The 72,089-nt window shown below is 37.2% G+C and overlaps 1 non-coding gene across 1 annotated transcript; it reads right to left on the minus strand.

Moving 5' to 3' along the window:
- Positions 1–22,177: 22,177 nt before the first annotated feature.
- LOC115892562 lies at positions 22,178–22,298 on the minus strand. Its single transcript, XR_004052431.1, has one exon. It is a non-coding gene; the product is annotated as a small nucleolar RNA SNORA32 (small nucleolar RNA).
- Positions 22,299–72,089: the final 49,791 nt, after the last annotated feature.

Raw genomic sequence — 72,089 nt, forward strand, 5'->3', positions numbered from 1 at the left:
GAGACAGGGTCTCACTGTGTTACCCAGGCTGGTGTGCAGTGGCATGATCACTACTCACTGCAATGCCGAACTCCCGGGCTCAAACAGTCTCCCTGACTCAGCCTCTAGAGGAGCTAAGACTACAGGTATATACCACCATGCCGGACTAGTTTTTTAAAAAAATTTTGTACAGATGGTTTCTCATTATATTACCCAGGTTAGTCTTGAATCCTGGCCCCAACTGGGCCTCTGGCCTTGGCTTCCCAAAATGGTGAGATTACTAATGTAAGCCAACACTCTTGGCCAATTCTTTACCCTCTATTTTTTTTTTTTTTTCCTCAATTACATGACTTTGTGTAAGCGTATACTATATTCAGGGTTCATGAAATATAGAAATATTCTGATTTTTCTGAAGACCAGAAAGGACATAATATGTAATACATACATATTATATGTACTGTGCCAATACCTAATATAATATCTGGCATATAGAATGTACTCAAAATATCTATCTTCACATGGAGCAGAAGAATGGGTTTAAATTTATTAAATTTACTAGCCCACTATATTGAATCCTTACCACATTGCTACTTCCAGTTCTGGAGCTCATATCTCTTCCCATACTTTGAATGAGAAGTTAAAAAATTACCTGAAAGAATTTTTGGAGACATTAAATGAATTCATAAATGTCAGTGTATGAATAGGAAAAGACTTTGCTAAAGAGAGTTGCTGTCAAAAATGTTTAAGTGATTACGCTTATGTGACCCACCAGCCCTCCTAGCTAATTTTCAAAGGGATGGGTAGCAATCCTCTGCTGATTTTGCTTCATCAGTACTGAGGGTTGTTTTCATGAATGCAAAGAAAGGCTTGTTTCTAACGTGACCTCATTTGTCCAGAGCCTTTATGTATCTACCTCTGTTTCAAAGCTGAGTCTTTATTTAGTTGCCACTTACTGTGGCCATAAAATCTTCTGCTTTAGTCAAAGGTGATCCCACAGTAGAAAGTGCTATTTCTTCAGGGACTACACAATTAGAAAATCTCAACTGGTTGGTGTCAATAAGCCAAGCCCCTCTGACAGCTGCCACTCATGAATCCATTTTCTGCAAATGGAAATGTGGAACATAAGAGACAATGCAGCCTTTATTATTTGTATTTAATTATGCTCTAGTGGGAAATAATGGTTGTAGAAGATTTCCCTTTAATGGCCAATTTCAGCCACTTTGTGGCGTATAACCTCAGTTCGGCTTCCTGACAAAGTCTTATTTTGCTGCCTCAGGGTAAATGCTCAATTTTCCTAATATTAATTTAGACAGTTGCAGTTTCTCATCTAAATAATTAGTCTCTATATGAAACTTTGGTAATAAACAAAGTTTAGAATAAATAATGAATGAATCCCTTAAGTCAATAACATTGATCTAACACTCTCCTAAAATCAAACTGTGAAACAACAGTTTCTTTTGATTGTAATTATACTATACAGCTAGTTAATGTGATTGACACTTTACTTTTTTGATAAGTTACTGAATACAAAACTAATTTTGAGATTTGGAGCATTTTCTATATTTGCTTTAATTGTATTTAAATACCATGTAAAATATGTACCCATTTATGCATTCCAGCAAATACACAACTTGATGAATGTGCCAAAATCTAGGTAAATGCATATACTTAAACTGCCATGACTGCATTTTATGAGGACATAAATTTTAAAATACCGTTTTAAAAAAATAATGCATTTCCACTTGCCAGAGACTGAACAATTTTTAGGACTAATGAAAGTGAGGACTTATTTTCTGTGGCTAGCGTCTGCAGTCAAAGTATCTTAAGCATCTAGTTGAAATAACACAACTATAGTCATTCCTTCCCTTTTTCTGTTTCACTTAAAAGCAACATTATGTTTTTGTTTTTGTTTTTGTTTTTACCTTGTGGAATTGTTTCCTGCGCAAAATGATATGAAAACGGGTCTAGGGTTGCCTCCCTGGATCTGATACAGTTCATCCGTTCAGTAACCCGAATCCTTTCTTTCATGAATTTTCTGAGGCTTGTAACAGAAGGATGGTGTTCGTTAGCATTAAAAAATGAAGCTTTTTGTCTCCATTACCAATGCAGCTTCTGAGATTCCAAACTGTCAAGCCATCTTATCTGATATGAGTCCTGATTAATACATCTCCAACGGTAACCCCGAGGGCAGCTTGGATTCAAACAGGATCAGTGGCAGATGATCAGTAATGAACAATTTGCTGAAGAACACTCAGAAAACCTTGTGCTATGGAAAAAGCTTAAGGACTCATATCGGTCACTCACTATAAGGATTCAGGAACCCTAATTCATCTATTTTCACAATTTCTATGTTTATGTAAATGATGCAGTGTATTTTCTGGGCCTTCTATTCACTCTGTGAACATCCACCATCCCAGCCTCTTGGAAGGCATTGTCCAAGGTCTCTTACAAACTTCTTTGTTTTTTCTTTCCCCCTCAGATTCCTTCACTCCTACATGAAAGCCACAGACTTTACCTTGTTCCCTCAACCATTAAAATTTTCTGTTTCCTGATCTGTGAAAGAGTGATAAGCTACTTAAAATACTTAGCAAGTCCTGCAGGCTTATTTATTTATTTATTTATTTTCGTCCTGAAGACATCTACTCACTGCTATCATCTCTCCATTAGTATATATTTTTTTTATGTCTCTCCTTCTGGTTCTCATTTTCTTTTAAGTTCTCACTTAACCTCCCATTTACATGCCCATTCTCACCCAAGTCACATGTACCCTGTCCTTCCTCTAAACTTCTAAAGGTTTTATTATTTGCAGCAATAAAGGATTATCATTATTTATTATTTTAAATTATTCATGATCACATCTTCTCTTCCTCACTAAATGGAAACTTCTCTGAGGGAAGGAAATATGCCAAATAAATTATCCCTTCTTGTACAGAACAGGACACCGTGACTCTCACAAAGTCAGTGTACAACAACTATTTTTGAAAGGGTGGTTGTTGGAATTCATCTTTGCAATATACTTGATAGTTTTATTTGTTAATGTTTTAGTTCTCCATCTCAGTTACAAGTTCTTGCAGGAAAGGGATCAGGCCTGTCTCTGGACAAAAGCAAAAGGTGAGCTTACTTGGCAGTCACCGTCTCTTCCTCATTTGCACTCTTTCTGTGCTCAATATTTTAACACTTTTTATACCAACAAAATCTGTTTCCATAGAAGATTGTTTACAGTGCTATGCATTTTCACTAATATGTTATTTTCCAGCAATTGTCTTGTTTTTGACATTTTCATTACTTTGGATTAAGAGGCTTATCTTTCTGCCTTTTGTGTAAAAACTATACCACATTTGCTAAGAGTGTGAGCTCTGGAAGCAAACATTCTAAGTTAGTCTTAGGTACTTGTAGCTGTTTGGCATTCGACAAGTTACCTTATTCATTTATTTCTAGTACATTTATATAATTCAGATTAAAATGTAGTTAGTGACATCAGCTTTATAAGGCTGCTATGGGTACTAATTGACAAAATGGAAGTAAAATGCTCAGCCCAGTGACTGACATATAGTAAGTGCTCAATAAATTTTAGTTAATGAATATGATAAAAGCACTAAGTACAGATACTAGGAAAAGAGTGGCAGCAACATTGCTTCTCAATCTCTCTGAATCCTTGCATGGAAGCAACTAGATGTTAAAGGCAACACTCATGCACAAAATTTACAACAAAACTACGTAATAAAGTATCCCATGGAATCCCGAAGAATGTAGGTAAATCCACAAAAACTGCAAGACCAACAACATATCGTTAATATCTACTTAGGAAGAAGAAGAAAGCACCGGGGGGCAATTGAATGTCCTAAGAACTGAAGAGCCCTCAAATAACCAATGCATTTTTGAAGACCACAACAGGCCCAAATGAAAAGACCTGTCAAAATCAAGAGGAAGTTTTGCCCATGATAAATGGCAGGTTAGTGCAAAGGACACACAGTAAAAAATCTGAAGGAGCTGGAGCAGTCTGCCCCCAGGAACTCTCAAAAGCGATGGGTGAGAGATACCCTGCATGTCAAGGTCCCATGCTAAGAAAAAACTTCTGGGAGAGGAATCAAAATTGAGGAATACAGGAATAATAAAGAAAAAAAGGAGGTCCGGACAAAAATGGGAGAAGATAACTCAAAACTCAGGGGGAAAAAAAAAAAGTCTGGCATATATTTAAACTCAACAGAAGACAGTGTGAAAAAATAAATAAATGAAAAGTAAGGAAAATAAATCCTGGATACCAACTCACTCCAAAAGTTGAGGGAAGAATAACTAAAAGTGATATGCAACAAAATAATATCACTATGAACAGTGAAAGTACTCCCAAGAAAGCATACCTACAAAATCAGATCAAGACTGTAATCTAGTATTCCTTAACCATCTAGAAAAAATTAAGAAAGATACTTATTTCTTAGGGCTGCCATAACTAAGTACAAGAAACAGGTGACTTAAAACAGTACAAATTTATATTCACAGTTTTGAAGATTAGAAGTAAAAAACCAAGGTATCTCAAGGGCCATGATCCCTCGGAAGCCCCTAGGAGGGTATCCTTCTGTGCCTTCTCTAGGTGCTGGTAGTTACTGGCTATCCTTGGCTTGCAAGTGCTTTTCTCTGCCTCAGCCTTTACATTGCCTTTTCCCTTTGTGTCTTTGTATCTGTCTTTTGTCCTCACATGGTGTGTCTGTTTTCTCTGTGTGCCTGTGTCAAATTGTACCTCTCCTTATAAGGACATTGGTCGTAAAATGAGGGCCCATCCTAATCCAGTGTGACTTTATTTTAATCTGGTTGTATCCACAAAGATTTTATTCTCAATTAAGGAAGCATCCACAAGTAACAGAGGTTAGGATTTTAATATATCTTTAGGGTAGACACAATTAAAACCACAACAAGTGTATAAGTAATGAATATCTGAGGATAGTTATAATAATAATAACGATAAAAATCAGAATAAAGGGGCATAATACAGAAAAGAATTAGAAATAAAGGACAATAAATTACTTTGGAAATCAAGACTAAATTAGAAGGAACATAACATAGAATAACCACCACAGGTTATACCTTAAGAGATAAACCAAGTAAAAACAAAAAAAGAAAAACAAATAAAGGAAAAAGAAATAGAAGTTTTTTTAAGTTTTGAAAATAAGTGAAAATACTAAAGATAGTCAATGAACATCCAAAATATGACATATGTCATTAAAAAAGAAAACAAAATCAGAGGAATAAAATAAATTCTAAAAACTATAGCTGAACTAAATGTTCCCTGAAATTAAAAAAAAAAAAAAAAAAAAAAAAGCCATAGCTTCCTGAAGAAATCACTTTTTGTAGGTCAGAGACAGAAAAGGTACAAGATGAGCCAGGAAAACTCTGTGATGCTAGATGTCAGGAAGCTTTCAAATGCTACTAATGTCATGTCAAATGAACTCAGGATAAGACTCGAAGAGGCTTCATTGGCCAACGACAGGACAATTTGAACTTCAGTGATGATAACAACTGCAATGAACTGAGCTCCATCAAATATATTTTAGCTGATGTGTTCATAATAACCAGTGAAATTGAGAATGTTACCGGTGGAAGTTATCAGAGTCACTGGTGGTGGTTCTGTGTGGATCTGCAGCAACCTCAATTCTTGCCTCCTCAGTAGAAAGAATTCAATTGAGGGGCATAAGGCAGAAAAAGAGAATGAGGCAAGTTTCACAGCAGGAGTGAAAGTTTATCTTAAAAGGCTTTAGAACAGGAAAGAAAGTACACTTGGGAGAGACCCAAACAGGCACGTAAAGGTCAAGTGCAGTGTTTAATCTTAATCCTAGGACTTTATAGACTGGCCTACCTCCCGCATCTTGCACCCCTTTCCCATGATTCTTCCCTGAGGGTGGGCTGCCCACATGAGCTGTGCCCTCCTTACCCTTGGAAAATGAGTATGCACAGTGTGCTTAGGAAGTTGTGCACGTGCCTATCCGAGGCTTTATTTCCGTTTCCAGTGGACTTCCCCAGAAGGTCATACTCTGCCATTTTCCCTCTTGATGTACATACCTGAAAAATTGCTTCTCCCTTGTGTCTACATTCAATTAACACTTTAGTGTAACAGGTATGGACCATCACGAAATGTTCTCTCTCTGGTTCTGGCTGCCAGTTTACTGAACAGGAGAGTTCCCTAGCCTCCTCACAGGATGAGCAAATTGATTGCTGCTACTATTCAAACCCCTTACAGGAGCAGAAGCACATGGATGAACAGGAGCAGGGCCCAGGGCACTGTGCTGTAGCCCTACGGCAGCATCCAGGGGTGGGAGCCTGTGACTCCTGGAGCCCAGATGGGCATGTGTTACAGTGTGCTTTTAAAAAAGCTGTCCACAGATGGCTTAGGTATTAACCAGCTCAATGGACCCTCTACCTTTGTGCAAGGGCAGAGAGCCAATGTGAACAGCTTTCTGTATCCCGAACCCTTGTTCAGCATCCTAGAAGAATCAGGTGACACACAGACTTGAAGGATGGTGAATGCAGGTTTTGTTGGGTGGTGGAGATGGCTGTCAGAGGGATGGATGGGGTTCTGCTCAGGAGATGGAGTGGGAAGATGATCTTCCCCTGGGGTTTCGCTGTCCAACAGCTGATTCTTCCACCACCCACAGCCAAGCTCCTCCAGACTTTCAGATGCTCCTTCTCTTCTCACCTTCTCTGCCATGTGGTTCTGCCGTTCATTTGCTCATCTGCTCATTTCCTCATCTGCTTCTGGAGCTTGGGGTTCAGGGTTTGTGTAGGTACAGGATAGGGGCATGGCAGGTCAAAAGGCAACTTTGGGGCGTGAAAACAGGAATGCCTGTCCTCATTTAAGGCAGCAGGTATCCAGGCTTGAGGGTGGGGCCTTCCCCAGAGAACTGTCCTCTTCTACTCAGTATTTCCCTGTCTCCTGTTCATATCATTATCACCTTTAGAGAGGCAACGTGACACTGCTGAACCATTACCCAACATTCCTGGCGGGAGGGGGAGAGCCTTCTCCTGCCCTGCTCATGCCTGTCTAACTACCTTTAACAAGATGATAGGAAACAAATTCATTATCCCCAAAACTGGCAAATGCAGCAAAAAGTCAACTGTATCCCTGAGAAGCCAGATAATAAATGAAGGTACTGTCTGCTTATAAAAGATTCCAGGTAATAAATGAAAAGTAAACTGTAGAATTAAAATATTACCATTTTGCAACCCCAATAAAATAATGGATCTAGGCATTAATCATTAACAGCTGTAAACATCTTAAAAAGAGAAACAAACAATCATTACGTGCTTCCTTTTGCAAGACACAATGCTATGTATATAGCTTGCCAGATGGCTAGAATCTGAGTATTAACATGTCTCTGGATTCAGCTACCATTTGCAGGAAATGACAAAGGCAGAGAAGTAAGTTGAAATATCAGTGGTATCTAATCAGCAAAACCCAGAAAGGCAAAGGCCTGGGTTCTTCAAGAAGTAAATAGATAAATGGTTAACTTACTATTGTAAGGACAAGAAAGAAAATTTATAGATTGACACAGACTAAAATATATAATTTGTTTTAATGAGGAAGACTAAATTATGATGTCCCAAGAAAATTTGGGTAATACAGCTATAAAAGAATGCAAGAAAGTCATTTATAAAGGTTAGGATGATAGTCACTTAGGGAGTTGAGAATCAGGCCAGGCTATTATTGAAGCCACATACTTGCAAAGAACTTCTGGGTTGACTGGCAGTCTTTATTTGGGTTGCACAATAACTCATTAAGCCATATATTTATTCTGTGCATTTCTGTGTCTGCATTTTATTTTGGAATAAAAACATTTTTGAAAGAACTGGAAGTAGTAGCAGGCAAAAAGGAGGAGGTCCAATTACTATTTCCATGAAAATCCCAAATAAATGATTACACATTTTTCATAGGCATTAAATTTACTGTAGTCACTTTAAACAACAAATCAGCCAAAACCAACAGTTTCTTGAGATTTTTGAAATAATATGCCCTCATCTTTCTATAAAATGCCTTATTTCCAGTACTCAGGATATTCTCATTCTGCTAACTTGAAAGGAGTAGTGAGATTTTAGATTATGTAAAAACCCGTTTCTTGAAGATGTCCAGTTTATGAAGTAGTCTCATCAGTATCAAAGGTAGTGTGTGCCTATAGTCCCAGCTACTGAGGAGATTGAGGCAGGAAGATTGATTGAGTCCAGGAGTTCAAGGCAAATTTCAGAACATCTCTGAAAAATAAAAATAAATCAAATGACTTTGATTTAGTATATTTTAAATGAATACCTGTAAGTTTATGTAATAAAAGTATGTCTAGATTCTGCTAGGAATCTTTTTAGGCTCATATGACATATCAAATTAACTTAAAAATGAGAAAACACAAATCTATCTACCCACTTAGGCTCACATTCTGCCCCTTTTGGTCAGCTTACCAGAAAGTTGGCTCACTAAATCCGAAGATAATTAAAATAGCTTAAGATAAATGTTAGGATGCATAAGATGCTGGAATGAGATCCAGAAATTTGCATTCACACATAACACAATGAACCTCTAAGAATCATATTCAGTGAGTAATCTCCCCATTATTTCTTAGTTAATTATCTACATATTTTTTGACACTCAAAATAATAAGCACAAACTCTTTAAGAATCTCAGAGAAAAAAATTGAGAAACTAAGTACAAGCTATCATTTTCCTAAGAATATACAATGATTTCGAAAATTGCAAGTTTCTTTTCCTTTTCTTCTTGAAGCCATATTGTAAACTGTTTTAATGAGACACAACTGAAATTTAAAACAATTCTCTTCTTTTTGTTTAAGTAAATTTGAGTTGTTTTTGGCTATTTGTAAGACCATCTCTCTATTTACTAACATGTTGTCTGCTCCTGTGTAGAGATACGTTATTTTAATTGTACTTGTCATAAACATTTTAAAATTAATTTTATTCAAATTTATTTTATATTATTAAATTATTGAAAAGTTGATTTTGATTTTTTTTCTCTATTTATTAACATTGCTTTGGATACAGATGAAAGCTATCGAATATGATCTTTTTGAATCCGTTATCTTACTAAACAATCATATATTCTAAATGTAGGGTATTACATATTTTAAAGCACATTATTAATTTCACAATTATGCTTTATGATGAACATTTAAAAATGTAGAAAAGAAAAAGATATTCCACTGCATCAAAATTATACATACATTTTAAGTCACATTCTAATTTTGAAACCCTTTGTAATACTTCCAATTTAATGAACATTTGAAAATATTAATGCACGAAAAACTTTGCGTCTTGTTATTGAGGACTTTTCTACATAATTGTTTCAAGGTGAAATTCATGGTCATTTATAAGAAAAGAGCATATCATCAGCCAATAATTACTTGTATTTTCAATTTCTTTTGCAAAATGCATCCTTAACAACTTTCAGAAACATGTTTAGTAATGAAATTGATAGTAGGTGGCATTGATTTATTTTTGCATTTTGTAAAAATGTGTCTAAGGTTGTACTTTGATATAGTTTATTTGTGTGTATGCATGTATATGTGCATGTACATATATCTATATATACTATATATAGTCTGTATATATGGATACATACTATATATGACTATATGTGTATATATTTGTATATGTAGGTAACACATTTGTGGATATACATATATGTGTGTATATATACACATATATATAGGTAGTATATGTATATTCTCAGATTATGTATAGTAATGTTCATTTAGTTTTTCCATTTTCACTCTATTCATGCTATTAATCACCTTAGTCATTCCTTTAGGACATTCATTCAACATATCTTTAGAGTGACTCTTAGGTGCAAAAAATCCAAAGATTAAGTAACTTGTTTATAATCAGACATCAAACCAAGGACAGAGCCAGGACCCAAAACACAACTTGGCAAACTGAAATGAGGGCCTTATGAAAAGGAATACAGCTCTTTGAGAACATTTAACAACAACAAAAAAACCCTATTCTAGAGTGTGACTTAAGGACAAGTCATCTAAGGATAGGTAAGATTTAATGAGGGAAAGAAAATAACTAAAGGCTCTGAAGCCATAGGGGTAGCCTGTACACAGGCCCTGCTTTGAGAAGACACATGGACTGTTCAAGGGACTGACTGATGCTCAGTGAGAATGGAAACAGCGAAGAGGAACATATTTTGAGACGACACTGAAAATGGAAATAGGGGTCAAGCTATGCAGGACTTAGTGTGTGAGGAAAAGATTTTAGTCTTCATCTAAAGAACATGAACACGTTTTCAGTTTTTTGGTTTGTTTGTTTGTTTGAGATGGTGTCTCGCTCTGTTGCTCAGGCTGGAGTGCAGTGCTGCGATCTCGGCTCACTGCAAGCTCCACCTCCCGGGTTCACGCCATTCTCCTGCCTCAGTCTCCTGAGTAGCTGGAACTACAGGCGCCAGCCACCACGCTCGGCTAATTTTTTGTATTTTTAGTAGAGACAGGGTTTCACCATGTTAGCCACGATGGTCTCGATCTCCTGACCTCGTGATCCGCCTGCCTTGGCATCCCAAAGTGCTGCGATTACAGGTGTGAGGCACTGCGCCTGGCCAAGAACATGAACAAGTTTTAATTCCCTATGGAGAGTGGGGGGAAATGTGAGTATAAGGAATTGACCTATATTCAAAATGGTTTTTGGAATGATTACTTTGTGTAAGGTGAGAGAGGGTGGGGAAGAGTGAATGTAAGGGAGATCAGGTGGTAGTACATTACAATAGTCCAGATGAGAGATGGTGGTAGTATTTATTAAGATGGTAATGCTGAAGATGGGAAATAAGTGGTCAACCTGAGAGATAATCAAGATTTTGAGACGAATTAGAAACGGGGGTGAGAGAAAGTGAGGTAATAAGAAAGGTCTGTAGATTTGTGGTGAAGCAAGTGGATAAATAATGGGGCCATTTTCTAAGGAAGAAAATACAAGAAGATGACCAGATTGGGGGATTTGATAATAGTGGGGGAAATATTCAATTGTTTCTTGATATACTGTTTGATTTGTCTTTGAGTCATGCAAATTCAGGAGCTAGCTTGATAGGTGGAAAGCGAAATTATTTAGGACAAAGCCTTGAGGAACCCAGATATTTTAGCTGCTGATAGAACAAAATAACATAAAGAAGACAGTTTTAGCATCCAATGAGACAGAAGGTAAATTAGGGTAGGGTGGTAATATAGAGTTCAAGGCACAGTGTTGCTTCAAAAAGGGAGTTGTATCAATGGCAGCCAATAGGCCAAGGAAGATACGAGATGCTAAGTGTCCATTTGGATTAGTAACCAAGAAGTTCCTGGAAAGGTTAAAGTTGTTTTGATGAACTGCTAAATGTAATGCAAATAAGACTATGTTTACTTGTTAATGAGAGGTGAGGCAATGAAAACAATGAGTATTGAGAAATCTTTTAAAATGTTGGCTATGAAGAAGAGGGGAAGAATAATTAGAATGGCAACTGGAATGACACATTCCTCTAGACCTTGTCAGGTAATAGTAAGATACCTTCAAATAATATAGTGTTCATAAGTGTTATAATCTAAAATAGATTATATGCTGTAATAATATGAATCAAATTAGTAAACAATTTTAATGGTATTTAAATACAAAAATTACAAAATTGTGAGTATCTTTTTAATATTTGTGTCTCCTTTTTTTTATTTTTTATTTTTTATTGACTTATTTATTTTTCTTTTTTTTATTATACTTTAAGTTCTAGGGTACATGTGCATAATGTGCAGGTTTGTTACATATGTATACTTGTGCCATGTTGGTGTGCTGCACCCATCAACTCGTCAGCACCCATCAATTCATCATTTATATTAGGTATAACTCTCAATGCAATCCCTCCCCCACCCCCCTCCCCATCATAGGCCCCGGTGTGTGATGTTCCCCTTCCCGAGTCCAGGTGATCTCATTGTTCAATTCCCACCTATGAATGAGAACATGCAGTGCTTGGTTTTCTGTTCTTGTGATAGTTTGCTAAGAATGATGGTTTCCAGCTGCATCCATGTCCTTACAAAGGATGCAAACTCATCCTTTTTTATGGCTGCATAGTATTCCATGGTGTGTATGTGCCACATTTTCTTAATCCAGTCTGTCACAGATGGACATTTGGGTTGATTCCAAGTCTTTGCCATTGTGAATAGTGCCGCAATAAACATACGTGTGCATGTGTCTTTATAGCAGCATGATTTATAAATCTTTGGGTATATACCCAGTAGTGGGATGGCTGGGTCATATGGTAAATCTAGTTCTAGATCCTTGAGGAATTGCCATACTGTTTTCCATAATGGTTGAACTAGTTTACAATCCCACCAACAGTGTAAAAGTGTTCCTATTTCTCCACATCCTCTCCAACACCTGTTGTTTCCTGACTTTTTAATGACTGCCATTCTAACTGGTGTGAGATGGTATCTCATTGTGGTTTTGATTTGCATTTCTCTGATGGCGAGTGATGATGAGCATTTTTTCATGTGTCTGTTGGCTGCATGAATGTCTTCTTTTGAGAAATGTCTGTTCACATCCTTTGCCCACTTTTTGATGGGGTTGTTTGTTTTTTTCTCGTATATTTGTTTGAGTTCTTTGTAGATTCTGGATATTAGCCCTTTGTCAGATGAGTAGATTGCAAAAATTTTCTCCCATTCTGTAGGTTGCCTGTTCACTCTGATGGTAGTTTCTTTTGCTGTGCAGAAGCTCTTTAGTTTAATTAGATCCCATTTGTCAATTTTGGCTTTTGCTGCCGTTGCTTTTGGTGTTTTAGACATGAAGTCCTTGCCCATGCCTATATCCTGAATGGTACTATCTAGGTTTTCTTCTAGGGTTTTTATGGTATTAGGTCTAACATTTAAGTCTCTAATCCATCTTGAATTAATCTTCGTATAAGGAGTAAGGAAAAGATCCAGTTTCAGCTTTCTACTTATGGCTAGCCAATTTTCCCAGCATCATTTATTAAATAGGGAATCCTTTCCCCATTTCTTGTTTCTCTCAGGTTTGTCAAAGATCAGATGGCTGTAAATGTGTGGTATTATCTCTGAGGACTCTGTTCTGTTCCATTGGTCTATATCTCTGTTTTGGTACCAGTACCATGCTGTTTTGGTTACTGCAGCCTTGTAGTATAGTTTGAAGTCAGGTAGCGTGACGCCTCCGGCTTTGTCCTTTTGACTTAGGATTGTCTTGGCAATGCGGGCTCTTTTTTGGTTCCATATGAACTTTAAAGCAGTTTTTTCCAATTCTGTGAAGAAACACATTGGAAGCTTGATGGGGATGGCATTGAATTTATAAATAACCTTGGGCAGTATGGCCATTTTCACGATATTGATTCTTCCTATCCATGAGCATGGTATGTTCTTCCATTTGTTTGCGTCCCCTTTGATTTCACTGAGCAGTGGTTTGTAGTTCTCCTTGAAGAGGTCCTTTACATCCCTTGTAAGTTGGATTCCTAGGTATTTTATTCTCTTTGAAGCAATTGTGAATGGAAGTTCATTCATGATTTGGCTCTCTGTTTGTCTGTTACCGGTGTATAAGAATGCTTGTGATTTTTGCACATTAATTTTGTATCCTGAGACTTTGCTGAAGTTGCTTATCAGCTTAAGGAGATTTGGGGCTGAGACAATGGGGTTTTCTAAATATACAATCATGTCATCTGCAAACAGGGACAATTTGACTTCTTCTTTTCCTAACTGAATACCCTTGATTTCTTTCTCTTGCCTGATTGCCCTAGCCAGAACTTCCAACACTATGTTGAATAGGAGTGGTGAGAGAGGGCATCCCTGTCTTGTGCCAGTTTTCAAAGGGAATTTTTCCAGTTTTTGCCCATTCAGTATGATATTGGCTGTGGGTTTGTCATAAATAGCTCTTATTATTTTGAGGTACATTCCATTAATACCGAATTTATTGAGCGTTTTTAGCATGAAGGGCTGTTGAATTTTGTCAATAGCCTTTTCTGCATCTATTGAGATAATCATGTGGTTCTTGTCTTTGGTTCTGTTTATATGCTGGATTACGTTTATTGATTTGCGAATGTTGAACCAGCCTTGCATCCCAGGGATGAAGCCCACTTGATCATGGTGGATAAGCTTTTGGAAGTGCTGCTGAATCCAGTTCGCCAGTATTTTATTGAGGATTTTTGCATCGATGTTCATCAGGGATATTGGTCTAAAATTTTCTTTTTTTGTTGTGTCTCTGCCAGGCTTTGGTATCAGGATGATGTTGGCCTCATAAAATGAGTTAGGGAGGATTCCCCCTTTTTCTGTTGATTGGAATAGTTTCAGAAGGAATGGTACCAGCTCCTCCTTGTACCTCTGGTAGAATTCAGCTGTGAATCCATCTGGTCCTGGACTTTTTTTGGTGGGTAGGCTATTAATTATTGCCTCAATTTCAGAGCCTGCTATTGGTCTATTCAGGGATTCAACTTCTTCCTGGTTTAGTCTTGGAAGAGTGTAAGTGTCCAGGAAATGATCCATTTCTTCTAGATTTTCTAGTTTATTTGCATAGAGGTGTTTATAGTATTCTCTGATGGTAGTTTGTATTTCTGTGGGGTCGGTGGTGATATCCCCTTTATCATTTTTTATTGCATCTATTTGATTCCTCTCTCTTTTCTTCTTTATTAGTCTTGCTAGTGGTCTATCAATTTTGTTGATCTTTTCAAAAAACCAACTCCTGGATTCATTGATTTTTTGGAGGGTTTTTTGTATCTCTATCTCCTTCAGTTCTGCTCTGATCTTAGTTATTTCTTGCCTTCTGCTAGCTTTTGAATGTGTTTGCTCTTGCCTCTCTAGTTCTTTTAATTGTGATGTTAGAGTGTCCATTTTAGATCTTTCCTGCTTTCTCTTGTGGGCATTTAGTGCTATAAATTTCCCTCTACACACTGCTTTAAATGTGTCCCAGAGATTCTGGTATGTTGTATCTTTGTTCTCATTGGTTTCAAAGAACATCTTTATTTCTGCCTTCATTTCGTTATGTACCCAGTAGTCATTCAGGAGCAGGTTGTTCAGTTTCCATGTAGTTGAGCGGTTTTGATTGAGTTTCTTAGTCCTGAGTTCTAGTTTGATTGCACTGTGGTCTGAGAGACAGTTTGTTATAATCTCTGTTCTTTTACATTTGCTGAGGAGTGCTTTACTTCGAATTTTGTGGTCAATTTTGGAATAAGTGCAATGTGGTGCTGAGAAGAATGTATATTCTGTTGATTTGGGGTGGAGAGTTCTAATAGGTCCGCTTGGTGCAGAGATGAGTTCAATTCCTGGATATCCTTGTTAACTTTCTGTCTCGTTGATCTGTCTAATGTTGACAGTGGAGTGTTGAAGTCTCCCATTATTATTGTATGGGAGTCTAAGTCCCTTTGTAAGTCTCTAAGGACTTGCTTTATGAATCTGGGTGCTCCTGTATTGGGTGCATATATGTTTAGGATAGTTAGCTCTTCCTGTTGAATTGATCCCTTTACCATTATGTAATGGCCTTCTTTGTCTCTTTAGATCTTTGATGGTTTAAAGTCTGTTTTATCAGAGACTAGGATTGCAACCCCTGCTTTTTTGTTCTCCATTTGCTTGGTAGATCTTCCTCCATCCCTTTATTTTGAGCCTATGTATGTCTCTGCATGTGAGATGGGTCTCCTGAATACAGCAGACTGATGAGTCTTGACTCTTTATCCAGTTTGCCAGTCTGTGTCTTTTAATTGGAGCATTTAGTCCATTAACATTTAAGGTTAATATTGTTATGTGTGAACTTGATCCTGCCATTATGATATTAACTGGTTATTTTCCTTGTTAGTTGATGCAGTTTCTTCCTAACCTCGATGGTCTTTACATTTTGGCATGTTTTTGCGATGGCTGGTACCGGTTGTTCCTTTCCATGTTTAGGGCTTCCTTCAGGGTCTCTTGTAAGGCAGGCGTGGTGATGACAAAATCTCTAAGCATTTGCTTATCTGTAAAGGATTTTATTCCTCCTTCACTGATGAAACTTAGTTTGGCTGGATATGAAATTCTGGGTTGAAAATTCTTTTCTTTCAGAACGTTGAATATTGGCCCCCACTCTCTTCTGGCTTGTAGAGTTTCTGCCGAGAGATCTGCTATTAGTCTGATGGGCTTCCCTTTGTGGGTAACTCGACCTTTCTTTCTGGCTGTCCTTAAGATTTTTTCCTTCATTTCAACTTTGGTGAATTTGGCAATTATGTGTCTTGGAGTTGCTCTTCTCGAAGGGTATCTTTGTGGCGTTCTCTGTATTTCCTGAATTTGAATGTTGGCCTGCCCTACTAGGTTGGGGAAGTTCTCCTGGATGATATCCTGAAGAGTGTTTTCCAACTTGGTTCCATTTTCCCCCTCACTTTCAGGCACCCCAGTCAGACGTAGATTTGGTCTTTTAACATAATCCCATACTTCTTGCAGGCTTTGTGCATTTCTTTTTCTTCTTTTTTCTTTTGGTTTCTCTTCTCGCTTCATTTCATTCATTTGATCCTCAATCACTGATACTCTTTCTTCCAGTTGATCAAGTCAGTTACTGAAGCTTGTGCATTTGTCACGTATTTCTCATGTCATGGTTTTCATCTCTGTCATTTTGTTTATGACCTTCTCTGCATTAGTTAGTCTAGCTGTCAATTCTTCCACTCTTTTTTCAAGATTTTTAGTTTCTTTGCACTGGGTACGTAATTCCTCCTTTAGCTCTGAGAAGTTTGATGGACTGAAGCCTTCTTCTCTCATCTCGTCAAAGTCATTCTCTGACCAGCTTTGATCTGTTGCTGGCGATGGGCTGCGCTCCTTTGCAGGGGGAGATGCGCTCTTATTTTTTGAATTTCCAGCTTTTCTGCCCTGCTTTTTCCCCATCTTTGTGGTTTTATCTGCCTCTGGTCCTTGATGATGGTGACGTACTGATGGGGTTTTTGTATAGGTGTCCTTCCTGTTTGATAGTTTTCCTTCTAACAGTCAGGACCCTCAGCTATAGGTCTGTTGGAGATTGCTTGAGGTCCACTCCAGACCCTGTTTGCCTGGGTATCAGCAGCAGAAGTTGCAGAAGATAGAATATTGCTGAACAGCGAGTGTACCTGTCTGATTCTTCCTTTGGAAGCTTCCTCTCAGGGATGTACTCCACCCTGTGAGGTGTGGGATGTCAGACTGCCCCTAGTGGGGGATGTCTCCCAGTTAGGCTACTCAGGGGTCAGTGACCCACTTGAGCAGGCAGTCTGTCCGTTCTCAGATCTCAACCTCTGTGTTGGGAGATCCACTGCTCTCTTCAAAGCTGTCAGACAGAGTCGTTTGCGTCTGCGAAGGCTTCTGCTGCTTTTTCTGTTGTTGTTGTTTAGCTGTGCCCTGTCCCCAGAGGTGGAGTCTACAGAGACAGGCAGGTTTCCTTCAGCTGCTGTGAGCTCCACCCAGTTTGAGCTTCCCAGCGGCTTTATTTACCTACTTAAGCCTCAGCAATGGCGGGCACCCCTCCCGCAGCCTCGCTGCCGCCTTGCAGTTAGATCGCAGACTGCTGTGTTAGCAATGAGGGAGGCTCCGTGGGCGTGGGACCCTCCTGGCCAGGTGTGGGATATATTCTCCTGGTGTGCCCGTTTGCTTAAAGTGCAGTATTGGGGTGGGAGTTACCTGATTTTCCAGGTGTTGTGTGTCTCAGTTCCCCTGGCTAGGAAAAGGATTCCCTTCCCCCTTGTGCTTCCCAGGTAAAGCGATGCCTCACCCTGCTTCAGCTCTCACTGGTCGGGCTGCAGCAGCTGACCAGCACTGATTGTCCGGCACTCCCTAGTGAGATGACCCCAGTACCTCAGTTGAAAATGCAGAAATCACCGGTCTTCTGTGTCGCTCGCATTGGGAGTTGGAGACTGGAGCTGTTCCTATTCAGCCATCTTCCTCCTTTTTTTTTTTAATCAGTTATCTGCAGCAAAGTAGGCAAACAATAAATATTCATTTGAATGATTGAAGCGCACCATGTTGCTTATGGTTTAAAGAGTAGACAGAACATTTTAGAAGGTTCTTCCTTCAAGTAGCTTTGAATTATTTCTAATTAGAAATGATTTTATCACTGTCTTTTGTTTGTTTGTTTGTTTTGAGACAGAGTCTCACTCTGTCACCCAGGCTGGAGTGCAGTGGCAAAATCTCAGCTCACTGTAACCTCCACCTCCCAGGTTCAAGCGATTCTCCTGCCTCAGACTCCCAAGAAGCTGGGACTACAGGTGCCTGTGACCACGCCTGGCTTTTTTTTTTTTTTGTATTTTTTGTATTTTTAGTAGAGACAGGGTTTCACTGTGTTGGCCAGGCTGGTCTTGAACTCCTGACCTCATGATCCACCCACCTAAGCCTCCCAAAGTGCTGGGATTACAGATGTGAACCACTGCACTCGGCCAATTTTATCACTGTCTTATATGCTTTTTAAAGAAAATTCCCAAATGACTTCTAAAACCAAAATATAAAATATTAGCTAGCAACTCTTATTATTGTTATTCAAAAAGAGAAAATAATTTACGAAGATGAACTTTGCAAAATGTTTACCATAAATAAAATGTACAATCATCAATGGCAAAGAAATTTCTAAGGATTTGGGGCTAAGTAACTAAATGAGTATTCATATAATCTATAACATGGTTTAAAACATTCATAAATATATATTTCCCAATACACTTGAACTGTACAAGTAAACAAAATGATTCTTTTAAAAACTTATAAATATGTATAACCACATAAAATGTACAAATATGTGTAATATATAAAAACTGCTTAAATAATCCACAATATTTACTGGATAGTTCAGAACAGCACCACAGTGGAATGCTTCACTGATATTCCCATACAACACGGTGACAGTTTGCAGAGCCACTGCTGAACAATTCAAATATTCTGAGACTCAGGGAAGAAAATAAAATGGCCCAGAAAGATGTTAAAGGCACAGTAAAAGGAATTAATGGATCTGTAAGTTAACATACAAACATAGTAATAACACCTTTAGAGCATCTTATAAAGGCATAAAAACAAAAGACCTAGTGTAGGTCCCTACAGTGTAGTTCCCCACATTATCCAGTTTTTTAATTTTTTTAAATTTATTTTGAGTTGGAGTCTCACTCTATCGCCAAGGCTGTAGTGCCATGGCACGATCTCAGCTCACTGCAGCCTCCTCCTCCCCGGTTTAAGCAATTCTCCTGCCTCAGCCTCCTGAGTAGCTGGGATTACAGGGACATGGCACCATGCCCAGCTAATTTTTGGGATTTTTAAAAATAGAGACAGGGTTTCACCATGTTGGCCAGGCTGGTCTCAAACTCCCGACCTCAGGTGATCTGCTTGCATTGGCCTCCCAAAGCCCTGGGATTACAGGCATCAGCCACTACGCCCAGCCATATTATCCAGTTATAAAATGCATTTAAGAACTACTTGGGTTGATATGCTTTATATTACCTTGTTCATGTTCAGCAAAATAAAAGTAATAACAGTAACAATAACAATAATTTCCTGAGTTCTTCAAATCAAAATTAATATAGATATCTATGTTCAGAGCAATATGTAAAATTAAGAAATATATCAGAAATGACATTTTTGAGAAATACCACTTCAAAGAAAAACTAGTTGCACTTTTGCTTTCAAATTTTAGCCAGAAATGAAACTGTATTTTGGATTATGCTTAAGCACCATTTTGCCCCCATGATTCTTGGGATTCTTCAACTATAACTAATCAGATAGTTAATAGTGGGCCAGTAGATCTCTTTCTGGCATGTGATTGCTAAAGATTCTGGAAGTCTAGGCATTAGAAATTTGAAGAGTCCTTTACTCAATTTAAGTATTATTATTAGAAAGTTATCCTGTGCATGACTACCTTTCTGAAGTCTGAAAGATACTTTTGAATGATGCAACTGTTGACAACATGGCAATTTGCCCTCAAGGATCATTCAAATTTTTAAAATAATAAAGACTTACATGACATTGACTAAAATAAGAAAACTATATTGTGTACAATGAGGTAATGAAAAAAAGAAAGATTAATTCTTACCAGTAAGTGTGCTATGAATGAGTTATAAGTATCAAGCAAATAATATATGCCAGAAACTAGGCATTGGAGGTTATTATCATTCCATTAATTCTTATCTGCTGAAAGTGATGTATACATTTTCTGATTAACTACATTAGTAATACAGTTATATACATACATAATATATATTATATCCAACTCTAAATATATAGTTGAAGATACAGTTATGTATCAATATGTATATATATAAACATATTTAACACTGAAATTTTTAAAACAAAATATCTCAAAAATATTTTTATTAACTCATAAATATTTTATAGTAAGTAACAATATTAAATGGTGCATATTGCTTATAAAGTGTATTTTACTGCATGTAAGTTTTCCTGTCTTCAGATACTGATAATAACAGCTGAACTTGACCAAACACAGTAAAGGTTGCTCTTTTTAATTAGGTTTACATATTATATAAAATTTACTTGGGCTAATTGGCATGAAAAATGAATGTAATGAGGATATGTATTGTAAAATAGTTTGCCACTACTATATAAATCTCTTTTGACAAAGGCTTAGTTTATGATTTCATTTTAAGAAAATGGGTTTGGAGACAGGACTAGATACAATCAAAGTATAATTGGATGTCACCACAGTCTTATCATTTCAGGTATATAAGGGGAAAGAAGATCCACAAAGGGGGAGAAAGCAATGCCTGGTTGTGTCTACAGAGGTAGATCATTGATGACCTCTCTTCTCTGTCCTTCCTAAAACATAGGTCTCCAGATCTCCTCTGATATATGAAATATCAAAGGCATTGAAGAGGCATCCCCAACAGAGATCAAAGGAATGAGTGTGCATAAATTCTGAGTGTATCTAACTAGAAATGTGCTTGTAGATTTTGTTATAGCTGGTTTCACTATATCAATTTATTTTGTTTCTTTTGTTATTGTTGCTTTAATACTTTAAGTTCTGGAATATATGCACAGAATATGAAGGTTTGTTACATAGGTATACATGTGCCATGGTGGTTTGCTGCATCCATCAACCCATCATCTACATTAGGTATTTCTCCTAATGCTATCCCTCCCATTGTCCTGCATCCCACAACAGGCCCTGGTGTGTTATGTTCCCCTCCCTGTGTCCATGTGTTCTAATTGTTCAACTCCCACTTATGAGTAAGAACATGTGGTGTTTGGTTTTCTGTTCCTGTGTTAGTATGCTGAGAATGATGGTTTCCAGCTTCATCCATGTTGCTGCAAAGGACATGAACTCATTCTTTTTTATGGCTGCATAGTATTCCACGGTGTATATGTGCCACATTTTCTTTATCCAGTCTTTCATAGATGGGCATTTTGGTTGATTCCAAGTCTTTGCTATTGTGAACAGTGCTGCAGTAAACATACATGTGCATGTGTCTTTATAGTAAAATGACTTATAATGCTTTTGGTATATACCTAGTAATGAGATTGCTGGGTCAAATGGTATTTCTGGTTCTAGATCCTTGAGGAATTGTCACACTGTCTTCTACAATGGTTGAACTAATTTACACTCTCACCTACAGTGTAAAAGCATTCCTATTTCTCCACATCCTCTCCAGCATCTGTTGTTTCTTGACTTTTTAATGATCACCGTTCTAACTGGAGTAAGATGGTATCTCATTGTGATTTTGATTTGCATTTCTGTAATGACCAGTGATGATGAGCTTTTTTTCATATGTTTGTTGACTACATAAATGTCTTCTTTTGAGAAGTGTCTGTTCATATCCTTCATCCACTTTTCGATGGGGTTGTTTTGTTCTTTTTTTTTTTTTTTAAGTCAGTAAATTTTTATTCAAGGAATTCCATGTTGTGATTTTTTCCACTGTGCATCAAGGTCACTTAAGACCCTGTAAAGAGTGGAGTCAAAAGATTTATCTTCAAATTTGCCCTTTTTAATGAAACTGATCCAGTTGTCCTGTCAGCCCTACATTACAATATAGAAGTGAATTTTACATTTCCAGAGATGATTGTACAGTGAGTGAACATGAATGAGTCCTAGAAGCAGCCTGAGTTAACTCTACTACAAACTTCTTGGTTATTAGCAACCCACAAGGGTTACAATAAAAAGGCAAAGCACATTTGCATAATTCAAGAGATCTAGGAGAATTTAAAATCTCATTGATTACTGATGAAATAATTATTAGAAAAAAAGAAAAATCACACGTGGTTCACATTATATTTGTATTGCATTTCTATTACAGTTAATCAACTGTTCCCAATAAGCAGATTGCTAGCAAAGTAGCAGATAGAAAACCTACTGGGAAATTTTTTTATGGTCATGTCCACAGCAAATGAGAAAATGCATTCTAAAAGCCTTGGTAATGACCATGTTTGTTTTTTTCTTGCAAATTTGTTTAAGTTCCTTGTAGATTCTGGATATTACTTTTTTGTCAGATGGATAGATTGCAAAACTTTTCTCCCATTCTGTAGGCTGTCTGTTCACTCTGATGATAGTTTCTTTTGCTGTGCAGAAGCTCTTTAGTTTAACTAGATTTGATTTGTCAATTTTGGCTTTTGTTGCCATTGCTTTTGGTGTTTTCGTCATAAAGTCTTTGCCCAGGCCTATGTCCTGAGTGGTATTGTCCAGGTTTTCTTCTAGGGTTTTTATGGTTTTAGGTCTTATGTATATGTTTTTAATCCCTTTTGAGTTAATTTTTGTATAAGGTATAAGGAAGGGGTCCAGTTTCAGTTTTCTGCATATGGCTAGCCAGTTTTCCCAACACCATTTATTAAATAGGGAATTCTTTCCCCATTGCCTGTTTTTGTCAGATCTGTCAAAGATCAGATGGTTGTAGATGTGTGGCATTATTTCTGAGGTCTCTGTTCTGTTCCCTTGGTCTATATATCTGTTTTGTTACCAGTACCATGCTGTTTTGGTTACTGTAGCCTTGTAGTATAGTATGAAGTCAGGTACCATGATGCCCCCAGATTTGTTCTTTTTGCTTAGGATTGTCTTGGCTATATGGGCTCTATTTTTGTTCCATATGAAATTTAGAGTAGTTTTATTCCAATTCTGTGAAGAAAGTCAATGGTCGCTTGATGGGAATAGCACTGAATCTATAAATTACTTTGAGAATTATGGCCATTTTCATGATATTGATTCTTCCAAGTCATGAGCATGAAATATTTTACCATTTGTTTGTGTCCTCTCTTATTCCCTTGAGCAGTGGTTTATAGTTCTCATTGAAGAGGTCCCTCACATCCCTTGTAAGTTGTATTCCTAGGTATTTTATTCTCTATCAATTGCGAATGGGAGTTCACTCATACTTAGACTCCCACACAATAATAGTGGGAGACTTTAACACCCCACTGTCCATATTAGACAGATAAATGAGACAGAAAATTAACAAGAATATTCAGGACTTCAACTCAGCTCTGGACCAAGTGAACCTAATAAACATCTACAGAACTCTCCACCCCAAATCAACAGAATGTACATTTTTCTCAGCACCACATAGCAGTTGTACTAAACTTGACCAAATAATTGGAAGTAAAACACTCCTAAGCAAATGCAAAAGAACAGAAATCATAACAAACAGTCTCTCAGGAAAAAATGCAATCAAATTAGAATTCAGGATTAAGAAATTCACTCAAAACCGCACAACTACATGGAAACTGAACAACCTGCTCCTGAATGACTACTGGGTAAATAACAAAATTATGACAGAGATAAATAAGTTCTTAGAAACCAGTGAGAACAAAGACACAATGCAGCAGAATCTCTTTGACAAAGCTAAAACAGTGTTTAGAGGGAAATTTACAGCACTAAATGCCCACATGAGAAAGTGGGAAAAACCTAAAATGGACACCCTAACATCACAGTTAAAAGAACTAGAGAAGCAAGAGCAAACACATTCAACAGCTAGCAGAAGACAAGAAATAAATAAGATTTTAGAGCAGAACTGAAGGAGATAGAGACAGAAAAAAACCTTTCAAAACATCAATGAATCCAGGAGCCAGTTTTTTGAAAAGATTAACAAAATTGATAGACAGCAAGCCAGACTCATGAAGAAGAAAAGGGAGAAGAATCCAATAGACACAATAAAAAATGATAAAGGGGATATCACCACCGACCCCACAGAAATACAAACTACCATCAGAGAATATTATAAACACCTCTATGCAAGTAACCCAGAAAATCTAGAAGAAATGGATAAATTACGGGAAACATACACCCTCCCGAGACTAAACCGGGAAGGAGTTGAATGCCTGAATAGATTAATAACAAGTTCTGAAATTGAGGTAGTAATTAATAGCCTACCAACCAAGAAAAGCCCAGGACCAGACGGATTCACAGCCAAATTCTACCAGAGGTACAAAAAGGAGCTGGTACCATTCCTTCGGAAACTATTCCAAACAGTACAAAAAGTGGGACTCCTCCCTAACTCTTTTTATGCAGCCAGCATCATCCTGATACCAAAACCTGGCAGAGACACAACAAAAAAAGAAAATTTCAGGCCAATATCACTGACGAACATCGATGCGAAAATCCTCAATAAAATACTGGCAAACTGAATCCAGCAGTACATTAAAAAGCTTATCCACCACAATCATATTGGATTCATCCCTGGGATGCAAGACTGGTTCAACATACGCAAATCAATAAACGTAATCCATCACATATACAGAACCAATGGCAAAAACCACATGATTATATCAATAGATGCAGAAAAGGCCTTCAATAAAATTCAATACCCCTTCGTGCTGAAAACACTCAATAAACTAGGTATTGATGGAGTGTATCTCAAAATAATTAGAGCTATTTATGACAAACCCACAACCAATATCATACTGAACGGGCAAAAGCTGGGAGCATTCCCTTTGAAAACCAGCACAAGACAAGGATGCCCTCTCTCACCACTCCTGTTCAGAATAGTGTTGGAAGTTCTGGCCAGAGAAGTCAGGCAAGAGAAAGAAATAAAGGGTATTCAAATAGGAAGAGCAGAAGTCAAATTATCTCTGTTTGCAGATGACATGATTATATATTTAGAAAACCCCGTCATCTCAGCCCAAAAACCCCCTAAGCTGATAAGCAACTTCAACAAAGTCTCAGGATATAAAATCAATGTGCAAAAATCACAAGCATTCCTATACATCAATTTGTTTTCAATAATTACTCTCACATTCAGTTTCAGTTTCCAGATCCTTCTGTGTGGTTAGCACCATTTATGGTCATGTTGATTGGTTTAATCAGTACATTTCACAAAGCAGTGTTCATCGCTGAAATTTGATGTATAACCACACCTCATATATGAACTACTATACCTCATATTTCTCTTAATAACTCATCTTACCTCCTGCTATCCAGAAGGTCAAGAACTGCTTGGTATTTAGACGTATCTTAACTCTTTCGGGTCACTAGAAATAAGCAATTTATTAAATGGATTCTGAGTACTTGCTGCGAGTTAATGCGGTTTCAAAGAAGGGATTTGTTATCTCACTCAAAGGATCAGGTCAAATAGCCTTTCTCCCTTCCATTTTCTACAATTGCTAAAGATATAATTTGGGCTCCATTTTAAACTAAATCCTTGGATAGGGAGGCATCTGAGTCTGTCCAAATCAACTCGCAATGCATTTATGAGGCACAGGGTTATGGCAGCCTACTACTCAGGGTAAGCTCTCAAGCTGGGAGAAAGCTTTCTCTATCAGAGACCTGAGACTTTAAACTCTTTCTCCACTCAGAGACACCTCATTCTCAATATTATAGCATTTAGAAGAGGATGCAGAAGTTATTTTCACACTTAAGAACTCTCAGTCAGCCAAAGAGGCTAGTCAAAGGTCATTCTTTTTGCTTCACTCTTTGAATTTTACATAGCTTAAATGGTAAGAAATGTATCTCCTTCCTCTTATGTTTTCTTACGTTAATAGATTTCAGGGTTTTTCTTAGTGACAGATAAGTAGCAATATCTGCACTAAGGAAAGATCGAATTTCTATGCAGTTATATTTCTATGCAATTATAAATGCCATAGTAACCACAATATGAATTTTTCTTTATCTATAAATGTCTAAATCATTTATATTGGTTACATTTACTTTCTTTCTACAGTCTTTTTTTGCGATTAACACCTTTATGGGTTTGTCCATTAATTAAATTGTTTGGCTTCAATTATTTTGTATGATATTGCAGGTACTACCACAAGATAATATTTTAATTTCTTGTCTGAGTAGCTTGTAATAGAGCAGGAGAGTTACTCCAATTCAGCATCACAGGAGTGATCAAGTTCATGGACTGGGATCCAAAAGGGAAACAAAGCAGAGGTGGGTCAACTATTATCAGGACAAGCAAAAAAGAATTGCTAGCAGTTTTATGAGTGTGTTCTTATGCCTAAATCCTGTAGGGATCTCTGAGCCAGATTGGAAAAAAATCATGATGTCTTGCATCTCAGTTGTCAGCCCTACAGTAATAAATTTTACCAAGTGAGATTTCTCTTCCTCCTGCACCAGCCTTCCACACAGTCGAGACCAAAATTCAGAGGAAAATAGCAGTAGGATTACAGGGCAATATGAAGTGGGAAGAAAAATGGGACATATTACAGGAATAGCTTTAGAAACAGTGCAACGATGTCCAACTTCATGTTACCAACATCAGGGGCTGCCTGCTGGAATCAGCTGCTTCCCTCTGCACAGATATTCGCCTCCACCTGAGCCAGGTGTTCTTAATTACCAGTTCATCCGGGCAGACCATGCTGGGATTGCTTCATGTATTCACAGATACTATGTTAAAACCTCAGAGTTGTGGCCAAAAAGAAAAAGTCAAGGAAACACATAAAATCTGGTTTCACTTATAAAGGTGCTTTCTTGTGTAGGAACAGGATATCTGCCCTCCTTATTCAATAATTTCCTCTTAGTTCCTGCAGGTGTCCTATGTTCTAAACTGCACGAGAGACCCAGGAGGGTGAGAAATGGGACTGTAGTGAGATGACGGAGATAGTTTGGAGTTTCACTTCCCACATGATTGACTGACTATAGTGATAATTGATATGATTTGGGTCTGTGTCCCTACCTAAATGTCATGTCAAATTGTAATCCCCAATGTTGGAGGAGGGGCCTGGTGGGAGGTGATTGAATCACGGGGGTGGACTTCTCCCCTGCTGTTCTTATGATAGTGAGTAAGTTCTCTTGAGATCTGGTTGTTTTAAAATGTGTAGCACCTCCCCCTTCACTCTCTCATTCTCCTTCTCTGGTCATGTAATACATGTCTGCTTCCCCTTCACCTTCTGCCATGATTGTAAGCTTCCTGAGGCTTCCCCAGGCATGCTTCCTGTACAGTCTGTGGAACTGTGAGTCAGTTAAACCTCTTTTCTTCATAAATTACTCAATCTCAGGTAATTCTTTATAGCAATGCAAGAATAGACTAATACAATAATTATGATGGTGAACCCTCCATAGTGGTAACCCTGTGCTGTGTGCTTTGCTTAATTTATTTTAATTAATCCTCACAACACTAGGTAGGCTCAATTATATCCCCATTTACATGGATGAGGAACTATAAAGCACAGAGACTTTGAATGTTCAAAAAGCATTTTGTATATATGGATGAATACATTCAACCATGATGAATATATATTGGGTACCTTGATGTAGTCCCAGTCCTCATGGAAATTGTGTCTTATTATATAGCAAAGAAGGGCAGGAGGGAGGAAATGAGTGAATATGGAGTTCTGGACGTAGGTGCAGGACTCAAAGGAGAGCAGGCACCATTGCCCTAGGCAGATTGAATCAGTGGAATCAGTTGCAGTATGAAGAAACTTGACTTAAAGTTGGGGAAGTCAGAAGGGAAAAAAGACATTTTAAAAGCACGAGATAAGTGAGCTCTGATTCTCTTGTAAGGATGTTTGATCTCTGACCTGTTTTATAATACCTTCTGCCTGTGGGTGGCCCCAAGGTTAATTGTGGCCAGAAGGGGCCCTGAAGATTTTGGGTAAATCCATCCTGGAAGAGAGACCAGGACCAAAGCTGATGAGAGTAATTCACATTTCTGACAGAGGTTTTTTTTTTTTTTTTTTGCTTTTGGAGCATTCTACCTTGTTCTATATATTCTGAAATTCATGTCCTTCTGGTTCTTGTCTGTCTCTTGCTTCTGGACTTTTGTTTGTTTGTTTGTTTTTTGTCCTTTCCCTCTTTTCATGTGCCAAGATCTGGCTTGTAAATTAGAATTTGCCTAGTTCTTTTGTTAACTGTTGATTACTCCTGCCTCTGCCCGGATTCTTATTAAAAACAAAACAAAACAAAAATCTGTTTTGATGCTCTGTTTTGATGAATAGCCTCTGGGCCTCACTAATATTCACCTCCTCTTTCAAACAGTTGGACTGAACAGTATCTGCCATTTTCTCCAGTGTTAGTTATATTCTATTATAGAATGATTTCTAGGATAACTTGTCATTTGTATTCCATGTCTGCCTAATTCATTCACATTGTCTAAGTAATTCGCTGCTTTTTAACACAAGGCAAGTTGGAAATGAAAAGAGACTTGTTCCTCAGGTACCTGAGAAAAATAAAAGATAGAAAGGGCTTCAATTACTCAGCCCTGGCTGCTCTTCCTTCTTTGAATCTTGACTAAGGTCAAGATTCTCATGGTCATGGCATTATTCCTTTCATGGTGGTGTTGGTCCTGGCATCACTGACCCCTGGACTGCTCAGATCTTTACCTCTTCTACCTGAGGGAGAGACAGACTTGTAGGTCTGAATCACAGGACACGATTCTAACAAAATGGATTCAGGATCCAGGCAGGCCATGCTGGGATTGCTTCATGTATATCCAAAACCACAGATACAAAGCCCACATCATTTTGATTTTACTCTTTCTATCCTCTCTCTCTCTCACTCTCCATTCACAAAAGAAAGCCTACTCACACTGCTAGGACCCGTCCAGCTGCCTCTGGAGTGGATATCCTCTTCTATTTCTCATTGCCTTAAATTCCTCCCAAGTTTCCAGTAGAGAAAGGAAATTTCACAACTGGCTCTATATGCTTCTTTGTCTTACTTAGGAACATACTTAATAAATATAACTTATTCCACTGGCAATGTATAATTAGTTAGTTATCTTTTGTTTCATGACCTTTGCTAGCCAAATCATACTCAACTATAGAAGTGTGATTATATCAGGGAGAATTTTTGCTCTGTTTTAAAGATTCCAAATACCTACTGTTTAGGTGTTAGTTAACCCTTTTTATTTTTCAGTTTTGTCATCTTTAAAATGGCAGTCATAATAAAATCTACTTCAAATGGTTTCAAGAAAGACAAAATAAGTTTACATATGTAAAGCACTTAGAAAAGTCTGGCATACAGTAACTTGTAGGTATTATTATTGTTGTTGTTATTTTCTTATGCCAACTCTCCAAGTTATTTACAAACAAATGGAATTCTTGGCGGGTAGGGCCAGATGTCTGACAAGAAGCAGCTAGTGTGTGCCTTCACAGAGAGAAAAAAGAGTAGTAGGTAAATACTAACTCTTCAACTGGAACATCCAGATGGACACATTGCACTGGGATTCATCAAAAAACTGGGATTCATCAAAAAACCAACTCCATCCATGGAGAACAGAGAGGAGCAGCGAGACAGAACAACTGCCCTCCTGGGAGGAGCAGGAGACAGGGGAGACCCTGCCCCCCGCTGTGGGTAAATGTAAGTGAGTGGTGGTCCCTGGGGACTCACACTTCTGCCATGGACTTTTGCAACCCCGGGCTCAGGAGATCCCCATGAGTTCCCTCACTGAGGCCTCCAGACCGACCTGGAAAGTTACATGAATCTGGGCAGAGCCACGGCCCAGGCACACATGGAGTCCCAGGAGCCTTGGATCCTTGGGCATCCCGACATTAGCAGCTGCAGCTCCAGCAATGGGGAAGGTCAAACTTCCTCGTACACCCCCAGGAAGGGGGCCAAGTCCACAGGGCTGAGCAGTGACAGACTGCAGGCCTCACCTCTACTGCACCTCGCAGGATAAGGCCCACTGCTCTGGGACCCTAGCATGATCACACCAGGCATGCCTGTGCTCTGGGGCAAGTAGCAGCTCTGCATTTCCCTGGGATGGTGGTCCCAGAGGGAGAGGCAGCCCCCATTTCTGCTGCCTCACAGCCCTCGCTCCTGTTGCCCTCAGGCTCTAGATGGTGTGCCATGATTAGGGACTGGCACGGATCCCCAGCACAGAGCAGCTGTCCCATGGAGAAGTGTCCAGATTGTTCTAACCCTGCTTCTCTTCACTGTGTTGGGCCTCCAGACCTGGGACTCCAGCATAACTATCCTGCCTCTGCCTGGACACTTCAGTGGGAGGTAGCTCTGGACTTCTCTGAGGAGGAAATCCCAGAGACACCCCATAGCCTCTCCACTGCTGCAGCTGCAGTGGTACCCCCCTAACCACCCTCAGGTTAGGGAAGGAACATAGGGCCTGGTTGCTACAGTAGCACCTCCAGCACACTGCAGCCACCAAATGGAGAGGAGCCCAGTCTCTCTTCACTGAGAACCTCCATTCCTCCACTCTTCACCAGGCAGGGCCCCCAGCTCAGAACAGCCGCCTTAACCGCAGCTATGTATAACCACTGGTAGTGGCTTTGTGTTTCCCTAGGGAGTGGCTCCTAAAGCTCCCTAGGGCTCCCTCTGGCACTGCCATGGCAGTGGTTCTCGTCCTGCTGACCTTGGTCCATGGAAGAATCAAAGAGTCTGAGGGCTTTATTTGCTCTTCCAGCATAACACAGTCACCATACAGCGAGGAGCCCCTGTCTCTTCTCCCTGGGAGCACTTGAGCCCCTGCTCTTGCCCAAGTAGAGGCCCTAGCTTGGGCCAGCTTTGCAGTCACTCTACCCCTGGCTGAACATTCCCAGGGGCAGTGGTTCCACTTTTCTCTGAGGTAGAGCTCCCAGAAGCAACCAAAACTATTCTGCCACTGCCACTGCAGTGGTACTGCCCTTGCTGCCCTTAGACTGGGGAAGGAGCAAAGACCCTGAGTGCTTTAACTATAATTCCAGCAAGCTGAAGTTGCCCTAAGGAGAAGAGACCAGTCTGTCTCCCCCATGATGCATCCACCCTGTGCATCATCAGGCAGAGCCCTCTTGGCTTAGGCCACAGTGTGGCTGCCCTACCATAGGTCAATCACACTGATTGATAGTGGCTCTGCATTTCCTTGGGGTGGAGTCCTAAGAGACAAGTGAAAGTTTATTCTATCATAACCACTGACAAGGCCCCTTCCCCTGCTGTTTCTAGGAAGAGAACATAAAGACTGAGCTCACCTGAGAGCTGTGGTGTGCAGCCTAGGAATGACAAGTCAACATTTGTAGCCAGCACTTAAGTGGGAGAGGAGTCCACATTTTCAGAGCACTGAGAGGGAGCATGGGTGCAATCATGAGGGAATATAAAGGAACCATGTGGCTGAGCAAGAGCTTACCTATTGGCCATTACACTTAAGTGCCACCTACTAAATCACAGCCCAGAACTTCCACATCAAAAATACTTTGCTAATATACCCCCCTGTGAAACCAAGGACAATAATTCAAGTATAAATAAAGACCTGGCACAAAGTGTCAGCCATCTGAATACATCCATATAAGAAGTCTATTGACTGTACTTGATTTTCATCACAGTTAAAGAAACACCAGCCCATACAGATGAGAAAGAACCAGTGCAAATACTCTGGTTACTTAAAGAGTCAGAGTGACTTCTTTCCTCTAAAAAACCACACTAGTTCCCCAGCAAGGGTTCTTAACCAAGCTGAAATATCTGAAATGACAGAAGTAGAATTCTGAATGTAAGTGTTACAAAAAAAAAAAAAAAAAAAAAATACAGCTGATAGATAAAATGACCATTATAAGAAAGACACAAACTTATCTGATAAACTAAAAAACACACTACAAGAATTTCATAATGCAATCATTAGTATTAATAGCAGAACAGACCAAGCTGAGGGATGAATCTCAGGGATTAAAGATTGGCTCTCTGAACTAACTCAATCAGAAAAAAATTAAGAGAAATGAAAAAGAATAAACAAAATTTCTGAAAAAGGTGAAATTACATAAAGAAACCAAATCTGTGACTTATTGAGTTTCCTGAAAGAAATGGGGAGAAAGCAAGCACCTTGGAAAATATATTTCAGGATATCATCCATGAAAACTTCCCCACTATCACTAGAGAGGGACAACATTCAAATTCAGGAAATGCAGAGAATCCCTGTTAGACACTATACAAGAAGACCATCCCTAAGACACATAGCCATCAGATCTTGGGTCAAAATGAAAGAAAAAAAAATGTTAAAGGCCACTAGAGAGAAGGAGAATGTTACCTACAGAGGGAACCCTATCAGCTAACAGTGGACCAATCAGTAGAAACCCTACAAGCCAGAAGAAATTGGGGGCCTGTATTCAGCATTCTTAAAGAAAAGAAACTCTAAAAATTTCATACCCAGCCAAACTAAGCTTTATAAGCAAAGGAGAAATAAAACCCTTTTCAGAAAAGCAAATGCTGAGGGAATTAATTACCACTAGACCTGCCTTACAGGAGGTCCTGAAAGGAGTGCTAAATATCGAAAGGGGAGACCGTTACCAGCCACTACAAAAACACAGTTAAGTACACTGACAATTGACACTATAAAGCAGCCACACAAACAAGTCTGCATAATAACCAGCTAAAAACATAATCACCAAAACCAACCCACATGTATCAATATTAACCTTGAATTTAAACAGGCTGAATGCCCCCAATTAAAAGGTGCAGAGTGGCAAGCTGGATAAACGGGGAAGACACAGTGGTATGCTGTCTTAAAGAGACTCATTTCATATGCAATGACATTCATAGGCTCAAAATAAAGCAATGAAGAAAAATCTATCAAGAATACGTAAAACAGAAAAAAAGCAGGGATTACTACACTAATTTCAGACAAAACAGACTTTAAAGAAACAGAGATCAAAAAAGACAAAGAAGGGCACTGCATAATAGTAAAAGATTCAATTCAACAAGAAGACCTAACTATTCTAAATATTTATGTGCCCAATACAGGAGCACCCAGGTTCATAAAGCAAGTTCTTACAGACCTATAAAGAGACTTAGATTTCCGCACAATAATAGTGAGATAGTTCAACGCCCCACTGATAGCATTAGACAGATTACCAAGGCAGAAAATTAACAAAAGTATTTAGAACCTGAAATCAACATTTGACCAACTGGACCTAATAGACATCTACAGAAATCTCCAACCCAAAACAACAGAATATACATTCTTCTCATTGCTACATGGCACATATTCTAAAACTGACCAAACAATTGGACATAAAACAATCCTCAGCAAACTAAAAATAACTGAAATCATACCAAAGGTACTCATAGATGAAAGCCCAATAAAAATAGAAATCAATGCTAAAAAGCTGCTCAAAATCATACAACTACATGGAAGTTAAATTACTTGATCCTGAAAGACTTTTGGGTAAAAAATACAATTAAGATAGAAATCAAGAAATTCTTCAAAAGTGATGAGAACAAAAATAAAACATACCAGAATCATTTGGACACAGCTAAGGCAGTATTAAGAGGGTTATCGTACTAAATACCATGTCAAAAATTTAGAAATATCTCAAATTAACAACCTAACATCACTGCTACAGGAATGAGAGAAACAAAAACCAATCCCAAAGCTATCAGAAAACAAGAGATAACCAAAATCAGAACTGAAGTGAAGAAAATTGAGATGTGGAAAACAATACATAACAGACTCCTCAACAAGTCCAAGAGTCAGTTTTTGAAAAAGTAGTAAGATATATAGACCTCTAGCTTGATTAATATAGGCAAAAAGAGAGAAGATCCAAATAAACATAATCAGAAATTATAAAGGGGGTATTACTACTGACCTCACAAAAGTACAAAAAAACCCTCACAGACTACTATGAATATCTCTATGCACACATACCAGAAAACTCAGAAGAAGTGTATAATTTCCTGGACATATACAACCTCCCAAGATTTAACCAAGAAGTTGAATCTCTGAAAAGATCAATAATGAGTTCCAAAATTGAATCAGTAATAAAATGTCCATCAACCAAAAGACACCCAGGACCAGATACAGTCACAGCCAAATTCTATCAGATGTATAAAGAAGAGCTGGTAGTGTTCTCACTGAAACTATTTCCAAAAATTGAGGAGAAGGGACTCCTTAACTCATTTTATGTAGCCAACATCATTCTGAAACCAAAACCTGGCAGAGACACAACAAAGAAAGAAAACTTCAGACCAATACTCTTGATGAACCTAGATGCAAAAATCCTTAACAAAATACTAGAAATCCAAATCCAGCAGAACATTTAAATGCTAATACCCATGATTAAGTAGGCTTTATACCTGCGATGCTAGGTTGGCTTAATATATGCCAGTCAATCAATGTTATTCTTCACATAAGGAGAACTAGAAACGAAAAACACATGATTATTTCAATAGACATAGAAAAGACTAAAGATAAAATTTAACATTCCTTTATGCTAAAAACCCCTCAATAAAGTAAGCATTGAAAGTACATACTTCAAAATAATAAGAGCCATCTATCACAAACCCACAGCCAATCTCATACTGAATGGAAAAAGGCTGGAAGCACTTCCCTTGAAAATCGGAACAATACAAGGGATGGCCCCTCACTACACCTATTTAGCATCATACTGGAAGTCCTCACCAGAGTAGTCAGGCAAGAGAAGGAAATAAAAGTCATCCAAATAGGAAGAGAGGAAGTCAAACTCTCTCTGCTTGCAGATGATATGATTCTATGCCTAGAATAGAATAGTCTCTGCCCAAAAGCTCCTTGATGCGATAAACAGCTTCAGCATAGTTTCAGAATACAAAATCAATGTACGGAAATTGGTAGCATTCCTATACACCAGTGACAACCAAATTGAAAGCCAAATCAGGAACACAATCTCATTCACAATAGCCAAAACAGAATAAAATACTCAGGAATACAGCCAACTAGAAAGATGGAAAATTGCAACAATTAGAATCACAAATCTCTGCTAAAAAATCAGAGAAGACACAAATGGAAAAACATTCCATGCTCATAGATAGGAAGAGTCAATGTTTTTAAAATGGCCATCCTGCCCAAAGCAATTTACAGATTCAATGCTATTCCAACATTCTTTCCAGAATTAGAAAAAAAAAATTAAAATTCGTATGGAACCATAAAGGAGTCTGAATAGCTAAGGCAATACTAAGTAAACAGTACAAAGCTGGAGACATCAGATTACCCAACTTCAAACTATACTACAGGGTTACAATAACCCAAATAGCATAGTACTGCTACAAAAACAGAAATGTAGACCAGTGGAACAGAATAGAGAGCCCAGAAGTAATGCTGTACATCTACAACCATCTGATCATTGACAAAGTTGAGAAAATCAAGCAATGGGGAAAGGACTTTATATTCAATAAACTATGCTGGGTTAACCAGCTAGCCATGTGTAGAAGATTGAAACTGCACCCCTTCCTTACACCATATACAAAAATCAACTCAAGATAGATTAAAATCTTAAATGTAAAACCTAAAATGGTTAAAATCCTGGAAGATAACCTAGGATATGACCATTATGGACATTTGAGCTGGCAAAGATTTCATTATAGAGGTGCCAAAAGCAATTGCAACAAAAACTAAAATTGACAAATGGGACCTAATTAAACTAAAGAGCTTCTGCATAGCAAAAGAAACTATGAAAAGAGTAAATAGACAATCTACAGAATGGGAGAAAATATTTGCAAACTATGCATCCAACAAAGGTGTAATATCCAGAATCTGTAAGAAACTTAAACAAATGACAAGCAAAAACCAAACAGCCTCCATATTAGAAAGTGGGCAAAGGACATAAACAGACACTTTTCAAAAGAAGACATACATTTGGCCAATAACATAGTTCAAAGTTGCTAATCATTAGAGAAATGTCAATCAAAACTACAATGAGGTACCATCTCATACCAGTTGGAATGGTTATTATTAAAAAGTCAAAAAATAAGCTGGCAAGACTGCAGAGAAAAAGGAACACTTATATTCTGCTGGTGGGGGTGTAAGTTAGTCCAGCCACTCTGGAAAAGCAGTGTGGTGATTCTTCAAAGACCTAAAAATAGAATTACCATTCCTTCCAGCATTTCCTTTACTGGTTATATACCCAAAAGAATATAAATTGTTCTATTGTAAAGATACATGTGCACATATGTTCACTGCAGCATTATCCACAATAACTAAGACATGGAATCAACCTAAATGCCCCTAAATGGTAGCCTGGATAAAGAAAACGTGGTACATATACGTCATGGAATACTAAGAAACCTTAAAGAATAACTAGATCATGTTCTTTGCAGCAACATGGATAGAGATGGAGGCTATTATACTAAGTGAATTAACACAGGAACAGAAAACCCAATACTGCAAGTTCTCACTTATAAGTGAAAGCTAAACAGTGAAAACGTGGACACAAAGAGGGAAATAAGACACAGACACAAAGAGAGGAACAACAGGCACAGAGGCTTACATAGGTTTGGAGAGTGGGAGGTGGGAGAGAGATCAAAAAACTACCTGTGAGGTACTATGCTTAATACCTGGGTGAGGGAAAAATCTGCACACCAAATTCCTGTGACATGTAGTTTACCTATATAACAAACCTACACCTAAAATAAAAGTTAACAACAAGAATAGTTAAAGATTTATTTCAGAAACATACCAAGCAGTTTCTGACATTTTCCCTAAGTATTTTTGAATAACATTTTTCTTAACAGTAAAAATTTTGGAGTCAGAGGTTCCTGTTCTACACCTGTTACTTACCAGATGATTGATTGGGTAGGTTATTATTCTTTCTAAACTCCAGTTGTTTTGTGTATATAAAATGAAGAGATTTCTAATTTACAGGGCTGTTACAAAGAATACCTATAGCATTGAGGACATATAATAAGCTCTGAATATATGATAGCTATTATTATCACACACAGATTTCTATGGGTGGTTAGGGGAAGATAACTCAAAATGTCTCTAAGATTCCTTTCTGTTAGATAAAATTTAACTATTACCTGGATAATTCAACTATCCATTTATAGAAAGGTCTAATTAAATGTGCAAGTCCTTTGGACTACAATGAAGCATCTCAGAGTAAAAGTTCAGGTTTGAAACAATTTCTTTTCTCATTGAAATGGTAGTTGTTTTTTTCATGGTCATATTACCTAGTGCTCATCACAGTCTCAGGGATGTAATGATAGTCTCCATGGATCTGGTTATCATATGTATTAGTCCGCTTTCATGTTGCTGAAAGACATACCTGAGACTGGGAAGAAAAAGAGGTTTAATGGAGAACTCACAGGTTCACATGGCTGGGGAGGCCTCACAATCATGGCTGAAAGCATAGAGGAACAAGTTACATCTTATATGGATGGTGGCAGGCAAAGAGAGAGCTTGTGCAGGGAAGCTCTCATTTTTAAACCCATCCAATCTCATAAGACTCATTCACTATACTGAGAACAGTGCAGGAAAGACCCATTCCCATAATTCAATCACTTCCCACCAGTTTCCTCTCACGGTACATGGAAATTGTGGGAGTTACAATACAAGATGATATTTGGGTGGGGACAGAGCCAACCCATACCATTCCACACCTGGCCCCCCCCAAAATATCATGTCCTCACATTTTAAAACAAATAATGCCTTCCCAACAGTTTCCCACAGTCTTAACTCATTTCAGCATTAACTCAAAAGTTCAGAGTCCTAAGTCTTATCCAAGACAAGGCAAGTCCCTTCCACCTATGAGCCTATAAAATCAAAAGCAAATTAGTTACTTCCTAGTTACAATGAGGGTAGAGGCATTGGGTTAAAAATAAAAGTCATTCCAAAGGGGAGAAAGTGTCCAAAACAAATGCACTACAGGGCCCGTGCAAGTCCAAAATCCAGCAGGGCAGTCAAATCTTAAAGCTCCAAAATGATCTCCTTTGAATGCATGTCTCACATCCAGGTTGTGCTGATGCAAGATGTGGGTTCCTATGGTCTTGGGCAGCTCTGTCCCTGTGACTTTGCAGGGGATAGACCCCTCCTGGCTGCTTTCATAGGCTAGCATTGAGTGTCTGTGGCTTTTCCACGCCCACAGTGCAAGCTGGTGGTAGATCTACAGTTCTGGAACCCGGAGGATGGTGGCCTTCTTCTCACAGCTCCACTAGGTGGTGCCTCAGTAGGGACTCTGTGTAGGGGCTCCAACCCCACATTTCCCTTCTGCACTGCCCTAGCAGAGGTTCCCCATGAGAACCTTGGCCTTGCAACAAACTTCTGCCTGGATATCTAGGCATTTCCATACATTCTCTGTAATCTAGGCATAAGGTCCTAAACCTCAATTCTTGACTTCTGTGCACTGTCAGGCTCAACACCCCATGAAAGCTGCCAAGGTTTGAGGCTTGAACCCTTTGAAGCTATGGAATGAGCCCTACTTTGGTCCCTTTCAGCTGTGGCTGGAATGGCTGGGATGCAGGACATGAAGTCCCTAAGCTGCACACAGCCCAGGAACCCTGGACCTGGCCCACAAAACCACTTTTTCCTCCTCGGCCTCTAGGCCTGTGATGGGAGGGGCTGCCATGAAGACCTCTGACATGCCCTGAAGACATTTTCCCCATTGTCTTGCAGATTAACATTCAGCTCCTCATTTGCAAATTTCTGCAGCCTGCTTGAATTTTTCCTCAGAAAATGGGATTTTCTTTTCTATTACATTGTCAGGCTGCAAGTTTTCCAAACTTTTATGCTCTGCCTCCCTTATAAAACTGAATGCTTTTAACAGCACCCACGTCACATTCTGAATGCTTTGTTGCTTAGAAATTTTTTCTGCCACATACCTTAAATCATCTCTCTCAAGTTCAAAGTTCCACAAATCTCTAGGGCTGGAGCAAAATGCCACATTTCTTTGCTAAAACATAGCAAGAGTAACTTTTGCTCCAGTTCCCAAAAAGTTCCTCATCTCCATCTGAGACCACCTCTGCCTGGATTTCATTGTTCACATCATTATAAGCATTTTGGTTACAGCCATTCAACAAGTCTCTAGGAGGTTCCAAACTATCCCACATTTTCCTGTCTTCTTCTGAGCTCTCCAAACTGTTCCAACCTCTGCCTGTTACCCAGTTGCAAAGTCACTTCCACATTTTTGGGTATCTTTTCAGCAGCACCCCGCTCTACTGGTACCAGTTTACTGTATTAGTTCATTTTCATGTTGCTGATAAAGACTGGGAAGAAAAAGAGGTTTAATAGAGAACTCACAGTTCCCCATGGCTGGAGAGCCTCACAATCATGGCAGAAGGCGTGGAGGAACAAGTCACATCTTACATGGATGGTGGCATGCAAAGAGAGAGCTTGTGCAGAGAAACTAACATTTTTAAGCCTATCAGATCTCATGAGACTCATTCGCTATATTGAGAACAGTGCAGGAAAGACCTGCCCCCATAATTCAATCACCTCCTACTGGGTTCCTCCCATGATATATGAGAATTGTGGGAGTTACAAGTCAAGATGAGATTTGGATGAGGACACAGCCAAACCATATCACCATAGATTCTGAATGTAAGTACTGAATGACAACTATAAAGGTACTTGCTTCCATGTGTGTCTTTTCATTTTACCTAATAGTGAAGTAAACAAGGTTCCCATCTTTCTCTGTTTCCATCTCTCTCACTGTTTCTCTCTCTTCTCTTCCACTTCACCCCCATACTCACCCACAAACACACACACATAATGTGCTGTGCTCTTTTCCATTGTGATTTTATAGAAATATGGAATGTTTTGGATTCTTTCCTGCAAAATATATTAATTTAAAATAAACAGAGGCAATCCATTTAAAGACACTGAGAGATGAGTGATCTACTGAGAATGATCTGTATTGAAACAGGAGAAAATAACTCCTTTCTGATTATAGTGTGAGAATGTAAAAAAAAAAGTGTGTAAATTATGTAAATCTGAGGATATTTTACTAGAATATAGTAATATTTTACAAACAGAAATAATAGCTACGTTTTGCTTTCAATTATATTTAGAATGAGGCTAATTCCAATAAATGCATGGTTCAGTATTAGCTTGTAGTATAACTCTAAAAGGGCTTTTTTGCTTCATTTACCAAGTAATAGACCTAGGAGGCATAGCTAGTAGACTTTTTATGCATACATCATATTAAATTGTACATATTCATTTTAAACCATTGCTTTAAATATTCAGAAAAAAACACCAAAATTAATTTCAGTTAATACTTTTCCCTCTGTTTGCTTTAAGAAGACTCAGTGTTTCCCCATAAGTGTTTTTTAACTTCTAGGTTCACTTCCTTTAATTAGGGGTTTCAAATGAAAATACACCCTCCTAGGAAACAGGAGTCAAGTAGAATAAAGGAGAAAGCATAGATGAGGCTACAAAAACTCAGGTCCTCAAAGCCATTTGTAAAGCTTTTGTTAAACTCACCGCTGCTCCCAAAGAAATCAGAATAGAATGAACATACTGAGACACAGTCTTAACAGAAATGTTTAACATAGCAGAAAGCAGGAGCGCAGAAGTGAGGGGTCTATCAGGTGTTTAATACCAGAGGTGCCCTATACCTTGAAGCAATTCACTTTACAAGCAAAAGTGGGACTAGTATTTGAGAAGAATTGAAAGCCATTTAGGCATAGAGACTATCATTAGCCATGTCACATTGTTCCAAGTATATCTATTTTCTAAGCCACAAAGAATTTGGAAAATACTCATATCTCCATAGAGAGTTGAACCTTTGTCACATAATTAGTCATTCTGTCAATACTTTTGGAAGTGAATTGGTATGTAGTCTTCTACACTTATTAGATTCCAAAGAAATAAATGTTTTTGAATAAGAAGTATATATTAGAATGGCATTTTAGTCATTCCAACTGGTTATCAAAAAATTTACATATTATCTTACTGGTTATACTCTATTAGCTTACTCAAATTTTTCTGTTTCTCTATTCTTTAGTTTAATTTTCAGAGATGCACAGAAAAATGTTTGAATAGAAAAGCCATGCAAACCATGAAATGTGTGAAGAAATTCTTAATTGGGTTAAAAAATTATTATTATTTTTTATTTCCTTTATGTACTCTTCAGTGGATGTTCATTATGGGATAACAAAGTTTGATTTCACAAAGTTTGACTATTCAATACAAGTAAATTAAAATAAAAAAGGATTCATTTTTCATAGTTGAATTAACCCAGTGGCTCTCAAGAGTGGTGATTTTGCCACTCAGGGGACACAACTGGTGTTAAGGGTAAAGGCAGTGCTACTGACATCTAGTGATTAGAGGCCAGGGATATTGGCCCACACTCAAATAATTAACTGGGCCAAAATGTCAGTAGTACCAATGTTGAGAAACCCTGAAATAGTCAAACATAATTTAAGTTAAGGGAGGAAGGAGGGAGGAAATGAAGTTAGACTTGGGAAGCATGGCTAAATCAGGCTGGATGTCAGATATGGGGGCATTTTTTGATAGAATGTGAAATTTAATCACTGTATCAATGATTTGATGTGTTGTGGTATTCATCCTGCTTCTTTGTACCTCCAATGGAGATTTTAATTATCTTATTACATTTTGGATTTCTTTACATCATTTACATACCTTTATATGTATGAATCTCTTTCTTTTCCTTGAACTCCTATTCAAAGAAAAATGCATTATATATATAAAATATATACATAATGTGTATATCAAGATTATTTTTCTGACTAGTATTACCCTTTTTTGTTTAAAAAAGTGACTTCAGGCATTGTTTCAAAGTTTTAAATGCATTAGAACAATGATTAAGGACATGTACTTTTGAGCCTGACAGACTTCAAGCAAATGTTGTCTTTGATATTTGTAAGCTGAGTGACTTTGAGAAAGCAGTTTAATCTCATTGAATCTCAATTTTCTTATCTGTAACTAATAATACCTAGCTCATGGATTGCTTAAGGAATACCAAATGTATTACATATTGTTCAGAGAATAAGCACCCAAGAGGTGGTCATTTAAATCTTAGTGTTTGTACATGTATACTCCTCTACCACCTCCCCACCATCCAATGTGTGTATTTACTCATCCTTAAATAAATATAGCCATAAACAAGGTTGAGAGTTGACAGTGGACACTATGAGTGAATTGTCCTTCTACATCTTCACTGTCCACATGGGCCTTGTCTACTTCCTCTTCTTAGGTCTATAGCTATGTACTGAGAGTAGCTCCCTACCTGCTCAAGTAGCAAAGATTCTTAATTTAGAACATCACTGAAGTGTATTGTTTTATTTCTCAACCACTTATCTGATATTAATCTGTAAAATTATGCATTTTTAAACGTTTTCACTAATAGCTATGCATAGACCCAGATTAAGAATAAATGATCAGAAAATGATAAATGAAAGATATTTTCACTGGGATATGATGAGAAAAAAACTTTTTTTTTCAAATATGCTTTTCCAAAGAAAAACCTTCCCTTAAAATTTGTTTCATAGTTAATAGATCAAATCTGAATCTTCTTCCTATTTTTTTCAAATCAAAATCAGTTAGATTTAGTGATTGTAACTTAGTGAACATACATAATAAAAATCAGATAAAAGAAAATTTATTAGCAAGAACAGATTTAAGTTATAGTTTTTAAAAGTGACCAGAGAAACTGGAGTATTTATATTTGTGTGCATTTACACAACCTAAGTTGTAAAATTAAACAAATTTAAATAACTTGACTACTAAACTACATTATGTGACTACGTTAAGTGAAATTTTTTTCAGCTTAAAATGTTTAGATGATTAAACATCATCGATAGAAAAAAGGCCTAACAATAGTTCATCAATAATACACAGAAATTTTTATTTGAATAAAAGTTTATCGTGTTTTCCATGTAATTTTTTTTTTTTTTTTTTTTTTTTTTGAGAGGAAGTCTCGCTCTGTCGCCCAGGCTGGAGTGCAGTGGCACGATCTCGGCTCACTGCAAGCTCCGCCTCCCGGGTTCACGCCATTCTCCTACCTCAGCCTCCCAAGTAGCTGGGACTACAGGCGCCCCCCCACCACGCCCGGCTAATTTTTTGTATTTTTAGTAGAGACGAGTTACGAGGTTTCACCGTGTTAACCAGGATGGTCTCGATCTCCTGACCTCGTGATCCGCCTGCCTCCGCCTCCCAAAGTGCTGGGATTACAGGTGTGAGCCACCACGCCCGGCCATGTAAATTATTTTTAATACAAGAAAAGTTTTGGATAATTATATTTTAAACCATTCCCACTTAATCGAGGCTATAAATACGAAAAAAAGAAAAAATGTTTATGGTACTTATGAATTAGGGTGATATCTGAAATTTTACCAACTGGTACTGTGCAAACACCAACCAATGAGACAATTGTACTGACTGATCAGAATGGATGCTGGTATACAAAATCCAGAATAGTCACATTAGTGCGTAATTCCAGCACATTTGCCCTACATATTGATTTAAAACACAAGGATATCAACATGTATATTCATATTTTGCCTAAGCTATCATTCGAAAACATTTGCAGGAATGTTATAAAATTTATTAGTTTCTATTGGTACATGTTTCATAGAGTCAGAAGAAAAAGTTTGAATGTCAAAGTAGTAAAATTTATCACATGTAAGGAATGTAGTAAAATTTGAGAGTTTACCCAACAGATTCTTTCTTATCTAATTATAGTTATTCGGTTTTAATTGAAAGTTACACAAATGTCAGACATTAAATCTAAGACAAATGTCAAATGGAATCCCACACCTGTACAGTAACATCCCAGGCATCTACATGTATTTTAGCTGATCATTAGCAATTAGTAGCATTTATCTGTCCATTTAATTGTTCTCCCGATCTTTCCCAGATGATTTTTTTAGTTCCCTCAATGCACTGGCCCAGAGTTAAAATTGTATTGGTTTTTCATCATGCAACCATTTCATTAGGCTTTTAGCCTGGCTGAGCCCATTAAAATCGCTGCTGCACACTTGGCCTGTGTTTACTCATGTGAGGTGAAGTGGACCACAAGGCAACCAGTATAATTCAGGCCCAAGAAACTCTTTTGCCTGAAAGATTTAAAATAGTTGAGACTAGGGGTTTTCTCTGCTTGAATTATAAGTATTATTTCAGTTTTCCACTTCAGTTTAAGTAAAGCATTCTGAGCCCATATGAACATGTTGGATTATCTATCTCAGCAAGAACTGTGTTCTAGAGCTGTTGTAAAAGGAAGAAACAGCGAAGTCCTTTCTTGGTTCTTTTTTTTTTTTTTTTTTTTTTTTTTGAGACGGAGTCTCGCTCTGTAGCCCAGGCTGGAGTGCAGTGGCGCGATCTCAGCTCACTGCAAGCTCCGCCTCCTGGGTTCCCGCCATTCTCCTGCCTCAGCCTCCCGAGTAGCTGGGACTACAGGCGCCCGCCATCTCGCCCGGCTAGTTTTTTGTATTTTTTAGTAGAGACGGGGTTTCACCGTGTAGACCAGGATGGTCTCGATCTCCTGACCTCGTGATCCACCCGTCTCGGCCTCCCAAAGTGCTGGGATTACAGGCCCTTTTTTGGTTCTTAACATGTCTCTGAATTGACCCTTTCTTGACCAGTCAACCAGATAAGGTAAGGGAGTCTTACAGAGGTTCAGTACATCAGTTTATTAGGATGGGGAAGAGGAGCAGATGCTCCAGGCCTGGGATTCTAACCTAAAGCCCTCTGATCCCACTCTATGTTCCTATGACTATCCTGCACTGCCTTTATGACCAGGGCTAAAAGAGTAAGAAAGCTGAGGTCGTTTTGGTTCATGGAGAACTTGGTACTCTTGGTCCAATTTGGCAGCACCAGAAAAAGCTTTCTTTCCAAGTATAGTGCTGTCTGAGCACACAGTACTGAAAAGCTTTCTGCATCATTGCCAGGAAGAGAATCAGCCTGAAAGTGTCATAATCAGTTACTGGTGCATAGTGCAAAGTGTCATGGCAGCATAATAGAGTGCCAAGCAAGGACAAATGTATAAAATAAAAAGCAAACTCTTCCAATAAATAATGCCCATCATTAAATTATTAGACAAAAACCAATGATGCAGAAATGACTTTAAAATATAACTGCATTACCTTTCATTTGTAGTCTACATGGACTGACTAAGACACAACCATATATGTTCACTCATGCCCATCTCACCATGGTTTCTACTTGCCAGCACCTATCACATAGATGCTTTGGGGATGAGACAGTTTTGGCACCTACAGAGTATAATAGTACTTTACACATTTAGGCAGCAACATATCCATTTCAGGTTTCTTTTGCTTTAATCAAGACTTTTATACAAAATGAATAGTAGTTTATAGTTTTGAGAAGTGAATATATAGTTTATTTATACATGCTAAATATTAGATGATTTTTCACCTCATTAACCAGTGTGTGCACACATGTGTGTGTGTGCCCATATGTATTTTTTTCCTAATACAGGTTTTTTTTCCCAATAACAATAGCTAACTTTAATAAACCCTTCTTATATGCCAGGCACTGGGTCTAAACACGTATAGTAAACACTTATAGATAAATTGTTTCTCTAAACAGATATAATAACCAGTTTTTCTCCATACAATTCTATGTAGTATTAATACCTATATTTTACAACTAAGGAATTTGAAGTTAGAGAAGATAAATAATGTGCCTGGGGTCTCTCAAGTAGGTGTTAGAGCTGGGAATGGAATTTAAGTAGTCTGACTGCAACGTGCATTGGTTAAGTGTTTTATGTTATACTGTTAAACAGTAGTCAGAGAAACAAATTAATCACGTGAACCTGATTTCCATTATCCTTTTCCGGTGTAATTTTAATTTCCAGGTGAACTTTAATGTGAATGAAAAGACAAAAAGTTCTCTATTTTCATTTTCAAGTGATTTTTTAACTTCTAGAAAATAAGAGGAAAGCCAGGTTATATCATTTATTAAAATAAAATGACTTTTTAGTATTTGACTATAATTATACATTTCAAAACATTTAAATAAATTTTAATGTGGCATATCAATTTCAGTTCATAAAAACTGATGCAAAAATCAGCAAACTGCAGTTTCATCCTGTGTTGACCACACATAATGTACCGCTTGTTCCCTGGCTTCAGATCTTTTATGAGGATACTTGCTTGGCTGCAACCAAACAGTTTTAGTCAGGTCATAGTAGATCTGTAACAAGTTTTAAAATATTTTCTAGGATTTTATATAATGATGATTTTTTAAATCTCAGAGACTAACAATTTATACTAGTTACAAAAATACAATTCTTCCCTGCTCCTCCCACCCAGCACCAAAAATGTGGACACCACCAACCTAAACTGCCTAAGCATTACTTTGGAAATGTTGTGGTTGTAACTACCTGTTTCCACATTTGAATGATGCCTTTATTCTAACACACTTAGGGAAGTTCTATTGTATCAGGCAATTAGGCCAAGGAGGGAGCAATGTGGTATATACTGCTGCTCTCCTCTGCTAGGCACTTCTGATGAATCCAGCATGGTCTTTCTGATAAGCTTGGACACAGTGCAAGGCAGCTTTGCAGGAAGCCACTAATAATCAATTAGAATTGGGAAGTGAGTTGAAATTTATTTGTCTTTGCTATATTAAACCAAATCATCATCATCATCATCTTTAATTAAAAAATCTAAACAACAAAAAGCAAAATAAAAAATCTTTCCAGGAAATAGATTATGGGCAAGGTCAAAAGTCGAGGCTATAACATCATCGCCAATTGAGTAACAGCTTGAAGCTGCAAATCTTTTACCAGTTTACCTTCTGAAAAGCTTTAAGTCTAGGTTTCTGATAAGATATCAATCATAGATTTCCTTCTAGACAGGATGATTGTGCAATTAGATTTAATAATTGTAAACCCTTAGGACATTTCTGCTTTGGATTAGAATTTTTTGTTTACTTAAGTTGTTAACTGCAAGTCTCTTGAAGGCAGAGGTCACACTCTTCATAACTGTCCTCCATTACATATTATTATTTGCAGTTAATAATTATTTAACATAAATTTTTGAGTGATTCTTTAATCATTAACATATTTCTTGACTACTTTTAAAGCACTTTGCTTTCTATAAAGATCCTTGCTGAGATGTAAATAAATATAAGCGTGCACATCAGGTTTATGAATGAACCAGTATCAATGGGGTCTATGTCTCTCTAAGCTTGACCTTCCCTGCCAGTAATGATGTCTATAGCAGGTGACAAAATCTTGCACATTTATTTATTACCTAACAGTCTCATATTCAATCTTTAGATAGTCCAATCTAGTTGTCAGATTGAAATGTCAAAATTTTAATCTCTCATCCACTTTTATTTCAGTGACTTGATGGTAATTTTTATTTTTAATGGTTGAGTTCGTCAAGAAACTTGTTACAAAATGGGTTTGAAAATCACTTAATGACTCACATATGGCAGGTTAGCGATTGATCCATTCAGTTAAAATGCTGAAACATCTTGATTATAATCTAAGATTTTATATTGTATTTTCAGTGCAGTACTACAATGTCTTCTCATTTTTCTTTGCTCTTCTTGATTCAATTATTTCAAAAAATGTATTAGAGAAGGAGGCCTTTTACCAATTTTAGCAAATCAGCATCTACCTGTTATAGTTTTATAATCTCAAGAACACTATTATTTTTATTTTCTCTCTTAGAACCAGTTATCTAGAAAATATGAATATGAGAAGAGCTCATTGGTTATTGTGGTTAATTTATCAGCTTGAGTTTTTTTTTTTTTCTCTATTTTTAAAATTTTAATTTACTTTAAACTTTTGGGTCTTCATCCTGGTTGTTGTAACAGTTATGAGAAGAAATGAGAAAACAAATCCACTATCATAGCATAGTAAACCTTTGACTTGGGTCTTCCTTCTGCTACCATGGATCATTCTTTCAAATCTCTCTTTTCTTGACATGATTATTTATTTCTTCATAAGTCTTCAAGGATCATAAGAAATTCTCTCTGGGAGAAAACAAAAATGTCTTACAGGGAAAAAGTGGAGGAAAACCAGTGTTTTTCTCTACATGTTTGGAAGTCAATGGGATGTCTGCCCATGTTGTTCTGGCTGTTGATTCATGTTTTGCAGTAAGCATAGCCCTATCTTACAGAATTGTAATGAATCACAGGACACATTACAGGTTTGGATTCTCCTTTTCTTCTCAACTCAACCCTTACCCAGGCCATTTTCCTTACAGTGCAGGCCATGTCCAGATTGTAAAAACAATAGTGAAGAAGGGAATTGTTTTCTTCTCTCTTCCTTCTCTACCTCCACTCCTGCCTGAGAATTTCCTAGGTGTAACAAGGGCAATCATTTGTAGCAGATGCTGTTATGTTCTGGTAATGGGAACCTTGGGGTGGCTGATCCCTAAATGTTCATTTTTTTCCTCTAGGGAAACTTTTATGAGTGTTACAAAGATCAGCCCCATTTATCCCCTTTAGAAGGCTTTGCAGTGCCTGCCCCGATAACCGACACAGTCTCTTGCTATCTCTATCACTTTCGCGTCCAATTTTTTTTCTGACTGTGTGTCCCACACAAACTAGTTCTGCTGAGTACAGCCTCCTTGGTTGGGTCTTTTCCAAGATTACTCACATGTGCATATCTTCTGTGGTTTCTATAGCAGCCTAGAGGAAACACAGTCCCTTTCCATAGATGTGCAGCTGGCTTCACTGCCATCCATCTGCCATCACAGCAAGTATTACAACCTTTCTCCTTTACGTTTTTCCAGTCATGTGTCAGCCACCATACTTTCTGATCCGCAAACTCTTGAAGTTTTCCTCCTGTGACTCAAGGGGAAAAGAGTTCCTCTCTGGTTTAAGAAAAAACAAAACAAACTTTAATTTTAGATTCAGGAATCCTCTCCTCTTTTCCAAGGAAAAATATAGCAGTATCACATAACTCTCTGATGATTCTGTTCAAGGAAATTTTTACTCCTACTCTTATCTCTTCTGATAAACCTTGCCTTGTCCTTTACATAAAGTGCAGAGGGATGATAAGTTATAATGACAAATTATTTCTGAGTTATATTCTAAAACACTATGGCACAAAAAGCTTAATTGCTATTTTTAAAAGTTTGAGCGTGTTAGGGTTCTCTTAGCCCTAACACAGAGAAAGAAAAACAATAGCGTGTATGTGTATAATTTATTATGAATATTGATTCGCATGATTATGCATTCCAAGATGTCTCATAATCTGCCTTCTACAAGCTGGAGAACCAGAAAAGGTGGTGGTGTAACTCAGTTTGAATCTAAAGGCCTGAGACCCAGGAGGGACCTCTGGTGTGAGTCCCAGAATCCAAAGACCCAATAACCAGTAGCTCTGATGTCTAACGGCAGGAGAAGATAAATGTGCTAGCTCAAGAAGAGAGAGCAAATTCACTCTTCCTCTGCCTTTTTGTTCTATTCAGACCCTCAAGGGATTGGATGATGCCCACCCGCACTTGTGAGTTCCATCTTTATTCAGTCTACCCGATGGGATGCTAATCTCATTCAGACAGAGATACACACAGAAATAATGGTTTACCTGCTCTCTGGATATTCCTTATCTCAGTTAAATTAACACATAAAATCAATCATTATATTGGATATTTGAAATCCATTGTCTTGTTTTGAGACTTGAGATAAAATGACAAATCAAGAAAAATACCTGTTTGGCATCTTGTTATGTAAGCAGTGAGACAAAGTCCAAACAAGTTGAAAATGTTAAGCCTAATGAGAGTGCTCCAAATCGGCACTACATTTTTTTTGTTTCTAATATCAGTTACCAAACCATAGTCCAATCCTCATTTGAATACATAAAGAACCAGATAGGAAGTGTGAAAGGAAAATCAGAGATAACAAATATCTAACCTATATGTGTTTTGTAGGTAAAACTTTTGCCAGATGGGTTTACATTCACTATGTATAGTCACACAAAAATGAAAAGATTAAGTCTCAGACAATTAAGTAAGGTGCCTATATCTAAAGATATGTATTAAGTAATTTAAAATGGACACAGACTTTTCACTTTTCATATACTTCAAGACACACATAATTGTAATCAGAACAAGTCTTGCAACTTATTCAGAATGAGCCTTATACAACTTATTCAGAATATTGATATGCTTCTTGTGGTGGCTGTATTTAATTGTGTGAAGTGTAAACATTTTTACTAATAAAACATTGATGATAGAAAAGCACAGTATTTTCTAAATGATTGTTTACTGTGGCTTACTGAGTACAGGTGAAAAGTGGGCATCATTATAAGAGAAAAGAAGGAGGTTAGGCTAAAAGGAGACTACTGGAGCTTTGATTTTGGTGAAATAATCTTGAGTGTTTCAAAATAGTCAGTCTATTAGGAGTTTTCAATTTAAAGGCAAACTGTTCCTCTAAGACATAACAAAGCAACTTAGATACATGAATTTTAAAGAATACCTTTGTCATTATTGTATATAGACATAAATAGGCACTCTATAGGGTTTGTTCAGTTTTCTTTACTATAGGAAACTATATATATAACTTTTTATATGAATAATTTCAAACATATACACATTAAACAGAATAACATAACAAACCTCTATATACCCATTACCCTGCTTTAATAAATCATCAATGAATGTTTCTGCCAATTTTATTTTATCTATACCTTCCTCTACTTCCAAACTTCTCACTTGATTATTTTACATTCACTGAAATTCAATGTACTTCAAATATTGATACACGAATGTGATCCATATACGAAATTATTAATGTTTTTGAGAAGATATTTTTAGTATAGTAGTTAATAAGCTTTAGACTGGCTTGCAATTCTGTTTCAACTTCTGTGAGTAAATCAAGAAGCTTATTTGATGCCTAGAAAATAAATTTAATAAACGTATTGTTTGCAGGCCATTTTGAATGTTGACTGAGACTGTCAGAAGTAACAAATAATCTTCTTTATATAGCTCTGTGCTGAGTAGGCTTAAACAGCCTCTGCCGCTATAATGCAATGTAATTATAAGACATGATTAAAACTGATTATAATCAATCAGCATAGTCTTAAGTGTAATTCATATTGCTGCAGCTGTGGTTAGATTAAATCATCACATAAGATACAATTTCCACTAGATATGTGAAATTATTTGAACAAACTCAAATACAGTAAACTCATAATACCATAAATGCGTAGTAAATTTTGCCAATTGCATAATACTTTAGGACTCTGTTTAACACGAAATAAGTTTTCCTCCTACAGAATTTAGTCCTTATTTGAAAGACAAAACTGTCATTTTGCCAAGGTTGGCAGATATGATTTCTGTCTGTTAGTTCTGCCCCTGCTAATATTTTATGCGTAATAGATAGGGAGATTGTTGTTATATTTGAAAAGAAGTCTGCAAAGATTATGTAGCTAGGTCCCTCCAGACCTCGGTTGAAGATGAAACAGAAGAAGGTTTCTAAACTTCATTTCAATCTCTAATGCAATCATTTCAACCCTGGCCTTACAGTTGAAACTCAGATTCACCAAACATGTATTTGTGGATACTAGGAGGAGTGAGCAATTATTTTCAGTCCTAATCTCAATCCACTCACACTATATAGGTGGACCTATTACAAAATAAAGGATATAACTCTAGATACTTTAAACCCATAACACGTAGAAAGAGAAAAGTAGCTTATCGAGTGCTTGGCAGAGAACAGGGTAAAACTGGGACCTTTTTACATCTTAAGGTACCATTGCTTCTAATCACACATAGATGAAAAATGAAAACTCCTTGTCCTTCTTCCAGTATGGGGCTGGTGTGAGGATCAAAAGATCTAATTCATATAAGTTCTCTGAATTCAATTAAAAAGTATTAACACCATTCTTAAATGATCTATTGTTTTGTTATAATTGATTTCATTTTGATCCTTGAGCCAAATGATGCAAAAATAACAAAGCATATTAAAATTTCAACAGTGTTTTTTTCTATGTAACTTCTCTTCTAGGAATAATGCAATTAACATAACACTGTCCACGTTTTGTTCACTCTCTGGAAAGGATTTTTATGTATATAGTAATTTAATCAAGTAACCTGAAAGTGTAAGAAGAGTAGTTTTGGCAGCCCACAGTTGCAGCTGTTTGGCTGAAATACAAGTTCACTACCAAATAAGAAAAAAAACATGTTTTAATAACTTAAAGTCTGAAAAATATTCGTTCAGCTTTCCATGTTAAAATTCTGCAATATTTTGTGCAGACTCACAAAGCATTATTAAATCCAAATTAAATACTAAACTATTTTTTTCTTGTAAATTCTTGTCATTAAAACATTAACTTTAGATATGAGAAGAGGTAAGACCTATACCATAGAAAATTTACAGCAGGTCAGATCTCCCTTGAGCGTTAATGGTTTCTAATACATATTTAAGATGTTTGTGTTTTTTACTGTTTGAAAAGGAACAGCTTTTTCTCCTGCACTAATAAAGTATCAGCTTTCTCTGAACATAAAAACTTCTTAGTCTTTAAAAAGAGTAGTGATATTGATTTGGGTACTGATTACATTTTAAAAAGCAGAAAAATAAGTCTCACTGTTGAGATTCTTATTTACAGTCAAACTCATGAACTATTGATATATCCCCTGGTGAACACTAAGTTTATATGAATGAAGAAGATTGGTGGGAACAACACACGAATAGTAAATACAGAGCCTGTAGAGGCCATCTGCCAGTAGATATTAAAAAATTACCTGCATTTTCATCAATATTTGATCTTTGCTTACTTCATAGAACCATTATGTTCCTTAAATAAAGAATACAAAATAATTCCACTCCAAGTCTAGACTATTTTATTAAGGTGAGCCTAATATATATTATTTTTTAGAAGTTTCTTGCCAAAACTTTTTATTTGAAATGCAAGATCATAAAAATACTGGATCCAGCCTCTTTCTTCCTGAGTATAGTTATCTAAGAGAAACTCATAATGTGACCGGGCACACAAGAGACAAGAACAAATGGTAGCAAGGTCACCCATCAGCTGCAGTGGGTGCCACAGACTTCTCCAGGTAGGATTCCTTACAGGACCAACAGGCTTTGTAAGAATAAGGCCAGCATGTGGAAGCAGGTGTTGCAATCCAAGGCCAGTGGATAGATGTTCCCCTCCCTGAATGCTATCAGGTCCTAGAAACTCCTTATATCCCACTGGGCACCATCTTAAGGAGGATGTGTGGCAAGAGTTAGAATCTGCGAGATTAAGCATTTTCAAGACAGGCATGGTGGCTCACACCTGTAATCCCAGAACTTTGGTAGGCTGTATTAGTCCATCTTTGTGCTGCTAATAAAAACCTACCTGAGACTGGGCAATTTGCAAAAGGAAAAGGTTTAATTGGACTTACAGTTCCATGTAGCTGGAGAAGCCTCACAATTTTGGTGAAAGGCAAGGAGGAGCAAGTCATGTCTTACAATGCATGGCAGCAGGCAAAGACAGAATGAGAAAGATGCAAAAGCAGAAACCCTTGATAAAATCATCAGATCTCATGAGGTTTACTCACTACCATGAGAACAGTATGGGGGAAACTGCTTCCATGATTCAATTATCTCTCACCATGTCCCTCTCACAACATGTGAGAATTATGGGAGTGTAATTCAAGGTGAGATTTGGGTGGGGACACATAGCCAAACCATATCATTCTGCCCCTGGACCCTACCAAATCTCATGTCCTCACATTTCAAAACCAATCATGCCTTCCCAACAGTCCCCCAAAATCTTAACTCATTTTGGCTTTAGCTCAAAAGTCCACAGTCCAAAGTCTCATCTGAGACAAGGCAAGTCCCTTCCACCTCTGAGCCTGTAAAATAAAAAGCAAGCTAGTCATTTCCTAGATACAATGAGGGTACAGACACTGGGTAAATACAACCAGTCCAAAAGAGAGAAATTGGTCAAAATAAAGGGGCTACAAGGCCCATGCAAGTCCAAAATCCAGCAGGGCAGTCAAATCTTAAAGCTCCAAAATGATCTCCTTTGACTCCATGTCTCACATCTGGGTCACACTGATGCAAGTAGTGGGTTCCCATAACCTTGGACAGCTCTGCCCCCCGTGACTTTGCAGGGTACAGCCTCCCTTCTGGCTGCTTTCATGGGCTGGGGTTTAGTGCTTGCAGCTTTTCCAGGCACATGGTGCAAGCTTTTGGTGGATCTATCATTCTGGAGTCCGGAGGATGGTAGCCCTCTTCTCACAGCTCCACTAGGTGGTGCCCCAATAGGGACTCTGTGTGGGGGCTTCCACCCCACATTTTCCTTCCGCACTGTCCTAGCAGAGGTTCTCCATGAGAGCACTGCCACTGCAGCAAACTTCTGCCTGGACTTTCCATAGATCTTCTGAAATCTAGGTGGTGATTCCCAAACCTCAATTCTTGACATCTGTGTGCCCACAGGCTCAATGCCAAGGCTTGGGGCTTGCACCGTCTGAAGCCATGGCCCAAGCTCTATGTTGGCCCTTTTCAGCCACAGCTGCAGCAAGCTGGGACCCAGGGCACCAAGTCCCTAGGCTGCACACAGTAGGGGGACCAGGACCCAGCCTCCAGATTGGTGATAGGAGGGGTTGCTGTGAAGACCTCTGGTATGCCCTACAGATATATTTCCCATTGTTTTGGGGATTAACATTTGGGCTCCTCATTACTTATGCAAATTTCTGCAGCCAGCTTGAATTTCTGCTCAGAAAATAGGTTTTTCTTTTCTATAGCATTGTCAGTCTGCAAATTTTCCTAACTTTTATGCTCTGCTTCCCTTATAGAACAGAATGCCTTTAACGACACCCAAGTCACCTTTTAAATGCTTTGCTGCTTAGAAATTTCTTCTACCAGATACCCTAAATCACCTCTCTTAAGTTCAAAGTTCCACAAATCTCTAGGGCAGGGGCAAAATACTGCTAGTCTCTTTGCTAAAGCATAACAAGAGTCACCTTTGCTCTGGTTCCAAACAAGTTCCTTATCTCCAGCTGAGGCCACCTCAGCCTGGACTTTAACTTGATTGTCCATATTGCTATCAGCATTTCGGTCAAAGCCATTCAACAAGTCTCTAGGAAATTCCAAACTTCCCCACATTTTCCTGTCTTCTTCTGAGCCCTCCAATCTGTTCCAACCTCTGTCTGTTACCCATTTCCAAGGCCGCTTCCACACTTTCGGGTATACTTTCAGCAGCGCCCCACTCTATTGGTACCAATTTACTATATTAATCTATTTTCACACTGCTAATAGAGATATACCTGAGGCTGGGCAATTTACAAAAGAAAGATGTTTAATTGGACTTACAGTTTCACATGGCTAGGGAAGCCTCACAATCGTGGTGGAAAGCAAGGAGGAGTAAGTCACATCTTATATGGATGGCAGCTGGCAAAGAGAGAATGAGAAAGATGCAAAAGCAGAAACCCCTAATAAAACCATCAGATCTTATGAGACTCACTACCGTGAGAACAGTGTGGGGGAAACCGCCTTATGATTCACTTATCTCCCCCCAGGTCCCTCACACAACATGTGGACATTATGGGAGTACAATTCAAGACGAGATTTGGGGCTGGGGACACAGAACCAAACCGTATCAGTGGCCAAGGTGGGCAGATCACTTGAGGTCAGGAGTTCGAGACCAGCCTGGCCAACATGGTGAAACCATGTCTTTACTAAAAATACGAAAGTTAGCCAGGCATGGTGGCACATGCCTGTAATCCCAGCTACTCAGGAGGCTGAGGCAAGAGAATTGGTTGAACCTGGGAGGCAGAAATTGCAATGAGCCCAGATCATACCACTGCACTCCAGCCTGGGCACCAGAGCAAGACTCCATATCAACAACAACAACAAAAACAACAACAACAACAACCACCACAAAAAGCATTTTATCAGAATAGACTGAATCATCCAGGTTGAATGGGGGCTGGGGAGATACCATTCATACCAAACCCCCTTTACCTCTTACTGAACTCTTAAACTGGATCTAAAAAACAAGGAGACACCAGGTAGATTACCAAGAGAAAATTATACACATTGTATTCGTTTTATACATACATGGGGATCTTCACAAGAGAGTAAAGTCTGAAGAAGTGGTCAAAGTAGATGCTCTTGTATTTTTTCAGACAAAGAGCAATAAATTTGAGAAGAAAAAATAAGAGAAAGAAAAACTGGTTAGGATGCTAAAATTTTCTAGGGGAGTCTCCAGGAGATCTACTGGGCGGCTGGGAGGGGGGAGGTGGTGGAGGGGGGTGGGGGGCAAAGCAGGTAGAAGATAAGGGTTGCCTAATTAAATATGTTTATTCAGGTCCATTGCAGCCAACAACTCCAAGTCTCTGGTGACAAGGGCTATTTTTCACTCTGGTATGGAGAGGGCACCTCTCCCAGGAGAATCTTTATCATTTGCTGAATGCAAGAAGAAACAAATCAGTTTGCCCTTTCTAAAACTACAATTTATTCCAGCGTTTTCAACTCTAAATAGTCAATATACCAATCTGGCAATTTTTGGAGTGGCACATCTATCACCCTTTCATTGTCCAGTCTCTGTTCCCCATTACCTGGGCAATACAAGAGGAAGTTTACATCATTTATAGAAAATAATGAAGCAATATTTTTAGACATTCCTGGTCACATACATTACATTTCTTCAGTCTTATTATCCTTCCGTAACATGTTTATTTTCCTACTTCCAAAACAATAATTGTACACTAGCTACTTCTCTCTTAAACTTCTTTACTTCATCCTTTCCCTAACTACATTTCCAATTCCTCTTCTACTACTAATTTTGCCCCACTCTCAACTCCATTATTCCTTCTGTTTCACTCAACAAATATTTGTTGATTTTACTATTGTTTTAGGGTTGTCAGAATAGCAAATAAAAATGCCAGATGCTAGTTAAATTTGAATGGTATATAAAATAAGAAATGATGATTTTTTAGTATAAGTAAGCTTCACATATTGCATGGGACATACTTACACTAAATAAAATTCATTATCTGCTTTTGAAATTTAACCAGACATTCTGTATTTTAACTGACAACCCTTTATACTTCTCCATTTATGTAATCTGAGATTTCTTTTTCTCCCTGAATTATCCAAGCAATTAAAAGAAGCATGCCCCTTTGTGGAATACACATTGTTTTACTTTCTTTTTAAATTATTGTAATAAGACAATATAAAACATCTTTAAATATGCTAACATCTGAATTTAAATATACACGCAGGACACTTTTTATGCCTGTGAAATTAAGATTCACACTTTGATTTTCTATACAAAGGCTAGGTCAGTAGGCCTCCCTGTGGCTATTTTACAAACATAATACTCAACTCCAATTAAGATAAAAAGAATTATTTTGATAGAAATTCAGGCTAGATTTTAAAAGACTCGAAATCCATTATATGCTTCATCACTCTTACTTGAGGTGAACATAAAAGTCACTCTTGTGGCAACCCCAATGTCCATTCCATTTCATTCTTCCTAATTACCATACTTAACATCAAACACCAAGCTAAGTTACTGATATAGTATCTCAGTTATCTACTCCAGTGTAGCAAACCACCCCAAAACTTAGTGGTTTAAAAGACCACTTATTTTATTTGCTCATAGTTCTACAATGTTAGCTAGATTTGGCTGAGTAGTTGTTTTGCTGACTGGCTGGCTGGTGGTCTATTGGGTGGACATATTCAGAGAGTAAGATGGCTAGACACTTGGCTTTGCTAGAACCCTGGGGCATCTGGTTTTCCCTCTCTCCATGTTCTTCTGGGCCTTTCTTTACGTGGCCTCTTTAACTGCTCATTCTAGGTGGTCTCCTCAGTAGAAGAACTGGCCTTGATTTGTCATGATTCTCAAGTGTGCAGAATTGGAAGCTATTAAACCTTCTTAAAGTACAGGCCAGAAACTTCTGCATAGGTCAGTGCTCCTTCCACCACCTTCTGTTGATTAAAGTGAGTCACGAGGCCAGCACAACTCAAAGGGAATCCCTAGAAGTATAGCTAATTTGGAGCAATCAGTGTAACAGACAACCACATTCAGTTAAGTGTTGATCAAAAGGTAGCAACTCGAACAAGTTAATTTAATCAAGTTTGATTATACCATTAAATAAATATTTTACGCATTTATATATTTTTAAAATTTCTTAAGTAAATGAAATTAGAGACAGATGAAGAAACTTGTTCCAGTACATGAAACTATTTATGTGAATAGAGTCCTAGATTCTTGTTGAATATATATTAGTTTATTTATTTATTTATTCATTTATTATGGCATAAGTAACATACAGGCAATCACACAAATCTTATTTGCACAAATTCATGAACTTTTACATTTGTGTGAGATTGTATAAATACGACTCAGAAGACAATGTAGAACATTTAAAGCACTCCAGAGCACTTCCTGTGTACCTTCTTCCTCAGTTTCTTCCAATGTAACCATTATGACATTTATAAACACAGATTAATTTTACTTGCTTTTGTCTAAGCTGTGGTTTCTTTTGGTAAATATTCATGAGTACTTGAAAAGAATATGCATAGTGCAGTTACTGATGTTATACTTCTATACAGATCAATCAGGTAAATTTGATTAATATTTGTCAAATTATCAATATACTCATTAATTTTTTTCTGCTTATTCTACCAGATATTTGGAAAGGCATGTTAAAATGTCCAACTATGCCTGTACACTTGTCTATACCTCCTGTAACTTCCATCAACCCCTGCTTTTTAAATTTTGAAGATGGGTTGTTAGGTTAATGCACATGGTTTTGAGGTACTTTAGTTACTCATGTGCTGAATCTTCTATTCTCATCTTATTTGTTTGATAACTACTATGTACAGTAAAGTGTGCTAAGAAAACCAATTTTGTGTTTCCATAATAAACATAGTATCAGCTAAAAAAAATGCTATAAAATCATAGTTGTACACCTTTCCCTATCTGTTCAATGTAAGTAGAGTATAAGATTACAAATACAGAATATGGTTTCTGAAGTCACTATATAAGTCATTTTGGATTTTTTTTCATTTTGAATGATTTTATTTGTACACCTGTGGCTAACCATATGCACTAATCACAGGTGTTGTATACCATATTCTCTCCAAACATGTAGTCATTTCCAGTTTATTTAAACATCCCTCAGGTTCCCTACATGAACAGATGCCTAATTTCTCTACAGTATTCAGTTCAAGTGGAAGATATGTTCTTTTCAAGTAGTGAAATTAGATCCAAAAATCAAGAGTTTTTCTCACAGTTCTCTGACCACAATGTTGATGATAAGTCATCCACCTGATTATCCTCTTCGAAATAATACACACCCCATTGAAGGGAATTTAGTTTTTCGTGCCATTTGTCTCAGCAAATGTCCTTAGATGTTAATTCCATTAGACCTACACCATCCTCAAATAAGGAGAAAGTAGCTTGATAACCTTCAATAAAAATTTATATTTGACAATTTCCTGCTCTTCTTTTGCATCTTCATTTTTGTTCTCCAAAGATTTTCCTACAAAGTATTTATTTTACCAGAGAGGTTAAATAAGACAAATTGAGAAACTCCAAATAATTGGCTGAAAAATTAATCTGATCAAGGTCCAAGTGAACATTGGATACATTCGATAGAAGCACTAAAAAATTTTTTTTTGTCAATTTTCATTTATTTAATGATGGAGGATACACATACACACACACTTTGTATAATCTTAACATTCTATTGTTAAACCACTTATTTTTTATTTATATACTAGATATATGTAGTTCAACATAATTTTCATCAAGTCAGCATGGAAAAACTTTTCAGAAGTGCTCAGTATAATTACATATAATGACTTAGGGTTTATTGTAACGATCACATTTTACTTTTATGTATCGTGATAATTACAATTTGCTATTTTTAAGAGAATTAAAATGTAAAACCTCAAAATACCATATTGTGCAAATTATATAAGAAGACCATTGGCACATTCATATTTTAAATGAAAATATTTCATAATTTAAGAAAATTGTAATGATTTTGTAATAATTTGATACATTTTGATAAAATTTTACACAAGTGAGAAGATGAGAGTTAGGCTGCCATTAAGAGCTCTGCCATTATCCAACCTACACATCTAACTAGCCAACTAAGTTGATGAGCATAAGCTAATCATTTAAATTCCATGAGCATAAGTATTCTCATGTGTAAAATGGTGGACTAAAGCCCATCTTTTTGGTAATCATAAGATTAAAAATGTATTAGAACAGCCATTAGGAAAACTACCAAAAAACAAGATGTTTCTCATATTTAACTATAAGAAAATGTTATTTTTATTATTTTTTTTTTTTTTAGGGAAAATGTAAACAAGAAAAACGAGGCTAATGAGCAAAACATTAAAGAAAAACTGAAGGTATTTAAAATGTAAAACTGAATAGATTTATGTATAGTTTAATTTCTAAGTTGTAGGACAAGAACAACTTGGTCTTTCAAAAAGAAAAGCATGGATTAAAACGTACTTACGTGGAAGCTCAGCACGACGATTTCAATCACAAATTGGGTTAATTAACTGGTTTCTGTGGAACTTTGTAAAGGTTAAGTGTAAGGAAAAAAGGAAAATGTAACTTGTAATTTAAAATTCATTTGCTCATTTATTCTTTTCGAGTTCTATGAAGTGAAATAATGTAGAGATGGAGAAAAAGTAGGCCACTGAAAAAAGGAGTTTCTTCCTTCTATCTTCTCCCTGACAGACTATGAAAGTCTGACTTCTGTCTGGCATTTGAGAAAGCAATTGCTTAAAAAGCTGTAAGTACTACTTAAGAGTTCATTGATTCTGACAATGCAGTGACAACACTAGCGTTGTGCAGTGAAGAATAGCAGGGGGTACAAGATCAGTCTGACTTCCTGTTGCCACAGTTGCCATAAGATTGAAGTTTTTGCCTACATCCAGAATCCAGATTTCTGTGAAGACTGAGGAATGTTTTCTGACTTCCCTAAAAAGAGAGAAACTAGGCCAGGCTCGGTGGCTCACGCCTGTAATCCCAGCACTTCGGGAGGCTGAGGCGGGTGGATCACGAGATCAGGAGATCCAGAGCATCCTGGCTAACACGGTGAAACCCCGTCTCTACTAAAAATACAAAATATTAACCAGGCGTGGTGGCGGCCGCCTGGTGTGAACCGGGAGGCGGAGCTTGCATTGAGCCCAGATCACGCCACTGCACTCCAGCCTGGGCAAGAGAGCTAGTCTCCGTCTCAAAAAAAAAAAAAAAAAAAAAGAGAGAGACAGAGAAGCTAATTCTATTTAGGTATGTTTAAGTCTGCTTGAATAACATCCTGTTCTGATTTGTACCAAACACATGTACTGAGATTTTTGTTTGTTTGCTTGAATATGGGTACTACACATAGAAAACCTACATGCATGAGTGTGAGATTTCAATTTAGTTTATCCGCCTTTTATTAAAGAACAGATATGCTAGATAGGTTTCGTGCTGGAGTATAAAAAGAATAAGATGTGGCTTCAATGTTCATTTTTTTTTATCATGCAGCATGCCTTCTAATTGTTTACATTCTTTTTGTAAATGACTTCTCTTACTTCAACATCTTTTTTAAACAGTTGTGTAGGTCGACCCCAACAGTTTAATTTCCTTCTGTACAAATGTGTATAATAGACTAATATGAATAATCATTATCAAATCAACTACTATGTGCTTGACACTCTGCTGGGCTTCTTTACATAAAAGAAAATCTTATTTGGTCATTAAAATTGTTTTCATGTTATACATGGGGAAAGTGCCTAATCCAAGATGATTCAATTACAATGTAATAGAGACAGAGGTTTACCATCCCTGATGATGGCAGGTTGTATGCTCTACACTATTGTAGCTGGGCTGCAGGCAATGGCCGAACACGGGATTTTAGTGTAATACAGTGTTTCTGAGCAACCCTAACATTAAAATTTGAAGTGCGGTTTCAAATTTGGCTATGCTGTGTTCTTACTAGAAGATCTTGGACAAACCACTTAAACTTTCTGTGTCTTAGATTTCTCAATTTTACATAGGGATAGTTTATCTTATAGTGTTACTCTGATGATTACTTTAGTTAGCATATGTATAGTTAATATATGAAGAGGTCATACTGATAAATGCACCAAGTTAGCTATTATTATCACTAAATAAGAACAATCTTTGACAGATTTTCAACCTGATTGTGAAGTGATTTCACAGAGTTCTTGAGACTAAATAATGCTATCTACAAAAACATGCTTAGACTTGTATCTGACAGTAAATATCAGCTGCTATTACAGTAATTGAATATGATTAACACCACATATTCACCCATCATATGTCTCATATGCAAATCATTCTGTCCACACTCAAAAATGGAGAAATACAAACTTAGGAGATTTCTTTTTTGGTGATAAAGCTGATCTAACTAATTTTATTAAACAGACTCAGTCAAACAAATTCTAATTTTTAACCAAAGAGAGTATCATCTATAACAAATATATGAAGAAACAGTAAAATTCAAGAGGCAAATTTCTTCATCAGTAAATGGGGAATGTTGAATGGAATTATTTTTAAGATCCGTTCAAATTCAACTGCCTCTTTCCTGATCAACCTATTTTCTTTATTTGATCAATCTGTTTTATTTAAATGAACAATTATGTTTCCAGAATGTTCATGCTGGAGATGCATTTGGAGTGGATGAGTTGTAGGGATGAGGAAGCATGAGGTGACTTGTCTTGAACTGTGTATGCATAGGAAATACAAACTAGGTTTCATGTAGATTGAACATTTATGAACAATTTATGTTTATGGTTGGCTAAAACCCTTCAAAAACAACCCCTGGCACTGATAGTATAAAACTAAATAAGTCTTTGCTTACAATATATTGTGTATATTCATGCTTTGTATTAAAAATATTTTATATTTTATAAAAATCTGTAACTATTAATTTATTCTCAAAATGGAAAGAAAAATGGCAAGGAAGGGTGTAGGGAAATGATGCTCTGACACAATTCTTGCAATGATTTTTTAGCTGATATGGATAAGTCATTTAATTCTACTCTCCTCAATTTTTCCACTGTAAAATACTAGAAATGTACAAATTTCTAATACCCATTCTACTCTATTTGTTCATATATCTATGCAATGTTTACTAGTCATTTTGTTTTTATTAGTAAGTTGGCAATTTTACATTTAAGAGAGAAGCTAATTAAATATTACATATTTTCTTATGGGTTGTAAATAAAGAAAGCAATATGTTACAGATGCATTGTTTTATTGGTTACAAAAGAATTTATTCCTCCAAAGTGGTCCTTTTGTATATATTGTGTAACACAGTGGTCTTTAAATGGGATATTTTCAATCATAGACCCAAGCTAAATTTTCATTTCCCTTTCACTGGAACTTTGTTGCTATCTGCCATCTGTATCATAGCAAACTAGAGATTGTTCATTTATAAGAATATAGCTTTAGATCCTTGGACCATATGATTGCATAAAATCTTTTTGTGACTGAAGAGATATTGAATATCCCAAGGAAATAACCATCCCTGCACACAGAGCTTAAAGAGAGAGCCTGTATTTTCAATTGCACATTCACTATAATCTGAGAAGCATGTAGTACCTTGAAAACAATAGTAATATAATACGTATTGGTAAATTAGAGCCAAAGAAACAGCTTCTCCCGGCCGGGCGCGGTGGCTCAAGCCTGTAATCCCAGCACTTGGGAGGCCGAGACGGGCGGATCACGAGGTCAGGAGATCAAGACCATCCTGGCTAACATGGTGAAACCCCGTCTCTACTAAAAAAAAAAAATACAAAAAGCTAGCCGGGCGAGGTGGTGGGCGCCTGTAGTCCCAGTTACTCGGGAGGCTGAGGCAGGAGAATGGTGTAAACCCGGGAGGCGGAGCTTGCAGTGAGCTGAGATCCGGCCACTGTACCCCAGCCCGGGCGACAGAGCGAGACTCCGTCTCAAAAAAAAAAAAAAAAAAAAAAAAAGAAACAGCTTCTCCCTTTTCTGGTGTGTTCTGACAGCCCACATGAGTGCCACATGAGTGTGGCAGTAATATTTAACTTGTCAGTCAAGATGTTTGAGAAAATAATTATATTAATGCGTCTTAGGCAGTAATGAAAGGATGTGCCTGGCATACTTGTTTATAAAATTTGCCAGACTCATTAAAAGTCAGTTACATCGTATTAGCAACAATGGACATGTTGCTATAAACACAACAGCTTGGCCATTTCTAGTTGTAATTACCAGTGATAAACTTGCCTAAATATAAAGCTATACAAACAATACAATCAAATTTTTTTAAAGAAACAGTAACAGAAAACATTTTGTTTAAAAATCTCCTTAAAATGCCATATTTTCCTATCAGACATAATAGATATTGATAAATAACTAGAAATAACACTCCTTGTCCATAATACAAAGACATGCAAAAATAACATCTTTAATGAAATAATAATTTTTGGCCTTTAATCTGTATTAACAAAAAACAAGTATTAAGGTTATTTTCTTCACTGGCCATTTCAAAAATATTGATATATTCATCATGACTCTAAATATGCCTTATCAGCTATACAGTGTAAGCCTCAGAACCATTCCTTATTGTTCCCCCAGAGACAGTTCTGTTTGTATGTACTGATAAATAAAAACTCTTCCATGCATTATAGTCAGCTGAATTAAAGGTTCACTCATTTATTTAACAAATATTGATTGGGCAAGTAACAAGCATGAGGCATAAGCATTGAATACAAGCACTGTAGCCATAGCAGTAAATAATATAGACACATAGCTTGGCCACTTGAAGCCTAATGATAAGTAAATCAATATTGAATGTGGAGAGAGAGATGACATTTTGTACTCGCCTTTAAAAATTCCTTTCAAACATCACGAATGTCATTTTCTTAAGAAGACATATTGGAAACACCAAAGCAGTTCAGTGCCTGTTGTTATACCTAATAATGATCTATTTTCATATATATACACACACACATATATATACACACACATATATATATTAAATCTTAATTAAATAATTGGGCTATTAGTTGTTTAATGTCTGTTTTCCAGCTAGAATGCAAGATCTGTAAGAACAGAAACTGTTTCTTTTCATATTCTGCTATATCTCTAGTGCCTGGAGATTGATTTACACAAAAGTTAATGAACATGATTTTATTTGACTCTACAAACAATAGCATAATGCTTGCAGAGTCAAACTAATTAATACAACCATACCAGATTTCTTGATTAATAGCTTTTTCCATTCAGCACTTTGAATACATTTTTCTATTGCCTTCTGGCTTCCATGGTTTTTCTCCATAAGAAAGCAGCTGTAAATTTTATTGAGGATTTCTTGTATGTGGTGAGTCACTTCTCTACTGACACTTTCTGGATTGTCCCTTTGTCTTTAAATAGCTTAACTATAAAGTATTTAGGTGTGGATCCCTTTGAATTGGTATTGCATAGAGTTCATTGGGCTCCTCAGACACGTAGATTAATATTTTTCATCAAATTTGAGAAATTTTGGACCATGATTTCTCAACATCCATTTAACCCTTTCTCTCTCTCCTTCCCTTCTGAGACTCCTATTATGCATATAATGGTACCCTCGGTAGTTTTTCACCTGTCTTTGAAGCTCTGTTCATACTGGATGTTGGGGCATGCCTTCAAAGCTCAGGCAAGCAATTTCCAATTCTGCCTATTCAGTTACTTGCACAGAACCTCAGAATCAGCCAGAGGTAAGAGCTTAAGTGCTTCCAAGATCTTTCCTAGGTATGCATATCATTCATATATCCAGCGGGTATTAAAAATACTCTCTAGACATCCCTTTCTTGAGTTTTTTTTTCCAGTTATTTGGTTAGCTTCCTCTTTGCCCCAACTTGTAATGCTACCCCCAGATCTATTCTTTCTTCTTGCTTCTATATTATTTCTTCAGGGTGGATTTTGAGGGTGAGAGGTAGCAGCCCGTGTTAGTTTGCCACCATGTTGAAAGAAATCTGATGCTCCCTCATATGTAAAATATGACAAGAAAAACTTGTTTGGAGAATCAATTGTACAATAAGAAAGGAATATGGGAAAAATGGTTAGGGAGACTATGGTAGTGAGAAGTGATGGGAGAAATGATGATGGTTTGGAAGTCAGTGGATCTGATTATAATTTGTAGGTAAAGCACATGGGCTTCTAACGGAATGTGTGTGGTGGTGTTTGTGAGTGCTGAATCAATATAAATTGTGAGGTGTGCACCCACACAACTGGTGGATGGTCATGCCATTTACTGAGATAGAATGAGGGATGAGGTGGAGGAAAGGAGTCAATGTATTTTAAGCACATTAAGTTTTAATCCAATTTACTCCCCAAATGCAAATGCTAAGTAGGATATATAAGTCTAGAATTCAGGGAAGGGATGCACATGGGGAACCATCATTAAATAGATAATAAAGAAAAGCATGGGATTAGGTGAGGTCACTTGTTGGAAGAATGCTGACGTTAAGGAAAATGATCCAAGATGTGAGATCTAGTTTACTTCAAAATGTAAACATTGGACAAGGCACGGTGTCTCACACCTGTAATCCCAGCACTTTGGGAGGCCAAGGCAGGCAGATCATGAGGTCAAGAGATCGAGACTATCCTGGCTAACATGGTGAAACTTCATCTCTACTAAAAATACAAAAATTAGCTGGGTGTGGTTGTGCGTGCTTGTAGTCCCAGGTACTCAGGAGGCTGAGGTAGGAGAATTGCTTGAACGTGGAAAGCGGAGGTTGCAGTGAGCCGAGATCACACCACTGCACTCCAGCCTGGGTAAGAGAGAGATTCCGTCAAAAAAAAAAAAAAAAAAAAAAACAGTAAACATCGCATAAAGGAGAAAGATAAGCAATAAAGGCTGAAATATATGATGACTGTAATACCAAGAAACGTATAGTCTCATTAAAGCCAGAGAAATTTAGTCTTTTACACCCAATTGGAATGAATTGAAGAAATAATGAAGAGTGAGAAAGCAGAGATTGGAGAATAAAGAAAACCTTTGGAGGAATTATTGTAAGGTAAAGTGGATGCTAGAAATGGAAAGTATGGAAAGTTAACATGGAGTAAAGATAGCTTTTCTAAAGTGAGAGGTTATAAAGCAAGTGGATGTGTGTGGGTGAGTGTTTGTGTACTGATATCAATAATCCAGGAGAGAAAAAAATAGATGATGTCAAGTAAATAGTCACAAAAATGAAGTCTAGAGTAGGTGAAAGGTGAGTAGAATCCACTCCTTCTTCCTATTAGTTCTAGTCAGACTAATCACCAAATACATGCAGACTTATTTTTTTTGAAAAACTTGTAAACAGATCTGTGTACATAGAAAGTAGTTTGCTGTCTCTCCAAAAGTTACCTTGTAAGTATTTTCCATGGTCTGTGTTGTATACTGTTACGAGGAGCTAGGATAATTTATTTCTGAGACAATCAGCAATCGAGTAGCTCTAAATTCTCTGAAGTTCAAAGGTGTATACAACAAAGCCCAACCAGGAAAACCAACACCACTTGAGATTTTTCATACTGATGGACTTTAATTTAAAACATTTGTTTCATGGCAATAGAAAATTAAAAAGCCAAACAGGGAATGTTAAGGGAATCTAGAAATTAGCAACAACAGAAAGTCACAGCCATTCCTAGGCTGTTTGAAGAATTTGGTTTCAGCAGAGTGCTGAGGAGGCCAGTGGAAGCAGGAGATGTGTGGGAAGTAATCTTTCCAGAAATGACCCAGAAACAGAGAGGGGAGGAAAAATAGCCTTCCTTCTTTCTTTCTTCCAACTTCTAATATTCTGCCAAAGCCTCTTATTGTCAAACTTTGCCAGAAACCAGAGAATAAGGGAGCCTAACATAGCACCCTCCATAAACGGAGCTAAATCTGTGGGTAGGAATACAGCTCAGAACAAATCAATGGTTGATTATAATAGACAAGGTTAATCTTTCACACTGATGAAACGTCAAATCAGTTGCAATTGCAAGAAATAGTGCAAGAAATTAATGCAACTGTATTAAAAATAAAAATGACATTTTCCAGTAGAAAAAGTAAGACAACCATAAGAATGTTTATTAAATATGCATCTTCTTAAGTAAAATAATATATGTTACGTAAGATTAGAAACTTTCTATTCTATTCTATGCTGTATCACTACAACCTAGGACAGTATCAGGAATATAATAACCATTGTACAAATTTATTTGTTGAACAAATAAATAGATTGTAATGTTTCATAGAATACTCAAAGCTGGCCAGGTGTGGTGGCTCATGCCTGTAATCCCAGCACTTTGGGAGGCCGAGGTGGGCGGGATCACGAGGTCAGGAGATTGAGAACATCCTGACCAACATGGTGAAACCTCGTCTCTACTAAAAAATAAATAAATAAATAAATAAAAATAAAAAAAAAAAATTAGCCAGGCATGGTGGTGCGTGCCTATAGTCCCAGCTACTTGGGAGGCTGAGGCAGGGGAATCACTTGAACCTAGGAGGCGGAGGTTGCAGTGAGCCGAGCCTAGTGACAGAGTGAAATTGAGGTTCCATCTCAAAAAAGAAAAAACAAAAATACTCAAAACTGTATTTGTAAACTTAAGATATCTTGAAAATTTATATTTGTGACCCAAAAATGGGACTGATACTAGAATACATAACTATATTCTTATAACAAAAATGTTATTGATATAGTTGGTATCAGAAGAATGACATTAGAAAGGAAATGATCAAGTAAACAAAAATTAAGAACAAGTGTAATGAAAGTATCTTACCTGAATAAAAAGCTCTTTGTGTAAGTATCTTAATTCCTTCGTGCACGAATAACTATTGCAGTTCCTGGATGACATTGACCAGCCGGATATTCTGATCTACAGGAACATGGGGATATTTTTTATGGGCTAAGATTTAGTGCATCTCAAATTTTTGTTAACACAAATTTTTTCTTTTAGAGTAATATTTTAGAATCAGACTTTCCTTTAACTCTGTTTAAATAAGGCTTTGACACTAGTACACACATAATTTGTAATATTTTTTTAAATAACTAACATTTTATTTGCTACTTCTATTCTAAAGTGATAATTATGTAATTTTTGTAGTCAGTTTTTATTGAGTCAAAACTGTGATTCCAAAGTTAATATAATACTATACATGTAGTAGCTTCTCTAAACATGTATGTTGAGAATATCACTTTAAGTTTTGATAAACATCCTGAGTTACAGTATATCACTGTTAAAACGTATACATTATCTATATACTTATTTGTACTCTATTAAAACTAAATTACATACATTTTAATTTAAAACTGTACTGATATTTAATTTCCATTCTTGTCGATAAGACTATAATAAGCCATCATTACCCAGGATATGTTTTCTATGGGATTTACTTCATTACCATGTTAATCTTGTTCAGATGAATTACTTGACGTACAAATATTGAATTTAAAAAATATGACAAGTGTCAGTCTATGCACTGCAAATGAGTTTGACCTTCATTTGGATTTCTTGTCTGCCAGTGTAAATAAATCAGGTTAGTTAATAGGCAATTTGAATTATTCTTATAGAAAGTTATATACATAGGGTATGATATGTCCATAAAGCATCCTAGGATAGTTAATTATAATAATCTTTTAAATCAAAAGTCAATCTTTTGCTTTTATAACTTCTTTGACCTTATCAAAGCTCTGGCATATAGGAAGCACCAAATCAATAGTTATTGAATAAGTAAAATATTTGTTAATTTCATTTCCATATCAAGCTTAATGAATGCAATGGAATGAAAAAATCAAACATATTTTCCAGCATCTTCATAATTGACAGCACAAGAGCACGATAAAGTTTGAAATATGTGAAGATTTCTTCTATGTTACATATTTATCATGATTGATTAACTTGAAAATTTGTGTTACAAACTATTAATTTCATTTAAGGCATATTATTTCATTTTATGGTGCCAATTTCCTTTGTGAATTATTTTTGCTTTTGACATAATTACCTGGTTATTTTGGCATTGTGTAAGTGTACGTCTTTCTTTGCCAGTCAAGTTCCCTTTCTTTGCCAGGAAAAGCATGGGACCCCTTAAGGGGAAGAAATGGGAACAGCTGTCCTATCTAGTGTTAGTGCCAACTTGAGTGTTTTTAGGCTAACTCAGACCAGTGACACTCCAGGAAGCTCATGCACCAAACTGGAAACGTTTATTGGTCTCCTTATTAACAATTTTTGAGGAAAATGTATTATATATACAAAGTCTTCCTTTTATTTTTTCATAGTAAGCTTCATAGAAGTTAACTGAAAATTTACAATAAGGGGGAGATTGCTGGATTTTATTCTCTATGCCAGACTAGTAGAGCTATTTCTACACAGCAGTTTTCTCTTCTGAAGTTGAACAGCAGCAAGGTGAGTAATTATTGGAAGCACAGCAAGTTCCTGGATGCAGCCAGCTTGGTGAAGAGCATATTCTGAGACATGTGAATGCATGTAGGGAGAAAAAAAGGATTTCCAAAGCAAGCAGATACTTTTGAAGAGTTTATACCCCTAAAGTAATCCCAAAGGAACAATTTTAGCTGCTTGATTCTCTTTGTAAGGTGCAATATGACCTGATCTAGACTATATGATATTATGATAGCTATTTATTCAAAGGAATGTCCACATGTACAGTCTCAAGTTCCAGATAGAATTATTTTTCTAGTTATGCACAGAACATTAGCTTGAACTAGATCTGTAATCAGAGCTTAGTTTCTGAATTACAGTTAAGAGAAAAATCCATTAAAAAACATGCATCATTTGCACAGAACTTTTCTCTACTTTTCTTAAAAAGCATTTACCAATTCATTAATTTTTCCTCTTTTCTGGCTCTAAATGGCCATCTCTCAGCTATGCACTGATGGAAAGGCAACTTTAGCTGGTGAGGGTTATAGAGAGAATGATCTGTTTCAATGTACATTATATATGAAGACTGAAGATTATGGCTGCTTAAGGACTAAGCTTATTTGCCCTCAAGTGTTTAGGTTATAGAACTATTTATTGTGGTTACCAATAAGAAACTAGAATATAAGGTGCACAATGCTTTCTGAAGTGTAGCTATTTGTGGTCAGAGTGATTTTTTATTTTCATTTCATATTCACCTTTCAGATCTCTTGGTAATGGGGGGCTTATTCCTTTTGTAGGTCATGAGTTTTAATTGGCATTTACACCTTAGCATTAACCCATTGACTTAGACTGTTAGTTTTTACATCATACTTGACCTTCAGGACATAGATGAATTACTTTTGAAGTTACTGAATGCCTAAAAAAAGAGATGTACATTTTTCTGTATAAATAACTCAAGGAAATGGTATGATTGAGGAATATCATTAGTGAGACTAAGAAAAGATATGGAGAAAAATATGACATTACATTTTCCTGATGTCATTAGTATTTATTTCATAATTTCATTTTCTAATCTTTTGCCTCACTGCCCTCTCCTGGGAGTAGGGCTGCAAAATCAAAAGACTGATTTATTTGCACTATAGTATTGAACTTTGTAAGAAAACCTTTAGGGGATAGACTGGCAGTGGACTGATGATGGGTTATTCACTAGAATATAGAATATTCTGTAAAGAGATAAAATAATATTACAAGCGACAACATTAACTTTTGCCTCAAGCTATCTTCTAAAATTATTCAACTCAGGACAAAGGAAAAAAAAATGCAAAGGAAAATTCTGGAAGTACTGATCAGAGACACTGAGTAGAATATGAATGTGTGTGTGTGTGTGTGCATGTCTTCTGGCATATTTGTAACAACATCGAAGATGCTGTGAAGGTTCATTTAACTAACAACTGAAGGTCAATGTTGCTCCACTATTTTTAAAAATCTGAAAAAAATTAATGAGTCCAAAAATCTTTACCAAAAAAGAATATATTCAAATTTTGCATTTACAGAAAGGATAACATAAAGGCTCTGATATGGTTTGGCTGTGTCCCCACCCAAATCTCATCTTGAATTATAGTTCCCATAATCCCCATATGTCATGAGAGGGACCTGATGGGAGGTAATTGAATCATGAGGGCAGTTACCTCCATGCTGCTGTTTTTTTTTTTTTTTTTTTTTTTTTTTTTTTTTTTTTTTTTTTTTTTTAGGCGGAGTCTCGCTCTGTCGCCCAGGCTGGAGTGCAGTGGCCGGATCTCACCTCACTGCAAGCTCCGCCTCCCGGATTTATGCCATTCTCCTGCCTCAGCCTCCTGAGTAGCTGGGACTACAGGCGCCTGCCACGTCGCCCGGCTAGTTTTTGTATTTTTAGTAGAGACTGAGGTT

The sequence above is a fragment of the Rhinopithecus roxellana genome, chromosome 12, assembly GCF_007565055.1.
Source record: "Rhinopithecus roxellana isolate Shanxi Qingling chromosome 12, ASM756505v1, whole genome shotgun sequence".
In the NCBI taxonomy this organism is placed as follows: domain Eukaryota; kingdom Metazoa; phylum Chordata; class Mammalia; order Primates; family Cercopithecidae; genus Rhinopithecus; species Rhinopithecus roxellana.